A 72,089-nucleotide genomic window follows, 5' to 3' on the forward strand; every position below is an offset into this window, starting at 1 on the left:
CAACTGGTATGAAGGATGGAGTGTGTAGGTAGATAGTAAAGGTATGTTACTGGTACACATGAAGTGAAACATCTACTGGTAAAGCATGACCACCGGCAAGCAAGAAAAGAAGAAAAGAAGAACAGAGGGATGTGACCGCCGCTAGACAAAGAGAAGAATAATGTAATCTGTAAATGGATTCAGTGGTTGGACCAGCATGTTTGATGGAAGGCCAAGTTGATCCACCAACAAAGAAGAGGTCTGCAGGCATGAAGGTCCACCGATGAAGTTAGGTTATACCGACATGGTGTGTTGAACCGGTAGTGAGTCTTGGTCGGTGAAGGATGTCAAACCGACTCTGCAATCTGAGTAGAGGTGGATGTCAACAAGGATGACAAGTGGACATTAGGTGGTGAGCACGTAGAGGTCGGTGAAAAATTCATCAACGTAGTAATCTAATGAGCAAGTCATCCTTAATGAAGAACCCACAAATCATGGGATGATGGCAGGATGTTGCAGCTCGAGGAAGACAAAGTGGCAAGGTGATTGAAATAACCTTGTAGGACAATCTGATCCTTGTACTCATTGGTTGAAGGAAACCGTCAAGCCATTCATGGCGATTGATAGGGAAACGTAGAAAAGCATGTTGTAGACATCCAAAAATAGAAAATGCACATTGAAAAGTGAGGAGATGGTGGTGTTGTTTGATGTGATGCAGATCACCATTCTAGAAAAGCAAATCAGATCAGATCTGATACTAATCGAGTTGGTGACAAAAAACCCTAACACACCACCATTTGAATGTTGTTTTTAGTAGGAACCCTTACAGATAAATATGTCAACTCGAGACTCGAATTGATTGATGCTGGATGCAAATTGAGAGGAAGAAGAGAGCCTGAGAAAGAAGAGAAACTATTTGCCTAAGATTTATTTCACAAAGAGTTAGAGTGTGGGTTAGCGGGTTGAACCGGTGAGAGGTTCTAATTAGTAGAGACAAAGTAACCGATGAACTATTATAGTCTTAACATTCACGCATACCGGTAGGTATTAAAAGGTTAGGAAGGCATCCAAGTGTGATACTATGTAGGGTGAGTTTCTGAGAAAGAGAAGAGAGGTAGAGAGCAACCAATAAGAGATCAGAGAGAGCAATTTGATAACCGACAGAAGAAGGACTGGTGAAGCAAAGAAAGTTGATAACCGATAGACATCCATTGATTAGGTGTTGTAGAACTCATTTGCAATTAGGTGCTATCATTGCAATAAAATTGTATTTTATTTTATTACACAGAGTTGGTGCTCCTTGGGTTGGTGCCCTAAATCATTGTAATCTATTGTTTCATTGTGAGGCTGGATTGGAGCAGTAGACTCCAACATTATTTCTCAGCAAGGTTTTTCCCATATTGGGTTTTCCTCATACATATAGTGTTGTGGGTTATGCATTTATGTGTTTGCCTCTTTTGATATCCACTTTTATCTTACTGGTTTGATTGTTTAGTGTTTAGGTTGTTTTTTATTACGGTAAAAGCAGGTTTTGAAGGGACCCCAAAACCCTTTATAAAAGATCCTTAAGAAAATAGAGCATTAAGAAACAAGAAGAAACAAATAGCTAAAAAAACCAGCATAGAAATGGGCAATATCTAGCAAAAAAGCCCCACATAACCAACAACAACCAGCCAAAATAGACAAAAGACAAAAAATAAACTACTTAATGTTTTTTAGGGCATTAGCCAGATTTCCACTAATCCCATGCAATTCTTTAATATTATCCCTAAGATTAGGGATTTCCTTAGCAGAGGCTACAACAACTTTCTTCATGCTCGCCCTTGTTCTCTTTGTCGTGCCACTAGGTGCACTTTCCACAATCCTTGTCTCAATAGTATCCTCATCAATATCAAGGTCCACGGCAGGTTTGGGAATGCTGGAACCCTCAAGGACCTTGGAGATTTCCTCTAAGTTCTTAGTAATAGAGGAAAGGATATTCAAAATAATAACCAATAGGTTTTTCATAGCAGTTTTTCCTTCCTCCAGGTTACCAATCTGAGCTTCCAGCTTCTTTTCTTTTTCCTCCATATCCTTCTTCCACTGCTCCTAGTCCCTATCATTTTTCCTCCTTTTTTCTTCCCACTGCTTCCCATTTTCTTCCAAGTTCTTGATTCCTTCATAAGCCCACCTTTCAAAACCCATTCTAGCCTCAAATAGATTTTTGAGATTATCCAGAATTAACCCTTCTCCAAGATAATCCTTATCCTTGCTCGGATTCTCCTTGTCCATCTTCTGCTCAATTTCCTTATTCTCTTTCTCAATATCCATTTCTTTCTCCTCATTAATCTTATATTCCTACTCCTCCATTGGCTAGCTATTGACAGTGCCTAAACTAACACTATGGGTAAGGCTATCTTGATCAGAAACATCCTCAGCTCCTCCTTCCTCTTCTCCCACTTCCTCTTCTTTCTAGCTTTCCTCTCCTCTAGATTCATCCATTTCCATCTCACTACCATCTTTTCTTATATCCTCTAAGTTGATGTATCTCTATCTCCTTTTGATTATCCTTGTCCTCTTGAATTTTCAACCCTGTAGCTTTTTTTCTCTTTTTTCTCTGAGTCATCTCTTCCTTGCTAGGCCCGCCTTCCTCTATCTTCCTCTTACCTTTCCCCGGAGACACAGACAATCTCTTATTTTCCTCGATAGCAATAATTTTGCAGTGCTCATAAATAAGTAAAATGAGGCCACAATGAAGCACTGGAGTCGAAGGGTTCTTGCTATGCTTGTTAAGAGACCTCAACAAAGACTTGAAGAGGCAGTAGGGCAAGGAAATCCTCTTCTCATGTATAAAATGATTTAACAACACAAAATGGTATGTGTGGACCCTAGTGAAACCACCCTTTATAGTAATGTATTCCATTATAGCATTCAACACACAACCCCATATTTTCTTAATGTTGGAAGCATCATAATAACCTCCAGTAGCTTTACCAAATTTTGCCCTCTCCTTCTCTTTGTCTGGAAAATGTTTAACTGCATTATTAGAAACTTTCACATCTCGAAAAAAATTAAGACCTGAGTGGGGCATACCTGTTACCATCATTATGAGGTCTGCATCTAGGTAAAACCTCACACCATGAATTTTGAATGAACCCTTAATCCATTTTTTTGTGACTTTGGTGACTGTTAGGTTGACTCTGCCTTTGTCATAATCAACCAGCTTCTCAATGAAATTCATCATAAACCCTTTTTCCAGCTTAGTCCATACCTTTGGCATTTCCTTCCATATGGAAATGTTATCTGGTTCCTCTCTCCTTAGATCTCCCCCCAATTTTGAATTCGTTATACCAAGTCTGTTCTTTTGCAACTTCGGTGCTTCCTTCCAAATGACTCTCAAAATTTTGAAAATGCTAACCCACAAAGTGTGTGGAAGATTAATAACTTTGATCAAGATTCTTTCATTCTGCCAAATCATCATTAACTTTCTATTAATGTGAAGATTACTCATTAAAAATCTCATGATTAATTGTGGGATCCATCTTTCCCCATGAATCTATCCTTTCTTATAAGATCTTTAATATTAAATTAATATTACCTTCCCCATACCAAATACTTTGAGCTTCGGAAATTATGCCTAGGTTTGCTAGACCATCCACAACCAAATTTTTTTCTCGAAAGACATGTTCAATTATAATAAGTTTAAAGCTAGCTATAATTTCTCTAGCTTTAAAAATTATATTTTCTATAAACCAAGATGACTCATTTTCTCCCTTCAGGCACTTAATAATGTTTAGAGAGTCTCCCTCCAGCCATAAGTTATCATGATTTATATTTTTTACAATAATCAAAGTATTCAAAGCTATAAAGGCCTCTGCATAATGACTAATTTGATTACCTAGAGGGCCAACAACTGCCACCAGGCAACATCCAACAAAATTCCTGGTAATGCCCCCATAACCAGCTTTACCCGAGTTCCCCTTAGACGCACCATCAAAGTTGGCCTTTATCCATCCCTGAGATGGAAAGCACCAAACAAGACCATCCCTACCCTTATCCTTACTAGATTTGATATTAGAGAGATTCCATCTGTCATTAAAGTCCTCTTTAGCAGCTAAACCATGACTAGTTCCATTTAAACATTCAAATATCCATCTATAGATTTTATCCACTAGAACTTCAGGGTTAGCACTTTTATCCCTAAAAATCCTATTGTTGTGCTCCTTCCAGATATTCCATATCACATTAGGGAGAGTAAGTTTCCATAGCTCAACATTCTTAGAGTTGGAGTTAGGACAATGCCATTGCTGCCAGAACTCCCCCAGAGAGTTCGGGAAAACCCAGCTCAACTTCCACCTACTAAAAATAATATTCCAGATTTCCTGATTGAAAGTGCACTAGTAGAGGATGTGACAAGAAGACTCCTCTTCCCTGCAACAAAGAGAACACTTGTTAGGATAAACAAATCCATGCTTTTGGAGGTTGTCAATAGTCAGCACCTTGTTCTGGATAAAAATCTGAAAGAAGATATTGATTTTGGGTATCAAGTTCTTTATCCACACTTTAGCCCACAAAGGAATCTCTTCTGGAGCTTTGTTGTGAATAGCCACCACTGAAGACACGAAGAAATTCCCATCCAAAGTCTCTCTCCAAATCAACTTGTCCTCCTCAAAGTCCCTAAATTGTTTGGAAGAAAGTAGAATCTCAAGAAACTTTAATTCTGGACATTGTTGGCTGAACTCAATCCACTTCCCGTTTCTCCAATAGTCTCTAACAAAGCCACCATACCTATTTTTGAACCAATCTTTCCATTCCTTAAGGATAGGGATATCCTGCAGAGGTTTATCCAAAAGCCATCTGTCTTCCCAAAATCTAATAATTCTTCCATTCCCCAATTTCCACATTCTTGCAGCAGTAGCCCAACTTTTAGTCGTTTGAACTGCATTCCAAATTGTTGAGCCTCCAATAGAAAAGGAGTTTTCCAAAAATTCTTCCTCAGATGGTTGCATATAAAGATATTTCTTTTTCCAAATTAAATTTCATTCTCTATCCTCCCCTTTCACTTTCTAAATTTGTTTAGCTAACAAGGCATTATTCATAGAAATAATATTCCTTAAACCCAACCCCTCAAAAGCCTTAGGAGTACAAATTTTGTTCCAAGCAATAAGGGGGTATTCTATTATTGTCTTCCACTCCCAACCAAAGGATTTTTTTTTGAATTCTTTCAATTGCCTCCGCAAAATTTCTGGGGATTTTAAACAGGCTGAGGGCATAAATAGGCAAATTTTGAAGAGTAGCTTTAAGCAGCGTAACCTTACCCACTTGACTAAGGATAGCTCATTTCCACCTGACCAATTTAGAATTGAATCTATCAACCAACTTCATCCAAAAATTCTCTAGAGGCTTTAAACAAAGAGGGAGCCCCAAATAGGTTGAAGGAAATTAAGCAGTTTTACATCCAAGGATTCTTTCAATCCTTATTTGTCTTTCAACAGGGGTATTGATGAAGAACAAAGATCTCTTATCCCAATTAATTTTTTGGCCAGAAGCAATTTCATAGGTGTCCATAATATTCTTCATATTTCTTGCTTCCCTAATAGTAGCTTCCCCCATAGTAATCGAATCATCAACAAACTATTCATGACTACAGGTTAAGTTGGAAGATGAAGGTTTAAGGCCTTTGAGTTTTCCATCTTCCACATTTTTTATTATATATCTGTCCAAGATTTCATCTAAAATAGTGAACAAGATAGGGGAGATTGGATCCCGATGTCTTAGACCTCTAGAACTTTTGAAGAAACTGGAAGGGGATCCATTAACAATAACTGCAGAGGAGGAAGTTCCAGTAAACAGGGAGCAAAGCTAAATCGCTTTATCCCCAAACCCAAAAGGTTTCATAATTCTGAAGAGGAATTTCCAATTCACTCTATCATAGGCTTTATACACATCCAACTTACCCTGATTTTTAGTGGCAGTTAAAGAGTGAATATTTTCATGAACTAAAATAATAGAATCTAGTATCTGTCTACCAGGGACAAAACCGTTCTGCTGAGCTAAAATAATCCTGGGAAGAATATCCAGCATTCTAGAAGTAAGAACCTTAGAAATAATCTTATAAACAGAGTTACAAAGGCTAATAGGTCTGAACTTATTGAGAGAGTCATCTCCAGAAACCTTTGGAATAAGAAAGATGAAGGCCGCATTCAATTATTTTAAAAGTCTCCTTGAGCTAAAGAAGTCTTTGAATCCATTATAGATAACCATCTCCACAATATACCAGAAGATTTGGAAGAAGAACATTGGAAATCCATCTAGACTAGGAGACTTATCTCCTTGAAAAGAAAACACAGCCTTTTTGATTTCTTGATTAGAAGGGATCCGAGAGGGATTTTTGTTGTCATCCTCATTTAGAATGGGAGGGATAACCTACACAAGAAGGTCTTGATTTCTGATATCCAAATCATCCACCCCTCCCAAAAGATTGCTGAAAAAATCCAAAGCTTCCTTTCTTATCATTTTCATCTGATAAAATCCCCCTATTGCAAGATAACTTGGAAATCCTATTAATCGCCCTATGCTTTAGAGTTGTCAAGTGGAAAACCAAGTGTTTTCTATCACCTTCCTTCAAATACAAGGCTCTTGATGTTTGTCTCCAAAAAGTCTCTTCATTAGAAATAATAGTATGGTATTTTGACAACAACCCATTTTTAATAGATCTCAAGTCCTCTAAAAGCCCTTCCTCTTGGATTTTATCTTGGACATCCTTAAAGTTAGTCTTAATTTGGGCTTTGCTTTTAAAGATATCACCAAATATCTCTTTGTTCCATATTTTGATTTTGGCCTTTATTATGTTAATCTTTTTGGCTATTCTGAATAAAGTCGTTCCCTCAATCTCAGAATTCCACCAATTAGCAACACAGACTTCCAAAGACGGGTGGGATAACCACACTTTTTCAAATCTAAAAGGGAAATTTCTCTTACCAGAAAAAGAATTAGCAGTAAAAGAGATAGGGTAATGATCAGATCCAATCTTAATAATAGACGCCAAAGAGCAACTATACTTAGAAATCCATTCAGGAGAAATCAGGGATCTAGCCAACCTTACTTGAATAAGATCAGATCCAGTTCTACGATTGGTCCAAGTATAATTAATCCCTTGGAGATCCACATCCATAAGAGCTTGATCATTAATAAAATCCATAAGATCTTGTCTTCCCTCTAGTTGCAAAGGGAGGCCTCCCATCTTTTCATCCTCTTTAAGAGGTGTATTGAGATCTCCCAAAATTAACCAGCTTTTATTAGCAAAATTTAGTCTATCTTCAGCAAGGCTCCTCCAATATTTAGATCTCCTAGCTTTAGAGTTAGGTGCATAGACATTAGAGATAACCTAGACAAAGTTATCCTTAATATTCTCAAGCAGAACTAAGGTTCTAGTGACTTCTGAAATGATTTCCTTCCCTATAATGGTATTTTGGTTCCAAAAAATCATTGTTCCTCTAGAGGCACCCTTCGAACTGGTTCCAATAACTCCATCATTTTTTAATATTATAATCCTTTCCACTTTATCCTTGCACATCTTAGTTTCCTGAACAAGAACAACATCCAGTTTATGATCCCTTATAATATTACATAACACATCCTACTTATGGGGGGCATTCAGCCCTCTTATATTCCATGAAAATATCTTCATACTTTAACTGGGGATAAGGCTAACTCGATGGAGCTCTGTGTTCCGTCAGCATGGTTCTTCCAACTTTCCTGTTCCCTTTGATTTTTTAGAGAAGGTCTCCCCTACTTTTTGCTGTGACTTCCAACATCTGCCACTTTCTTATTCTTGCTTCTAGTTGAAATACCTCCATTGGGTCCTCCATTATTTGATTTGCCTTCTTTAGTACTGAGAATCCTAAGATTTCCCTCAAAAGCCACCATTTCCAAACTTTTAGGTGGAGTTTTACTTTGGATCGGCTTAAGACTTCCATTGGTTAATAACAGAAAAGGCTCAAAATCCAAAATGTTATAGTCCTACACATCATTGAAGTCTCCCCCATTTTCTTTAGAATTAGATGAAGCAGAAACATCATCATTGGAACTCTCATCAGCTTTATCCTGGATGATAGGCCCTCCCTTCTAGTCCTCTGATTCAAATTTATGAGCATTTACATCTATCCCTTGCTCTTCCTCTTTATTGCTCTCTATTTGATTGTTAGAACATGCACAAACAAATTTTTCATTATTACTATTCATATCCTTCTTTTCCTCATTTTCCAACTCAATCACTTCCTTATCTAGAGCACACTCTATAGTTGGATCTTCTCTCTTCCCTTTCGTTTGCCATTTCTGCTTTGAACTACTATCACTCTTACCAATCTTACTCTTCTTGAGCGGGCAAGATTTCGCCCAATGACCAGACTTTTAATGGTGAAAACAGACAAACGGGAGAGATTCATATTCAATCACTTGGGTCCATTTCCCCAATTTAGATAGAATCTCAATAGATTGAGGCATATCAGTCATTTGATTAACATTAACACATATATGAGAAAAAACCAACCCTTATTTAGCTGTAGTCATCGGGTCGATCGAGAGAAGTTCCCCAAAAGAACTCACTATCCCTTTAAAGACCTCCTCATTCCAGAAATCCAGTGGAAGGCCAGGGAGGTGCATCCACACAAGCACTGACACAAAAAAGGACTCATCAAGAGAAAGGTTAGGAGCCCATTTCTGTAAAACCGAGGTTGACTTGTCATACATCCATGGCCCTTCACATAGAGCTTTACTCATATCTTCTTCGTTATTAAAAGCAAAGGAAAAAAACCCCTAGGTAAAGCCGCCACATCCACTTGAACTTTGAGAACCCATTTCCTTCTTATAAAATTCCTGACAACATCAATGTTAGGCCTAAAACTAGCAAACCTTCCAACTAAGGTCATAGCTAAACCAGACATAGTGAGATCAACCAGCTTATCCGGAACAGAGATAGCAACAACCCCTGTCACGGGATCGGATATATTTTTAACTTCCGGAAGCCCAGATTTCACCAGTGGCTGCACTCCAAAAAGCACTGACCATTTTTTTTCCTTATCTCTATCACGTGGGTCCCCATTTTTGGAATCTTTGTCTTCCACCAATTTGACTGTCAACTTGTCCCCTTCATTACCCTGAGAGGCCTGGAAACTAGCCTGATTACCAGCTCCTCCTGCAGAAAGACTGCCATCCCCATGAAATCCGCCATTCCTAAGTTTGAAATTTGAATTTCCCGCTCACCGCTCCTCTCCTCTCATAGCTATGTTAATACATTAGTGTTTAGGTTCTTAACCGGTACTCCAAGCTTCGTTTAAAAAGAAAAGTTTTTAGGAACCACTGATTCACCCCCTCTCAGTGGTACATTGTGTTCAACAAAAGTCTTCTAAATTATAACTAAACTCATAACATGTCCCCAAATGTTAGGTAAAATAGGTATCATTCCAATATCAATTCCATGCATTAATTCATATTAAATTCACATAATACATGTATGAGAAGCTACAGGGCATATCACATAGTTGATAATAAAAGCTCCAGATGATTAAATCCAGAATTTTCATGATATTAACTTTGCAAATGCTAAAGACTCAACTTTTTCCTCATAGCACCGTCAAACTTAGGTTTGGAATTTTTTTTTTAACTATTTAATATTAATCGGCAATTTGCTAGCATGATATGACCTGTTCGAAATAGCTCTGGGCAGACAAAGATAGTGAGTGGGCCGAGAACTATTTTGGCATCATTTTGACATAGACAGTCGTGGAATATATGAAATGGCATGCGTGTTGTCAAGTCACCTTTTCGTTTGATTCGCGATATTCAATAAAATAAAGAGAAGTAAAAGCAAATTACAAGACGCCAATCAAACAAAATTAAGTCTTTCGAGTCGAGATGAGATGTATATCTTGAAAATGGGAAGTCAAGTCTTTTGAGTCTAGAGGAGATGTATATCTTGAACATGGGGAGTCAAGTCTTTCCAGTAGGTTGAAATAGGTATAAAGAGACACGTTTCAATATTATTTTTTCTATAATGTTGTTGATTGATGTAAATTTCTTTGAATTTTTTTGTTTGTTATATTATTAAAATATGTGGACTATAATTTATTAGTATTTCAAATGACAACACTTTTTAATACATAAAATAAAATACTGATTATATTCTTTGTCTATGGATGCATACTTCATTCAACTTACATAACACTCATCACATATTTTTATGTTAGAGAAATAAATCAATGTTATTAAACTATTTGATTAACATGATATAAATGTTTGGACAAGAGTGTCCTTATAATGCCTATAGTATGCCTAGTGAAGGGAAAGAAGAATCTTTAATATACTAAGAGGTATTCCTTGTTTGATTTGTCTTCTAAATGACAATCATTTTTTTATTGTTTTGTTTTTAATTGGATGTAAAGTAGGTTTTGAAGGGCCCCAAAAAAACCTTTTACAATGAAAGTTGCCACATAAGAAGAGAACATGTAAAACCAATACCAAAACAACAACAAAATAGCCTACAACATGAAGGCTCCAACAACAATAAAAGTCCTTGATTAAATAACTATAAAACACTAACCCTCCTAAAAAAGAAGGCCAATTATCTAGTAGCCAAGAGAAACTACACAGTAAGATAAGTGGAGCAATGGTTTTGAAAATGCTCCCATAACCTTCATTTGATCCTACAATCTAAAAATGCTACACAATAAAATAACTTAAGTAGTGGGTTTTAAAAAAGCTCTCATAACTTTCATTTCATGCAAAAACACTTTCCCACCATCATCCTCAATATTTGACTCAATACGGGAAAAATGAAAGAAAAGAAGAATAATGGCAACAACAATCACCTTGGAGCCAAAGTTTAGAAAATGGGTAGCAAAATCTCCCTTGTAGCAACTCCCAATCTCTCTCACACAACCAATCTCCATCTCAATAGAAGAAGCCTTCAACTTGCACCTCAATAGGAGAAGCAAGAGAGGAAGCAAGTAAAACATAAAACAAAACCCCAACTTCTCCCATAATAAATTTATCCACCTTTATAGGAGAAAAATCCACTTGAATAGAAATTTAATGAAAAGAGGCCAAAATAGGAGCAATAAAAGCCTTCTTCTAAAAACTATAAACCAGAACAGACTTTTCCACGGAACCTATAAAAGAAATCTCCAACCAAAAACACCAAAAACTAACCAAAAAAGATCCCTAAAATGCAAAGGCCACCAACATGGACTTAGATAGGTCGTCAAGAACTCACCAAATAGAACCACTCTATGGAGGACCAAGAAGCCCACTATCCACCTAGAATACATAATAAGGCACAATCTACAATAACTAAGATCTGATAGTGTGTAATACCCCACCAAGAAACCCTCGAGGAAATAGGCCAAGAAAACCTAAAATATTTTTTTATATACATTCCAAATAAGCTTAATAGCTTTCACGATAAAGATGCAACAGTACATGTCACCCTTGAATGACAACATGCAACAGAGTGTTCTAAGAAAAACAATGACACACAAGAACACTTGAGAAGACCACACCATTGCACAAGTAAGGTGACAAGAGTCAAAGGCTAGCAATAGAACCACTCACCACAAGAAGTGATAGAATAGAAATAGACTTAGGATGATTCCTTGATGATGATTGACACCAAATGGGATCGTATATTCTCACCAAGAACACCAGTATGGGATGACGACATCATCAACCTCGAGTCCATATCACAATAGGTTGACCGACTCAAGACTAAAACACTAATTACACTTGGAGGAGTCTACTAGCTCAATTAAAACATACAAGATCATGTTGTAATATGACAACACACAAGAAGGAGAACAAAGTCCCTAAATGCAAACCAACTAGAATAGAAGGCTTAGGAAACCTTGGGAAGGCTTAGGGATATTAGCATTACATGCATTAATCCTCAAGGCACACTAGTGTCCATTCTAGGTGATAGTGTCTTTAACAACCAAGTCTCATGTTGTTGTCCTTCATTTCATATTGTTGTCCTAACCAATGAGCATATAGAAGCCCAGGATCAATCCCATGAATACCACAGACACATTGGAGTAGAAAAAATACCCCGAGAAAATTTGAGGAACATAAAAAAATCAAAAATGACTCGAGGATGAAGTATGCAAACTACTCCCCTAGATAGTAGGAACCACTGATATGTGTAATGAGAGGATGGGCAAGGAGACAAACACCTTCGCAACACCCTAAAATCCCACTTTAAGTTAAAACCCACAAGAACCAAGAGAAATGATACCTTTATGTATTTGCATGTCTTCACAACACACTCTAAAATACTCCCAAATGGAAATAGGATGGATTGAAACCACTCAAATATTAACACTAACAATTGATGATGCTAATGTTAGCATTATATTATGTGTTGTCATTGATGTCAACTCTAGTGTTCTGGATTAGGTTTGGATGTGGTATGTCGAGCAAAAGTGTTTGATTGAGGCATGTTGTGCACTTGGAGGTTTCCTAGTTTTATTAGACGAGTTTGATGTTTCAAAAGATGTGACTCACGACTATCTTTGGGTCAAGATTGGTCTGAAGCTTGAGGTTTTGGACCAGATATTGAAGATGTGTAACATAGAGTGCAGATGTGTTTTGGGTCTAACTTCGGTGATGTTTGTAACATGTTTGTTGGCATTGAGTTTCCATTGAGTCAACTGGTGAGTAGGAGTTTGTTGGCATTGGAGATTGATATCAATCGGTATGGTTTAAGCATGAGTTGTCACCGGTAAGAGGTAATATGAAGAAGTGGGTTGGCATGTTAAGTATATACTGGTAAGGCATGAAACTAGTATGTATGAAGGTTGGCTACTAGTTTGTGATGAAGAGGCAGAATGTTAACAAGATCACAATTAAGCAGTATACCTGAGGATAAGGTGAGTTGTTGATGTGGTGTGTTGCCGATAAGAGAAAATATTTGATATGTTGGTCATATCGGTAAGGTTATGTACCGGTAGAAGGATTTGTCGGATGAAAAAGTATGACCCCACCCTATGTCAGTGAGTGGGTCATATGCCGACATGCCTATCATGTGGATGCCAGGTGGCAAGAAGGTAGATGTTAGTGTGTTTGCATAGTCAAGGCAAGGTAGTTGCAGGGACAGGTAAGCATTTAATGAAGCCCCCTTGATTTGCAGATTGAAAATCAGAATCTTTTGTGGCTCGATGAAGAATGAAATGAACGACAGAGAAAGATCAAAGATTTGTTGGCTTCACGATCAAAGCATGAACTAGATTACAGGATGACCTCAAGCGAGAAGCAGCTAGATCTTAGTTGGAAGTGTGTTGTCACTGATGTCAACCTGTATAGAAGAATGCAACTAGTTTGATAGATTGTTGGTATTGCTATCATTGATGTCAACAGGCCTAGCATGATAACCGATATAGGAGAAGAATTTATGTGTTGTCATTGGTGACCATCAGTATAAAGAAGGATGAACCAGTATGTACCGGTATGCTAGTGGTGCAGTTAAGAGACTGGTGACTAAAAGGTTGTTGACATATTGATGCATACAACCAACATGAAAGATAAGGCATATTGGGAGGCTAATTGTGATAAAGAGGAGAAATGTTATTTGAATCACATTAACACCGGAGGTGATTTGTGCATTCCACTAGATTACTAGTATGATGTTAACTAGCAGAACTCCCACAAGATGAAGATGCTATCACAAGTTATGTGATAGGTTGATAGAGTATGATGCTTCTATGCGAAAGATGACATATGGAAAGATACTAGGACATATGTCAAGTTGAAGATGTATCCTCCCGTCAGTGAAGTCACACTTGTATGAGCAGAATGATTCCCTGAGATAGGCATGTGATTGAATGCAGAGATCGAATGAACAAGTAGAAGATGAGGAAGCCTCCAAAGCATGAGATCAGAAATGCACACTGGATAAGAAAGAAAAAACAAGGTGTGCTACTGGGATAGTGAAGGGAGAATGAGGAGTTGAGATGGTGTGTTTGTCATCTTGACAAACCAGTTGAGAGGAGAACTGGTTAGATGAAGAAGGATGCTAGTGAGTCTGCAAGAACATACATGGTGATATCCGGATGTAGATGAAGTTTTGTACAGAATAGTTGGAGTTTGATGACTTGGTGTTATCAACGGGTCTCACCAGCAAGAAGGAAAGTATGTTGTCCACCAACAGACACATCTACTAGAATTTGCATTGGTGATAGTTGACATGTTATGACAACCGGTGAAATACCATAGAAGACACAAGGAAGATAAGGTTATCACCTAATAAAGAGGAGTGCATCAAACTAAAGGTTAAGGAGAGTTGTCAGAGTAGCCATGTTGTTGGCAAGTAAACATATTCATAGAGGTGTTTCACCGACCGAGCAGTGAAGTGCAAACATAAGTGTTTCACCGGCATGAAGGAAAGGATATTTTGTCAATCAGGACAAGATGTGCATGGTGTTGCTGAAAAATGAACAAAGGTATACACCTACAGGATAGAAAAGGTGATGGCATGAAGGTCAGCCGATAAAGTATGATATATAGGCAGGTTTGGTGAGTAGGTAGATGTGCACTAGTAGTGCATGATGGTCGTTGATCTTGTCTGAACCAACATAGGTGACTCAGCTGAGGTGGATACTGACAGTGATGCCACATGGAGGTGGAGTGGTGAACTTGCAAAGGTTGTTGTAGAGTGACGATGAGGTAGTTGGCAGTTGGTTCAACATTAATGGTGACTGTGAAGCTCAAGGATTCACGATAGAGGTTTGCGGCTTGAGATCCATGACAAACTAATTGTGCAGGTTGGGTTGGTGAAGGAAACAACTAAGCCATTTATAGCATTTGACCAAGGGATGAACTGACAGATTGAATGCAGAATGCCAAACATAGAGAGCATGTTCTGGAAGGCACGAAAATGGCAGTGATGTGCAAATAGTTGTTTGAGAAATTAGATAAGATAAGATCTGATTGGATTTAGTTTTCCTTGATGCTGATGAGGAAACCTTAACTACCTATGATTTGAATTGTCTTTTGCCAGGAAGACTGGGCTATAAATATGCAAGCCAAAGATATTGTTAAGTGTTGTTGGATGGGAGAGAATATAGTTGTTGTGAAGTGATTGAGTGTTGCATGAGAAAAGTTAGATCAATCAGAGTAAAAATAGCAAAAGAATATAGCGACTGAGTGAGTAAAGGTTAAACTTGTGAAAGGGTTTAACTAAGGGTTTAATCGGTAAGGTTAAAGCAACCGATTAGCAGCAAGAGTGCATCACAGAAGATAATCAGTAGGTGCTAGTATTAGCTGGAAGACAGTAGAGAGTGATGAAGTATAGAGTAGTGTAGCAGAGATCTGGTGAAGCAGATGTAGAGCAAGGTACCTGGTGGAGTGTAAATTGACAAAGCAGCAATAGAGAGAGGTGAACTGGTGCAGCAGAGAAGGTGGCTCACCAGCAGAGTGAAGTATATGAAATGGTTGCAAGATTAACTTGTAACAGTATAAATACTTTTGTATTTGATGCTATCATTGTGATCATTGAGTTGTAGCTCGGTGTAGGGGTTGTAGCTCCTTTGGGTTGGTGCCCATAAACTAGCAGGGGTTGTAGCTCCTTTGTGTTGTAGCCCATAAATCAGTTAGGGGTTGGTGCCCCTTGGTTTGGTGCCCTAAACAATCAAGGGTTGGTACTCCTTTGGTTGGTGCCCTAAATCAGGGGTTGTAGCTCCTTGGGTTGGTGCCATAAACTTTGTAATAGATTTCATTGTGAGGTTGGATTGGAGTAGTAGACTCCAGCAACATTGCTCACCTCACTGATATTTTTCCCATCTTTGGTTTTCCTTGTACATACTGGTGTTATGTGATGTCCCTTTGTATGTGTTTGCATTTGTGGTGGTCTCTCCTCTAACTGGTAAGTCTGCATTGAGTTAGAATCTGAGAACCAGTATACTCACATAGGATAGTTATAGGGGAAAGATTGAGAACCACTGATTCACCCCTCTCTTAGTGGTGCATTGTGTCTAACAGTCGGTGTGTTTACATAGTAGAGGCAAGGTAGTTGCAAGGATAGGTAAGCATTTAATGAATCCCCCTTGATTTGTGGATTGAAAATCAGAAGATTTTGTGGCTTGATGAAGAATGAACGACATAGGAAGATCAGAGAGTTGTTGGTGTCATGATTAAAGCATGAACCAAATTACAGGATCACCTCAAGCAAGAAGCAACTAGATCTTACATATGGTCAAAAAAAATCAAGGTCATAGAGAAGGGTTAGGTTTTCTATTTTTAGCAAACATGCATCAGACAAATGAAAAATGTACATAGATTCAGTTCCTCGATGCACATGATCGATCCAAGGAAGATTGGATTGGATTGAAGACAAATTTGTTAGTTGAGAAGAAAGCCTACCCGCCCTAAGTTTGAATTGGGTTTTGGTAGGAAGGCTCAAGTTTTAAATATGCCAACTTGAGACTTTGATTTTGGGATGATAGAGTGTAAAGCAGAGTGATGATTGTGCAGTCAAAATAATTAGAAAGAAAATTCTAAGTGACTGTGTGAAGAAGGTGATATCGGAGAAAAGGAAGGAAACTGGAAAAAGTGTTCATACCGGTAGAGTGTGTGAAGAATACAGAGGGAAGGAATACTTGCAGAGTTAGAACCAGTGGATGTGTTGTAGAGGTCAAGTGTGATCCAACAAAGGTAGAGAAGATTAAGCAAAGTGTGAGACCCGACAGAGAGGGAGAGTAGCAGAAGAGATTGTGAAAGTGACTGGTAAAGTTGAAACTACTAGAGCAGAGTACTTAGGAGTTACAAAAACTTATTTGTAATAGGGATTTATCACTGTATTTGAAATCTATCAGTTTGATCACTAAGTTGGTGCTTAGTGCAAGGGTTGTAGCTCCTTTGGATAGTTGTCCATAAATTGGAAGGGGTTGGTGCTCCTTTGAGTTGGTGCTCATAAATTAGGGGTTGGTGCTCCTTAGGTTGATGCCTTAAAAGTGTAATCAAATTATTTTCATTGTGAGATTGGATTGGAGCAGAAGATCTCCAGAAGCTATTCTCACCGAGTTTTTTCCCACATTGGGTTTTCCTCATATATCTGGTGTTATGTGATGCATTTTTATGTGTGTGTATTATTGACCTAGTAACTATTCTTCCTTCACACTTGCTTTGTATTGTTTGGTTAACCGGTCTATCAATTGGTTGTTTTATATGATACTAGTATATCCTTGAGGCAGGAAAGTGTTTAAATCACTGATTCACCCCCCCTCTCTCAGTGATCCATTATGTCTAACAATTAGTATCAGAGCTAAGGTGCCCTGTTTTGTCAAAGCATTTTCTAGCTTGGGTAGATCTTGTCAAGTGCACACAATGCCAAGAAATTAATCTGCCTCCTTGAAAGCTCCTATGTTTGATGGTGTCAATATGCCTTTTGGCATAGAAGAATGGAAACCTATTTGTCCTCTCTAGGTTTTGATGTTTGGATGTCAGTTAAGAATGGGTATACAGTACCAAATGTTCCCCCTATATATCCAGATGCTAAGAAAGAATATGAGAACAATGCCAAAGCTAAAAATGCCATTCTCAATGGGTTGTCTAATAGTGAGTTTGTTCAATTCATGCACTGCTCATCTGCCAAAGAAACTTGTGATAAGTTGTAGTAAATATTTGAAGGTGATGCTAAAGTCAAGGAAGCCAAGTTACAGACATTGAGAGCTTAGTTTGAGGGTTTGAAGATGAAAGATGAAGAGAATATTGTGAACTATCTTCAAAGGATTGATGAAATAACAAACACCATTAGAGGGCTTGCAGAAGAAGTGAAAGACGAGGTGGTAGTAAAGAAAGTACTTAAATCTCTCACATCTAAGTATGATACAAATGTTTAAGCAATAGAAGAAGAAAAAGATCGGAAAACCTTTACAATGGATGAGCTATATGGTTCCCTAATTGCTTATGAGATGAGGACTGTCAGTACTGAGGCTGTGAAGAAAGAAGTTGTATTTAACACATCAAGGAAAGGAAAAGAAAATTCTGCTCAAGTTGGAACTAGTGAAAATTTTGATGATATCATGGCTAAATTTGTCAGAAGACTCAAGAGGGGTTCCGACAAATACAAAGGCAAGCTACCCTTGAAATGTTTCAATTGTGGAAAGATAAGACATTTTTCTACCAAATGTCCCTATGGTGATAAGGATACAAATGATCAACAAATTGTTAGTAGATCATCTGGTAAAGATAAAAAGAAGGATGTCTACTAGCAAGGAAGAAGAGACAACTAGAAGCAGAGCAACCTCTACACTCATGAAGATGATGCCACGGATGAGGATTGTGTCTCAGATGACTGTTGTAGTGAAGAAGAAGTCATAGCAAACTTTTTTATGGCCCAAGGTGTCCTGGTACAAGAAGCAAATGAAGAAGAAGAAGAAGAAGAAGAAGAAGGTGAAGTGGATCTTGAAGCAGATCTCATCAGTGCCTTGGAAGAGCTGAAGAAAAAAAGAAGAGATCCAAAGAAGGTGAAAAAGGTTGCAGTCGAAGAACAAGAGATGTTGGAGCAATCTCTTGAAGAATCCAAGAAAATAATTGCAGATCTAAAACTTCAATTGGAAGAGGCCAAGAGGATTTGTGAAGATACTAGTACCGACTTGAGTGAAAAGGAGAAGAAGCATCAGAACTTGGAAGAAGAAATTGTTAAGCTCTGAAAGGAATTAGGGAAGAGAAAAAATGAATTGGTGATGGAAAGCAAGTATGAAAGCAACACAAAATCCCTAGACAAAATGTTGAACAATCAAAAGCAATCCAAGGATACTGGTGGACTTGGGTTTGAAGAAGGACAAAGTTCAGGGAACAAGGACTCAACTGATAAGGAAATACAATTCACAACACCAGAAGAGAGCAAGGAAAAACATGTACATATGATGCTGCTCCAAGGAATCAACTCATAAACCAGAATGTTGTTGTAGGCCAGAAGGGTCAACATACAAACCGATATGCTGGATACAAAGGCATGAAGAATGTTGATAATCAAGGGTTTACAAGAGTTCAGCAATTGAGGAACAAATATTCGGTAAGACAGAATCATGTTGCTCTATGAGACAAAAATGATATGTACCTGAATTCTATGGTTACCGTTACTGATGTAATAAGTTTGGTCATAAAGTGGTAGAATGTAGGATGATGAATGTAACCCCTAGTTTTGAGAGTATAAACTCATTTGCTGCATTACAAAATACAAATGTTACATGTTATAATTGCAATGAGTTTGGTCATAAGAGTTATGAGTGTAGGAGAAAATTGAAGATGTCCTATTGGAATGTTTTGAATACATCTTTTAATGCTAATGTGAAATGATATAAGTGTCAAAACTTTGGTCACATAGCAAAGCATTGTAAACTGAGGACTAAATAGCAGAAAAAGGAAGTACCAGATTAGAAGGCAGAAGAAAAACCGAAACAAAATGTTGCAACTAAGAAGAAGAAACAAGAGAAACCAGTTTGGATTGAGAAAGACAAGAACAAATCTGAATCAAGTCTAATTGTGCAGAATGCCCTACATGGAGAAAGAAGGAATTTATGGGTAGTGGATAGTGGATGTTCCAATCACATGACCGGAGACAAGAAGAAATTTATTAAGCTTGAAGATTAGAATGCAGGATCAGTAAGATTTGGAGATAACTCCTCCTTTAAGATAAAAGGAAAAGGTACTTTGTACATAGATGGCAAATTGAAGGCACATGATGTTTATTATGTAGGATGACTAAAAAATAACTTGTTGAGTGTGAGTCAAATGTGTGACAAGGGATACACATTTACTTTTGACTCTATCGGTTGTCAGATAAGGAAGAAGAGTACCAGTCAGGTTGTAGCAGAAGGAAAAAGGATATATGGTAATGTATACAATCTGAAGGAATGCTTTGAGTATCATTGTATGATGGGACGGGTAGATGAAAGTTATTTATGGCATAGAATGTTAGGCCATGTGAACTTTGATAATCTAGTGAATATAAGCAAGAACCAGTATGTGAGACACATACCTCTAATCATAAAACCAGAAAGCACATTCTATGATGAATGTGTCAGAGGCAAGCAATCAAAGGTCAACTTCAAAATAAAGGAATATAACACCTCAAGACCTTTGGAGTTACTACATACATATTTGTGTGGGCCAACAAGGTCAAGAGAATTGATCGGTGAGAGATATTTCATGTTATTCATAGATGATTACTCAAGAATGACTTGGGTAACCTTATTGCATGATAAGTCACAAGCATTTGAGAGAGTCAAGATTTTTAGGAAGATGGTAGAAAATGACTATGGTTATCGGTTAAAGTGTTTGAGATCTGACCGGGGTGGAGAGTACACTTCAAATGAATTTGTGGGTTATTGTGAAAGGTATGGAATCCGAAGGCAATACTCAACCTCAAGGACACCACAACAAAATAACATTGCAGAGAAAATGAACTAGACAGTAAAGGAGATGGCTAGGACTATGTTGAATGAAGCCAACATACTGAATATGTATTGGAAGGAAGTTGTTCATATTGCATTATACACATTGAACCGGGTGCAGTTGAGAGTAAATAGTAACATGACACCGTATGAGCTATGGTCTAATAGGAAATCATCATTAAATCACTTCACGGTGTTTGGCCGCAAGTGCTTCATCAAAAGGAATGAACAAGATTTAGGTGGATTTGAGTCCTGGAGTGATGAAGGTATCTTTTTAGGCTACTCAACTCATAGAAAGGCCTATAAATTATATAACAAGAGGATAAGAAAGGTAGTTGAAAGTGTAAATGTTAAGGTGGATGAGGATTCATTCAAGGGAGAACAATTAACAACACCTTACATTGAAGACTCAGATGATGGAGATGAAAGACAACCTGAGAATGAACCACAAGAAGCACCAAGCAAGACACCAAACCGGTATGTGCAGAAGAATCATCTGGAGGACCTGATCATAGGAAATAAAGATGATGGTGTGCAAACAAAGAGGAGACTAGCCTAGAACAATGAGCAGGTCAATTTCTACCTCATGACAGAGATAGAGCCCAAATATTTTGATGAGGCCAACAAAAGTGAGAAGTGGGTAGATGCTATGGATGAAGAGCTGAAACAAATTGAGAAAAATCAGACTTGGGAACTTGTTCCTAGACCAGCAGACAAGAATTTCATAGGTACCAAGTGGGTCTACTGGAACAAGATGAATGAAGAACAAGATTGTTAGGCATAAGGCTAGAATAGTATGCAAAGGGTATTATCAAGTAAAAGGAATAGATTTTCAAGAAACATTTGCACCGATTGCTAGGATTGAGGCTATTAGAATGTTTCTTCTTTTCTCAACTGACAAGGGATATAAGGTCTATCAAATGGATATAAAATTTGTATTCTTAAATGGAAACTTGGAAGAAGAAGTGTACATGGTGAAATTCAGTTACATGATGATGAAAATTTTGTGTGTCGCTTGAAGAAAGCCCTATATGGTTTGAAGCAAGCCCTGAGAGCATGGTATTTCGGGTTAGACAAGTACTTGAAGGTGAAAGGATTCCGAAAAGAGAATGCTAATAACAACTTATACATCAAGGTAAATGGAGATCATGTGATTATAGTTGTTGTGTATGTTGATGATATCATATTTGGTGGAGATAAGGACATCATGTGAAAGGATTTTGCAGATCAGATGAAGACAAAATTTGAGATGTCCATGATAGGTGAGTTGTCTTACATTCTTGGTTTGCAAATTTCACAACAAAAGAAAGGCATATTCATCTCCCAAACCAATTATGCCAAGGAAATGATAAAAAGGTTTCAAATGGAGGACATCAAACCGGTAGGTACTCCCATGGTGATTGGTTGTAAATAGAGCAAGAGTGGTGAGTCACCAATTGTAGAGAGGACACTATATAGGTCTATGATTGGTAGTTTGTTATATCTAACAACATCTAGGCCAAATATAGTACACGAAGTGTGCATGGTTGCAAGATTCCAAGATGCCCCCAAATAGTCTCACCTAAATGCAGTGAGGAGAATCTTCAGGTATCTGAAAGGAACAATCAGTTATGGCCTGTGGTATCCAAGGAAAGTAGACTTCACTTTGCAATCATATACTAATGTAGATTAGGCTTGTTGTGTTGATGACTAGAAGAGCACAAGTGGAGGTGCATTCTACTTAGGAGACCAGTTAGTGTCATGGCACATCAAGAATCAAGATTTAGTTTCATTATCCACTACTAAGGCCAAGTATATAGCAGCTACTACATGTTGTTCAGAGGTTTTGTGGATGAAGTAGACATTGAAGGAAATACAGGTGGAAATATTGGATTCTATTCCAATCTGGTGTGACAACTCAGGTGCAATCAACATATCTAAGAATCTGGTAATGCACTCAAGAACAAAACACATTGCAATCAAGTATCACTTCTTGAGGGTGAAGGTAGCAGACAAGGAGGTAATAATAGAGTATATTCCAACTGATGAGTAGATTGCTGACATATTTACAAAGTCACTTCCTTTTAGAAAATTTGAGTAGTTCAGACAAAAGTTGGGAGTTGTCCCACCATCTTGCAACACTTAATGTGTATGGAGTTGTATGGTTCATGGGGAGTTAACAATTGTTATCATCTCATGAACCTTGAATCATGAAGCATGGAAACAGGGGGAGAATGTGTCCTACCGGTTGCAGAAATGAGTTGTGATTAAATTTATCAATCATTTCAGGCAGTTGTACATGGTAAATCACATCGTTAACATCTGGTGTCTGATCCCATGACTGTCAAAAGGGGAGAAAAATTTTGGAGTCTAGCAATATGATTGGTCTTAGACCAAGGTTCCCTTTACCATTTTTATCAAAGGGGGAGAGAGATCAGTGTAGTGTGTGTTGACATCAATGCCAAAGGGGGAGATTGTAGGCACTGAGTTGCCATTGATGTCAATCGGTGAGTAGGAGTTTGTTGGCATTGGAGATTGATATCAACCAGTATGGTGTAATCATGAGTTGTCACTGGTAAGAGCTGATATGAAGAAGTGTGTTGGCATGTTAAGTAAATACCAGAAAGGCATGAAAATAGTATGTATGAAGGTTGGCTACTAGCTTGTGATGATGAGGCATAATGTTAACAAGATCACAATGAAGCAGTATACCAGAGGATAAGGTGAGTTGTCGATGTGTTGTGTTGCCAGTAAGAGAAAATATTTAGTACGTTGGAAATAGCAGTAGAAGGATTTGTCAGATGAACAAGTATGAAGTGACCCTATGTCAATGAGTGGGTCGTAAGCTGACGTGCTTGTCATGTGGATGCTAGGTGGCAAGAAGGTATATGTCGGTGTGTTTGCATAGTCGAGGCAAAGTAGTTGTAGGGACAAGTAATTATTTAGTGAAGCCCCCTTGAATTGCAGATTGAAAATCATATGCTTTTGTGGCTTGATGAAGAATGAATGATAGAGGAAGATCAGAGAGTTGTTGGCATCACGCTCAAAGCATGAACCAGATTACAAGATGACCTCAAGCAAGAAGCAGATAGAACTTAAATATGGTTGACAAAAATCAAAGCCATAGAGTAGGGTTAGGTTTTCTATTTTTATCAAACATGCATTAGACAAATGAAAAAAGTACATAGATTTAGTTCCTCGATGCAAATGATCAATCTAAGGAAGATTGGATTGGATTTAAGACATATTTGGTAGCTGAGAAGAAACCCTAATCGCCCTAAGTTTGAATTGGGTTTTGGGAGGGAGGCTCAAATTTTAAATATGCCAACTTGAGACTTTGATTTTGGGATGATAGAGTGCAAACCAAGGTGATGATTATGCATTCAGAACAATCATAAAGAAAATTCTAAGTGACTATGTGAAGAAGGTGATATCGGAGAAAAGGAAGGAAACTGGTAAAGGTGTTCATACTGGTAGAGTGTGTGAAGAATACAAAGGGAAGGAATACCTATAGAGTTAGAAACTATGGATGTGTTGCAGAGCTCAAGTGTGATCCAGTAGAGGCATAAAAGATTAAGAAGAGTGTGAGACCCGACAGAGATGGAGAAAAGAAGAAGAGATTGCGAAAGTGACCGGTAAAGTTGAAACCGGTAGAGCAAAGTACTTAAGAGTTACAAAACCTTATTTGTAACATGGATTTATCACTATATTTAAAATCTATCAATTTGATCACTAAGTTGGTGCTTAGTGCAGGGGTTGTATCTCCTTTGGACAGGTGTCCATAAATTGGTAGGGGTTGGTGCTCCTTGGGTTGGTGCCCTAAAAGTGTAATCAGATCATTTTCATTGTGAGGCTGGATTCGAGCAGAAGATCTCTAGCAGCTACTATTCTCATCGAGGTTATTCCCACATTGGGTTTTGTGTATTATTGATCTAGTAACTATTCTTCCTTCACACTTAGTTTATATTGTTTGGTTAACCGGTCTGTCGATTGGTTGTGTTATATGCTAATGGTATATCCTTGAGCCAGGAAAGTGTTTAAATCATTGATTCACCCCCCCTCTCAGTGATCCATTGTGTTCAACATTGTTGACATGTTTGATGAGAAATGGTGTACTATGGTCCACTTCTCATTTCTATTGGAATATGTGCAGAGTTTCATGACATGATGATAATGTATGTTGTCATTCATGTCAATATGATGAAGTGTGAACCAATATGTTGAAGTAAGTAAACTGGCAAGTGAACCGATATGATGAAGTGTGAACTGGTATGTTGAAGTAAGTAAACTGGCAAGTGAACCAGTATATGCAAAGTTTGTATTGGGTTTTCAATTGATATGACTACCGGTTGGTAGTCTCAGCTTCAGGGTTTCCGGCTGATGCATTCCAAGTCTGTGCGATTTGATCGAGGACATCCTATGATGAGTTAGCATTGAAGTGAAGATTAGATCACATTTCCACATCATCCTTGTGTGCATGAAGGATTTCCTTGAGGATCTTGCATGAGAAGATTGATTCTATCTACCTTGGGAATGTGCAAAATATTTGTAAACAATGGAGAGCGTGTGATGGGTTATCAACTTCTAGAAGCGGTGAAGAACAGATGATGCAGAACATCTTGAGATTTGTTCAAGATTGTTTTATCCTATGTAATGTGATTAAACGGTTAGGATTGGACCGACTGTATTGTTAACCTAGATGCTTAGAGTTTTAGGTTTTGGCCACCGACCTAATTGTTGTCCATAAGGTTGATGATGATTTTCATTTGAAGTTGTTGGCAAATGAATGTATGTGAGGTGATTCTTTCCAGACCAAAGAAGTGAGTAGAGATTTATGGATTGTGATTGCAGATGTAAAGGAACTGAAGTAGATCTGCCTTGGCATTGAGTGTTGTTATCAAATCAGTGTATTACCTGTTGACTTCTAACCATTTCAGCAGTTGGAAAATCCCTTTACCGGGTAGCTTTAACAGGCTTTCTGTAAATCCTTTAATAGGGTGACTCAAAATCATCAATTTCTTCAAATCCTCTTACGAGGTAACCTTTTAATAGGGTTTTAACCTCTAAGAAGGTATTTAGCCATCCCTTAACTAGGTGATCCCAAGTAGGATCGATTCCTAGCAGAACCTGTTGTAAAGTCTTTAACCAGACTAGGCTCCTAACATAGCGAACTTCAGAAGAGTTCAAGAACAACTTGTGGGTATTCATCCCCACCATGGTTTTTCCCAGTTGGGTTTCCACGTGAAATATCAATGAGTTATGTGTGATGCTTTTTCATGTGGTATTTTAGTATTTTCTATTAAGCGGTAATACATGCTGATCTAATGGTCATTGTATTTCTGATGTATTTCTTTCTTAAACATATGGGTGAGGTTGAGATGAGATATTAGGTTTTGAGAAGATGTAAGTGTTACCGGTTTATGTCTTTTACAGTCTTACTATGTTTTACTGGTACTATCTTGGTTTAGGTTGGTGATGTTGTTTGCCAGTTAGTGCAGTCTTTGTAGTTTAAGTTGTTAGAGAAATTTTTGTCTGTATTGATTCACCCCCCTCCCTCTTAGTACTTGTTGGGTATTTACAGTTCATCATTATTCATCACTTGGTATCAGATCGTCCTCCAGGGCCTCGATGCTATAAGCTTAACTGCTTGAGGAAAAGATCCTATTCTAATGATGAAGAGGGAAGGTCCTAAGTTCAACAGAGATAACTTTAAGATGTGGAAGGACAAAATGAATATCTACATTAAAAGCATGGTTTCTTAGCACTAGAACTATGTTGAGAATACTTATTTTATCCCTACCGGTACTCTCACCGATTGTCAAAGAAGAAAGATTCAAGAGAATGGGCAAGTCATGGAAGCTCTTATCAGCAGTGTATCTAATATTGAGTTATAGATGTTCAGGATAAAGACAATCCCAAAGATGTATGGGATACTCTAGAGACTATCTATGGTGGCAATGAGCATGTGAAGCAAGCTAATGAAGAGAGCCTTAGGGGAAAATTTGAAGACATGCAGATGGTTGAAGGAGAGACCATTCAATAATATGGGATAAGAATTAAAATTGTTGTTGGAGACATCAAGAGTGTAGGAGGTACAATAGATGATCCCATCGTTGTCAGCAAAGTTTTGAGATCCTTGTTACTAGTCTATGTAATAAGGGTTGCCGCTATTCAGCAGCTAAGATCTATTGACAAGACAAAGGTATCCCTAGACTCCATAATTGCTAAGTTGACCACATATGAGCTAAATAGTTATAATGGTAGTGTTCAGAAGACTAAATCAGCCTTTAGAGCATCTGCTGCACTATCTAGAAAGGGAAAAGAAGTTGGTACTATCTATGAACCTAGACAAAGTAGAGATATGGATGATGAGGAGATCGTGATGGAATTTGAAGATATTTCCAAGAGACTTCCTAAGAGAACTAGAAAATATAGAGGTAAGTTCCCTTTGAAATGTTTTTCTTGCAATAGGATAGGACACATTGTTGTCAACTATCCTAATAGTGATAATAAGGACAAACTGAAGAATTTTAAAAAGTTCAAAGGAGAAAATAGGAGAAGCTGTCTTGTTGCAGTTGATGAAGGTGTCACTGATGATGAATCAAAAGATGAAGAAAGCAAAGACATAGTGCTTGTAGCCATTAAGGAAGATGTGTCAGACAAGAAGGCTCTTGTCTCCCACCTTGATAATTCTAATGAGTGGATTATTGATAGTGGATGTTCTCACCACATGACTCGTGACCAGAGAAAGTTTCTATCTCTGGAAGAGTATGATGGAGGTGTAGTCCAATTTGGTAATGATGGACCATGTATGGTAAAAGGCAAAGGGTCCATCTCTCTAAATGGAAAAAGCATTGCTGATAATGTGTATTGGGTAGAAGGTCTCAGGCATAACCTTTTGAGTGTTGCCCAACTAAATGATAAAGGACTCACTCTGGAATTCAAAGATGGAGTATGCAAAATAAAAGGAAAGAGTGGTGAACTGATGGCCACCGGTATGCAGACCAGAGGTAACTTATTTCAGTTAAATACAAATATCAGTTAATGTCTAATGGCTAAGTTTGATGACAGTTGGATATGGCATAGGAGACTCTGCCATGTAAATTTTGATAATATTGTGAAGGCCAGTAAGATCAAGGCAGTTAGAGGATTGCCTGTGCTGAACAAACCAGAGAATCCTTTGTGCAGAGAATGTCAACTGGGGAAAATGTCTTCCTCAACCTTCAAAGGTAAATCTTTCACAACAGATAATTTACTTGATCTTGTGCATACTGATTTGTGTGGTCCTATGAAAACTAGGAGTGTTCAGGGAGATATGTACTTTATGATTCTTATTGATGATTTCTCAAGAATGATGTGGGCCACATTATTGAAAGATAAGTCTGAAGCTTCTAGAAATTTTAAAGCCTTCAGAGCACTAGTTGAAAAGGAAAGTGGTAAGAGGATTAAATGCCTTAGAACCGACCAAGGATGTGAGTTCACTTCTAGTGAATGCAATAAGTACTATGAAGAGAATGGCATCAAGAGGCAATTGCCTGCCCCCCAAACTCCATAGTAGAATGGCCTATCAGAAAGGAACAACTGGAATTTAGTTGAAGCAACCAGAATGATGCTGATTCAAGGGAAGGTTTCTCACACTTTTTGGAGAGAAGCGGTGAGCACTGCAGTCTACACTATGAACCAGGTACTCATCAAGAAAGGTAAGGATAAAACTCCTTATGAGTATTGGACCGGTAAGACTCTAGTAGTAAGATACTTTAGAGTATTTGGTAGCAAGTGTTATATCAAGAGAAGTGAACACCAGAGTAAGTTTGATGCAAAATATGATGAGGGAATATTCCTAGGATATTCTACCAAGAGCAAAGATCTCAAGTGTTTTAACAATAGGACTCAGAGAATTGTCGAAAGTATCAATATTAGAGTTTATGAAACCTCTAAGAAAACTGAGGAAACTGACAGTGAGAAATTGGATGAACCAGGTGTAACCTTCTAGGAACCGGTTGCAAAACAACCAAGTACAAGTAACAATGCTTCTACACTAGTAGATGCTGCGGTAGATGTAGATGAAGATGAAGATGAGGATGAAGAGGAAAAGCAAGAGGAATCAGCTAAGATCATTCCTAGGTATGTAAAGCTGTATCATGATCCAAAGCAAATCATAGGGGATAAGGATGCAGGAATACTTACAAGAAGAAAGGTCAGAGAGAATTCTTGCATGGTTTCTGAATTTGAGCCCAAAACATTTAAAGAGGCACACAAAGATGAAGACTGGATTAAGGCTATGGAAGAGGAACTTGACCAAATAGAAAAGAATGGTACATGGTCTTTGGTACCCAGACCTGAGCACAAAAATGTTATTGGCACCAAATGGGTTTTTAGAAACAAGCTGAATGAAGATGGCACGGTGGTAAGAAACAAAGAAAGATTGGTATGTAAGGGATATGCTCAAGAAGAAGGAGAAGACTATGGAGAAACCTTTTCTCCAGTAGCTAGATTGGAAGGAGTTTGAATGTTACTTGCATATGCAGTCTTCAAGGAATTCAAAGTGTATCAGATGGATGTAAAATCTACATTCCTGAATGGAATACTTGAAGAAGAAGTGTATATAGAGAAACCAGATGGGTTTTCCCTATCAGAAGACAATGATATAGTGTGTAGGCTACATAAAGCCTTGTATGGATTGAAGAAAGCACCTAGAGCATGGTATGAACATTTACACTCCCATCTTGTGAAGATTGGATTTGAAAGAACAAGTGAAGATAGCAATATCTATTTGAAGTTAGAAGGAGATCAAATTCTGATCTATGAAGTGTTTGTTGATGACATAATTTTTGGTGGAGATGATAAAATGAGCCATGCGTTTGTAGATGAAATGAAGAAGGAATTTGAGATGTCACTAATCAAAGAGATTAAGTTCTTCATTGGACTACAGATTCAACAAATGAAAGATGGTATCTTTATCACTCAGTCCAAGTATGTCAAAGAGGTGTTGAAGACCTTTGGCATGGAAGACAACAAACCAGTTGGTACACTGATGCTGACCAGTTGTAAATTGTCAAAAGAAGATGATTCAGCATTGGTGAATGAGAAGGAATACTAGTCAATGATTGGTAAGTTGTACTATGTAGTACACATCAAACTGAATATTGCACATGCAGTGGGCATTGCTGCACATTTTCAGAAAAGTCCAAGAGAATCCCACTTGGTAGCAGCCAAGCGGATTCTTAGATATCTGAACGAAACTATAGATTATGGATTGTGGTATCCATACAATAATGATTTCAATCTGGAAGTGTTTACTGATGTCGATTGGGCTAGTAATGTGGATGACTAGAAGAGCACAATCAGAGTTGCATTCTTTCTCAGTGGTAGACTAGTCTCATGGATGAGCAAGAAGCAGAGTTGTATCTCTCAGTCCACAACAAAAATAGAATATGTAGTAGCATTTATGAACTATACTTAGATAATTTGGATGAAGCATGTATTAAGTGGTTTCAAAGTCCTTGTATCTGAACCAGTGAGTATATTTTGTGATAACACAAGTGCAATTAATATTTCCAAGAATCCGGTATTGCATGCTAGAGCCAAGCACTTTGAGCTCAAGTATCATTTCTTGAGGGAGAAATTTTAGAACAAAGAGGTTGTATTGGAACATGTTTCTAGTAAGGAGCAGTTAGCAGATATATTCACCAAGCCTCTACTGAAGGCTACATTTACCTATTTAAGAGGTGAATTAGGGGTGTTTCCCCTTGAAGAGGTGAACTAAAGGTATGTGCTCCACATCAGTCGGGTATTGCATTGTCAAATCTTTTCAAGATTTATGTGTTGAAGGATGCTACTCTTCAGGGGGAGCAACATAGTGGAACATGGAAGTTTGTGCCTCCACTTTGGCATTGTTGTCAAAGGGGGAGAAGATGTGAAGCAGAGAAGACATCTACAGTATTGAAGACATAATATGGAAGAATATGTAGAGATATCTTTGTGTATTTCCATCAATGCCAAAGTGGGATATTGTTGGCATATGTGCAGAGTTTGATGACATGATGATAATGTATGTTGTCATTGATGTCAATATGATGAAGTGTGAACCAGTATGTTGAAGTAAGTAAACTGGCAAGTGAACCGGTATGATGAAGTGTGGACCAGTATGTTGAAGTAAGTAAACTGGCAAGTGAACTGGTATATGCAAAGTTTGTATCGGGGTTTCACTTGATATGACTACCAGTTGGCAGTGTCAGCTTCAGGGTTTTCGACTGATGCATTCCAAGTTTGTGCGATTCGATCGATGACATCCTATGATGAGTTAGCATTGAAATGAAGATTAGATCACATTGCCACGTTAGCCTTGTGTGTGTGAAGAATTTCCTTGAGGATCTTGCATAAGAAGATTGATTCTATCTACCTTGTGAATGTGCAAAATCTTTGTAAACGATGGAGAGCGCATGATGGGTTATCAACTTCCAGAAGCGGTGAAGAACGGATGATTCAGAATGTCTTGAGATTTGTTCAAGATTGTTTTATCCTATGTAATGTGATTAAATGGTTAGGATTGGACTGACTCTATTGTTAACCTAGATGCTTAGAGTTTTAGATTTTGGCCACCGACCTAATTGTTGTCTATAAGGTTGATGATGATTTTCATTTGAAGTTGTTGGCAAATGAATGTATGTGAGGTAATTCTTACCAGACTAGATAAGTGAGTAGAGATTTGTAGAGTGTGATTGCAGATGTAAAGGAACTGAAGTGGATCTACCTTGGCATTGAGTGTTGTTATCAGATCAGTGTATTACCTATTGACTTCTAACCATTTCAGCAATTGGAAAATACCTTTATCGGGTAGCTTTAACAGACTTTTTGTAGATCCTTTAACAGGGTGACTCAAAATCATTGAGTTCTTCATATCATCTTATGAGGTAACCTTTAACAAGGTTTTAACCTCTAACTGGGTATTTAGCCATCCCTTAATCGAGTGATCCCTAGCAGAATCAATTCCTAGCAGAACCTATTGTAAAGTCTTTAACCGGACTAGGCTCATAAAAGAGCGAAATTTAGAAGAGGTCAAGAACAACTTGTGGGTATTCATCCCCACTATGGTTTTTCCTAGTTGGGTTTCTACATGAAAACTCAGTGAGTTATGTGTGATGCTTTTTCATGTGATGTTTTAGTGTTTTCTGTTAAGCGGTAATACATGTTGATCTAATGGTCATTGTATTTTTTATGTATTACTTGCTTAAGCATATTGGTGAAGTTGAGATGAGATATTAGGTTTTGAGAAGATCTAAGTGTTACCGGTTTATATCTTTTATAGTCTTACTGTGTTTTACCGATACTGTCTTGGTTTAGGTTGGTGATGTTGTTTTCCAATTAGTGTAGTCTTTGTAGTTTAAATTGTCAGAGAAATTTTTGTCTGTACTGATTCACCCCCCCCACCTCTCAGTACCTATTGGGTATTTACTGTTCATCAGTATTCATCAATTTCTTCCCACCACCAAAATGTTTAGTGGTAACATATTTTAGATCTTTGTCTTAGCTGACCTTGAGAGGGTAAAAGTACAAACCTGTGTCACACTTTTATAAAGGAAAAGATTAACACAACAACAACTATTCAATTTGGATGGCATAAAAGTGGTATTTGTATTTTTGAATTTGAAGATGATGTAAATTGATGAAATGTGTAAAATTTGATAAAGTTTAAGACTATTAGCATTGAACACAACATAGGACTGATAGGACTAATAGGGGAGTGAATTTGATTGGACCTTAACATACAAGAATGATGATGTGAAAGAGATCTTTTAGCATTGAACACACCAAAGGATTGATAGGGGAGCGAATTAGATTGGACCTTAACATACTTAAATTCTGATCTTCAAAATTCAAACCATAACTATATAATAATAGTAGTAATAAATCATGAAAGAATAAAGCACAACAAACACATTAACACCATATTTACATGAAAAACCCTAAGCAAGAAAAAGTTGTGGTGAGAATCACACTCACAATATGAATATAATATATGACAATGCTACCTTCAAAACACACTACTTCTAAGAGGACTTGTAAAAATAAGTCACACAACCTTGGGGAAAGATACAAATAATTTACAAAACTAAGACACACTATCTCAGGGAAAGATATAGAAAGCTTCCAAGAGACTCCCCGTCCTCCGACAAAGAAAGGAATTGATGAATTGAAATGAACAAGATCTCTTTAATCATAAAATTATCCTTGAACCACTATTTCAAGTGACCAATATCGTGGAAAACACCTCTAACTTCAAACACTATCTCATAATACTATCACCCCAAACATGTCATCATCAAAGCTCTTCACAACTAACTTTTGCACAACTCAAACATCAAATATACTTGCAAATCTATCAAATCCACTGCTTTTCAGTTTCCACCCATCCAATTTCTTTACTCACACATTCACACTCCTTCATATACAAGATTATCCATTAAAACCTTTGACTAGGTTGGCCATACACAAAACAACTAATGTAACACATAAAATTGGCCATGTAAACCTAAAATATATATTTTGGTCCACTTTAGCAGATAGAGAGGACCCAAATACATCACCACAATTCCTTTCAAAATGTTTCCAAAAAATTGAACATTCGAACATGTCCTCCAAATTTGGCATCAAATGAAAAATGTACGATAAACATTAAAGCATGTTAACTAGTTAGCCCAAAACTATCCTCCAATGCAAATTACACAAAATGGATCTCCACACATCATGGTGTGATCCAAAACAATAACCAAACTCATTCTCTAAAGAAAACCCATACCAAAAGAATATGGTCCAAGTAGGATACACCACAATTGTCAACCAAAAACTATACCAGCTAACAACACTTAACTTAGAACTCCATAACTTCACATGCCATTTGAACCATCACAAGAAAAATGAGATGGAACACCATACAAACCAAATGAACATATCCTCCATAATACATCACTAGAATCCACATATCTAGACACCACCAAGAATTCTTCAGACCAATTCTTATAGACAACCTCACTATCAAAAACAATAACAACCAACTCTACCATCTGAGTAATAGAGGACCTATAAACTTGATAGTGCAAAATACAAAAAACATAAAACTTATGTCTATAACAAAACTCAATAATATTTGCATATCGGAGGAATACAAAAAAAATTGCACAAAGAAATTAAAAACTCTTTCCCACAAAAAATTTGTTTCCTACATACTGAAACTTCCACTATACTAGCCTTTCAAAACCACCTCAACATCTTCACCAGATCACACAACATTACCAAGACTCTCACTTCTAGACCATCTACAACACATATTGACATCAATGATAACATAAGACAAGTTGACATCAATGGTAACACAACACAATAACTCAAGTTTCAAACAATTTGATCCTTTGTCATTGCTGGCAACATCACGAACAACAAAGAGCACTAAACTAAAGTTTCCAACAATTTGCCCCCTTGTCATCTCCCAATATGTATATATCTCCCTCTTTGACATCAAGGAAAGGGGAACTCTTCTAAACTCTCTCTCCCCTTTATTGATAAGACTAAGATAACTATGACATTCACTACTCCCCATAAGAGAAGCCACCACATCAGTTCAAGAGAAAAAGATAAACTTTAGAACTCCCCCTATGCAATTGCACCATGTTAATCCATCTAGGATAAAAAGGGAGGGGAAATGACACCCAACTTCTGCCAGAGATACTCAAAGGTATCCTTTTCCAACTCCTTAGTAAATATATCTATCATTTGTTCTTTAGTAGGTACATATTCCATTATGACTTCTTCTCTACAACCTTCTCTATTAAGAAATGATACCAGATTGCAATATCTCTAGTCATTTTGAATACATTACTAGATTCTTTGAGATGTTAATAACACTTGTATTATCACACAAAATAAGGATATCTTCACCATACACTACCAAGCAATATATTTTAGAGTTTGTTTCACCCACATGACCTAAGTACAACAAGATTATATTGCAATGTATTTACATCTGCAGTAGATAATGATACCAAATCTTGTTTCTTACTCAACCAAGAGACCAATTTGTCTCCCAAGAAAAATACAGCATGACTTGTACTTCTTCTCTCATCAACACATCCATCCCAATCAAAATTTGTATATACTTTTATTGTGAAATCATCATAATTCTTATACTATGACCCATAATGTAGAGTCCCTTTCAAAAATATGAATATCCTCTTCACTTCTTGATTATGTGATTTCATAGAACTAGCCTAATATCTAGCTACCAAACAAATAGCTTGCATAATATTTGGCCTTGAAGCAAACAGATGCAATAATCCTCTAATCATAGATCTATACCTCCTTTATCAATATATGGAGATCCATCATCCTTTCTTAACTTGCAACCAATACATCCATAGGGGTGACAATTATCCATCTCAAAACTCTTTAACATTTCTTTGATATACTTAGTTTGACAAGTAAAAATGACTTTTTCTAATTGAGGAACTTGAAGACCGAGAAAAGATGACAAATCACCTATCATAGACATCTCAAATTTCTTTTGTGTCTCCTCTACAAACTTCCTACATAAACAATCATTTCCTCCAAATATGATATCATCAACATATAGAACACCAATCAATAATATATCACCTTAGATTTTGAAATAAAGATTGCTATTTGTAGTAGCATTTCTAAAATTCTACTGCAACAAATACATATCCAACCTTGCATACAAAGCTCTAGGAGCGTGCTTAACTCCATCCAATTCTTTCTTCAATTTGAAAACCATATTCAAATAGTTTGATAGCTTTAACCCATCCAATTGTTCAATGTATACTTCTTCCTCAAGTATTCCATTCAAGAATACTGACTTGGCATCCATCTAATATAGCTTACAGTTACTAGGAGCTACAAATGCAAGTAACATCCTTATAGCTTCCATCCTTGCTATCAGAGCAAATGTCTCCTTAGAATATATGTGTTTAACTTGTGAATAACCTTTTCATACCAGTCTTGCCTTGTTTCTAGTTTTTTCCATCTTCGTTCAACCTGTTTCAAAATACCCACTTGGTTCCTATCACATTTTTGTCCATCAATCTAGGTACAAATTCCCATGTTTGATTCTTTTCTATCTAATTTAGCTCTTCTTCCATGCATTTTATGCAACTCTCATCTTTACTACCTTTCACATAGGTTTTTGGCTCAACCTGAGATAGGAAACAATAAATTTTTGTGATCACTAGATTCTATAAGTCTTCTTCTTGTTTGAACATGTTCACTCTTGTCTCCAATGATCTGATCTTCTAAATAATTCTTTCACACATACTTTGCTTATGTTTTAGGATCTTTTGCAATTTCTTCTTTTATATTAGTCTCTCCCTCAAGTTTGTATCAAAATTTTCTTTTGTAGCAACAGGTATAATTTCAATTTGAGTCTTAGGTTCAAATGTTCTCTCATTTTTGGAACTATTCTTGACAAAATTTCACATTTATATATTCCACAATCTTCTTGTTAGCAACAATCAAGAAGGAAGACTAAAAAGGAGGGAGGGCTAAATCAGTTTTCACCGCATATAGATAATTAAACTCCAAAATATAAATTTATAAACTCTAGCAACAAATAGATAAGCAAATTAATAGAACAACACATAACACCAAGATTTTTGACGTGGAAAAACCAGTCAAGGGAATAACTATGGTGGAAACCTATCCATAGTAGGATGATACTCTATAGTAGTATGTGAAAATTTTATAATGGGGAATGTAAATTTATTCAAGCACACTACCTAGAGCTCACTGCTCAAAAGATATATGCCCAAAAGGCTACAACACTTAGTGAAGTCTCACTGACTTACAATATGATTCAGATTACAATCTGGATGAATTGAACTGCAATGATAGCATCTACAAATGCCTGATGATATTTTCGGTTAAGCATCGTTATCTACTCTACAACACCAGTCTCACCACAACACTTCACTGAATGATAAATCTCTTTTTCATACATTCAAATCTCTCTAATAATATAGACACAATACCGACACCACAAATTACATAAGCATCTCACATATATACACAAATCATCAACCTTGATAACAAGGTCAGCTAAACCCTCAACCTTTAATTACAAAAATTACATTACATGATACAAAGATCAAACACCGAACCAATATTATGATTTAGATTACATAGCATGCACCTAATTCAAATTCCCAAATGATCACATCCAACGAAAATCCCACTAAGACCAACTGCAACACACTTCACCACCAAAAATATAGCATAACACAAAAATTATTACGAGTTGATGAAAATAACCACAACTCACACAATGATCAATGCGGATCACAAAAACAAATAGTACACAAGTAGGAAACACCAGAAAACACATTAGAATCATCTAAAACAACTACACCAACACCACTTTTCAAATATTCATTGATCAACATCAAAGAGCTTAAGAACACAACCAATCAGCAACTATCATGAAGAAAGATAACTTGTGGGGTACCAAATCATGAACCATATGAAATGAAGATTAAAAAGATCATCCCAAATAATATCACAAATCCTCAACACAAGATCTGATCATATGGGAATATAACAAAGGAAATACTAGATTCTGCAAAACAGTGATCAACAAAACCAAACTACCAAAAACTGGATCAGAAAATCTCCCCAAACTCTCCAAAATAACTCATAGGAATATGTTGCCATCAATGACAACAACATATCCCAACAACAACAATGAACAACCAAATCCAACAGTCTTCCCAATAATCCAACAATCTCCCCCTTTGGAATTGATGGCAACATATGAATGTGAAAAATAGTCAATGCAAAGAAATAAGATATCACTAGTAAACTCCCCCTAAGATCAAGGTGTATAATGCAATTTTTTATATGATCTCTCTCCCCCTTTGACAACAATACCAAAGATCTCCAAAATAGAAAACAAAAACTCTCTCCCAAAACAGAAACATGAATCTGTCTCCCTCTGGGCAACACAACCAAATCAACAGACTACTCCAGTAGAGTTGCAACAGCAACTCATCAATCCAGATAAAAGAATAGGGTTCTAAAATTTACCAGATTGATGCAACTCAATGCATCTAGTTCTCATCGAGAGGGGTGGATACCCCTAACTTGTCTCTCAAATAGACAAATGTATATGTAGGCAAAGGCTTTGTGAAAATATCAACAATTTGTTCCTTTGTAGATACATATTCCAGCTTCACCTTCTCTTCACTGACTTGCTCTCTTGTAATTATATCTGATTGGCATATACATAGTCTTTGAATGTTGTACTGGATTCTATGACATGTTTATGGAACTATAATTATCACAGTATATAACAGTAGCCTTATCATTAATAACTCTAATATCTTTTAATATTTTCTTCATTCAAAGTATCTGAGTGCAATTACTAGCAACAACAATGTACTCAACTTCAGCAGTAGATAAAGATATTGTATCTTGTTTCTTGCTAGGCCATGAAACCAACTTCTTACCTAAAAAGAATGCTCCACTGATAGTACTCTTTTGGTCATCTACATCACCAACCCAATCTGCATCAATGTAAGCACACAACATGAAATCATCATTCTTTGGATATGATAAACCATAATCCACGGTTCCCTTTAGATATCTGAATATCCTTTTAACAGCAGGGACATGGCTTTCCTTTGGATCAGCTTGATATCTAGTAGCCATACACACAACATGCATAATGTCAAGCATAGGGTTAGTGAGATATAACAGTTGACCAACCATAGATCTGTACAAAATCTGATTAGCTTTAGGTGATTCATCTTTTTTAGACAATTTGCACCTAGTCACCATAGGAGTTCCAACCAGTTTAGAATCATCTAGTCCAAACTTGTTCAACCGTTCCTTCACATACTTAGTTTGAGATATAAAGATACCTTTTCCTATTTGTGCAATCTACAAACCTAAAAAAACTTCATCTCACAAATCATAGACATCTCAAATTCTTTTTGCATATCACCGGTAAAATTCAAACTCATATCATCATCACCACCAAAAATAATGTCATCAACAAAGACTTCAACAATCAGAATATTATCATTTTCAATCTTAAAGTACAAATTACTGTTAGCAACACCTTTAGAAAATCCCTATTTCAATAAATATTGTCTAATCTAGCATACTAGGCTCTAGGAGCTTGTTTCAATCCATAAAGTGCTTTCTTCAATTTACATACCATGTCTCCATCATCTGACAGTGAAAATCCATCAGGTTGCTCAATGTAAACTTCTTCTTCTAGATCACCATTCAAAAATGTAGATTTGACATCCATATGATATACCTTGAAATCTTTATTAGCAACATAAGCAAGTAATAGTCTAACAACTTCAATTCTAGCAATCGGAGCAAAAGTTTCTTCATAATCAATTCCTTCTTGCTGTGAATACCCTTTGCAAACTAGTCTAGCTTTATTTCTAACTACTTCATCGGCTTCATTCAATTTGTTTCTACAACCACATTTAGTACAGATACCATTTTTATCCGTAGGTTTAAGAAAAAGTTCTCAAGTGTTATTCTTTTCAATCTAATCTAACTCTTCTTCCATGGCTCTTATCCATTTTTCATCTTTATAGGCTTTAGCAACATCTTTAGGTTCAACTTTGGATATCAAACATACTTATTTTGCAACTAACCTTTTTCTAGTCATCACACCTTTATTCTTGTCACCAATAATCTAATTCTCAAAATGATTCAATCTTACATACCTTGGAGTCTTTTGAATGTTCGGATCTTCACGTTCCTGCACATCATCACCACCAACAACAACATCAGGATTAATGGTCTCCACTGAATCATTCTGCTTGGGCTCTTCAGGCTGAATAGGAGCTAAAAAAACATATTGACCATCATCATATGCTCTAATATCCTTCCCAAGGTTCTCATCCACCTTCACATTTGCACTCTCAACTGTCTTTCTCAGTTTTTTGCTATAGCACCAGTAGGCTTTGCTCTTTGTAGAATATCCCAAAAAGATACCTTCATCTTAGAACAAAATCAATCAATAATGGAGATTGCTTGAGACAAAACTGATTGAGTGTTTAACTCATTTGATTGATGAGTCATCTGGGTTGATTGATTGAATAACTGAAAAAATTCATCAGTGAACTGAGTTGATTGTTTTGTTAATTGAATTGATTGCCCAGTGAGACTGAATATTAGTGGGAATTATATTTTCAACATGTGCAAAATACTTGAAGTTGGCAAAATTTTAAAAATATCCACATTAATATAGGACCTCACAAATACTAACCTATATTTTTTATTGTTCAGCTTCTCCACTATTATATAATGAGCAAAGGGGTTATCAATAGAGTCAAAACTTTCCTCATCCTAAAATTCAAGTTGGAGGCCTATAATCTAATCCTAGATGGGGTTTATTTTGATAAGACCCACTTTAGGGTCAAAATCTAGTTTCCATCTATAAAGAGAATGGTAACATACATTAGATGACTTGTCAAGACCTAAAAGAGACCTTTTTACAAGCTAAACATGAATATGAACATATCCATGAGATAGTGCTAACAACACTACCCCTAGGTTTTCACCTATTAAAAGCCCATTTCCTAACAATGTCAATGTTGGGATGAAATGGAAAGAGCTTAACAATAAGAGAATTATTCATGGATGAAACAATATAGTTTAATTATAAGTTTGGTATCTTTATAGCTGTTCATTAATGATTGATAGCTTAGGAACACCATCAAAGAAGGTAGTCACATGGTACTCACAATCAATATCTAAAATGATCTATGTCCATTTCTTTTAACCACACACCTAGGTAGAGTAAAATGAATCAAAGGTATACCTAAGGTGGTACCAACAATTACAAGGATAGGAGATGGGGTGAAATTTCCCTCATACTCCCACAAATGTATCCAACCCCATTCCCACACAAAACCAAATTTGAAAAAAGGAGGTTACAAAAGGTGAATTAGAGAGTGTATAAAATCAAGATAATTCATAGGTTCTCCTAAAAGTTCCATCTTATCAAAACTATTAATTACAAAGAGTTAAATATTTAATAAGGTACATCACATTTTTATTTTAAATTTTTCTTATAGCTAAAGTTTGTATGCAATTGCTTCTCAAAATATATGAATATCATGATATTAGAAACATATTTTTAGGCCTTCCAAATTCAACTTCCTAATGTTGTTTATTGGATGTTCATTACAATTGCATACCAATTAGCTACCTATTATAGTATTAATTGGCTAACCTAGTAGCACATGTTGACAAAATTTATCATTCCTTTAAAAAAAATTAGTGATCAATTTATAATTTAATGAATTATTAAAAATTTATTTATTCAGAACTAATACAACTAAAACATTATTGCTTTAGGTCTTGTGTCTTTGGGGAGTCTACCTTGTTATCCGAAGAACACATTTTTCTTTCATAAAAAAACATATAATCTAATTTATTTATTTGAAAGTATGCTCAATCTATCACTAAAATGGCACAAAGATAACACTAAATCTATCATTACTCCAATATCAAATTTGTAAGCTTCTAGTTTGTAGGGACTATTTTCGTCTTTCAATTTTTAATTCAACACAATTAATGTGTATCCCTACTTTTCTAATTTCTTAGTTCACTTATGTCTACTCTACCATTCTCTATAATATGAAGATTAGTAATATTAAAAAATACCTTGTAAGGATTTTTATTGTGTTGTAAGGAGATCTATGAATTCTCAAAGTTCAGCTTAAAAAAACATACATATGTAAAAGACTATTACGAAATTTAATTCAAATTCTTTATAATTATGGATGACCTATTACTTTCTTTAGTACACTAAATCAATCTATGTTTCTATGAATTTCCCTTTAATGTTTTAGAATGGGAGAGAAGTTGCACATTACAAATTATTTAAATAAAAGACAATGAATGGTGTATAACACAAACTTTTGCAAAACTTGTGTACTTAATCATCTTAGAATATAATCTAATGGGTCATAGATGGGTAGACTTTGAATTTGGATATTGAAAAGATAAGGGTCAAGTCAATGACCACAAACATACCCTATGGGTGAAAAAAATACATCTAGATAGATAACATATATATATATATATATATATATTCTCTATTGAAATAGGATGATTATTTATTATTTTTAAATATGAAAGGTTTATGCATAACATTAAATTAAGTGTGTTTTTTGAGGAATCCTTTGTGTGTATTTTGTGTAGACACACACGTGGCACAATCTTGTCTATATTACATAGCAAAGGCGACAGATCTGCGCAAAGTCAAGTTTTCTTTGAGTTTGATTGGCGTACATCCTGTGTTGTTCTAGCTTAGATTCAACAATTATTACGTGTAGAGAATGGAATAGAGTTGTGATTTGCTTTGTATTGTGTTGATTTTCTACACTTTGTCCCATCTCCATCTTTTATGCCTCATTGACTGATCTATCGGGCTCCATCTATTTTGTTTGTTGGAATTTCAACATCTTAGAAAAAAAACACAACATTTTCCTCGGTCTGTATGGAAACTACAACTTTGATTGCGGAAGCTATAATCCAGGTGTAGACACCTAAAATTGTCCAGTCTAATTAAATAAATATTTTATTTATTTAATTACCTAAGCCTAATTCTTCTATTAATTAAATAAATCTTTATTTATTTAATTAATTCATTTATCCTCTTCTAGCCTTATTTCTCATTTAAATAAATACATTTATTTATTTAAATTATCCTTTTCCTAAATTAAATAAATATTTTTATTTATTTAATTATCCTACTTCTTCTATTAATTAAATAAATCTTTATTTATTTAATTAATTCATTAGCTTTTTCTACACATGACACATGTCATTCATCTCTTAATTCCTACACTACCTACCTCTTTCATTATTTTGGTATTTCTTCTACCTACCCTCTAATCCTAGCTGACCTCTCTTTTTACACCTCTCAATCTTAACCCTCCATTTCTTATTGTGTCTTCTATTTAAGGAGATGCTTCCTTCATTGTCAGGCCCTAATGACTAATGACTAATCTTGAAGACTTGGCTACACTACGATCCTACTTGCAACCACATTCCGTTCTTTGTTGAGCTCTTGTGCATATAAAAATCTGAGAGCAAATATATCAAGCAAGATCAATGGAGATAGGAAGAATGGAGATCAAAACCCTATTGGACATGTGATGGTATAATCTTTGTGATTTTGAGTTATTTGCATTGTCTTAGGTAATCTTCATATGTTATGGTGGATCTTTGTTCATTGTTAGGCTAGGGTTTAGTGGTTGAATTCATTTAGCCTTTCAATATTGTTGTTATTGTTATCCATTTTCACCATATACATTTTGGCACGCCCGGTGGGACTCTTGTCCCTTTGCATTTAACATTTTTGTTGCAGATTTTGCATTTTTGAAGTTGCAGATCGGGCAATTTTCGATGACATTTTAGGTTTTTCCGCGTCTGCGAGCATTCGGATCGCGTTTTTTTGTTTTAGAAGCGTCTGCAATATCGTGAATTGCGTCTGTGTTTTTGTCAGAATTTATTTTGCAGGTTTTTGGAGCCGCGTCTGTGAATTTAAAATGCGTCTGTGTTGAATCTGCTTGCGTCTGTGTTCGGAAAAAACGTTTGCGTTCTATGGGCGCATCTGTGCATCACAAAACCGCGTCTGTGTCATACAGACGCGTTTGTGTCTAGTATAACTGCGTCTGTGCTTTCTGTTTTGCAATTTTCAAATTTTTCTTTGATTCGGGTTTTCGGATTTTATACTTAGGGTTTCAGATCTGGTTTATTTTCGGCTAACCCTTGCAGATCTAGCTAACTAAGTTTGTGCAACTTGCTTTGGAGGCAAAAACATTTTTGTTGAAGGCCCCTTTTTCACAAATTCTTTTGGGTTTTCTAAAATTTACCTAACTTGTGTTCTTGCAGGAAGGGGTTATCATTTGAAACAACCCAAACTACTAACAAATTTTGTTGCAGGGCCTTTGCTAGGGTTTTGTAATTTTGTTGTGTGCCTTGTTTTCATAGATTAGCAAACACTTCCATTGGTGCACTAAAATTGAATCATTGTCTTTTGTGTCTTGAGCAATAGGCTCTTTTTGTTTAATCTTTAGAGGGCCTGTCTTCCCGTGTGGTCATTAGGACTACTAGTGAGAAGAGAACGACCCAATTGGTAGTGAGGAAAACCCACCTCATCCAAACCACTATAATCAAATGTATTCATGGTGAAAACTATGAATAACGTGTGCTGATTAGTTCATACCGACACTATGTCTCCCCATAAACCCGTTTGATCAAATTTATTTGATCATTTGTAGGGCGTAACCCCTACCGGCTGGGAGCCTTCTGTATTTACAGAGCTGAAAGTGCCGCATGTATGGCCACATGAATGGATGCCCTTACTAGCACCTTTTTGTTTTAGAAGCCCAAATCCTTCTAGTTGTTGAGGAAGGAGGTCGGACCTCTGGTAGCTGCCCACACACATACGGTTCTTAGTAGAGATAAAAAGTTCGCCATGGGGAGTTTTCATGGGGACTGATGCTTGGCTGACCCAAGAAGTGAGTGTCGAGGGTGGAGCCAGTGAGGTCAAGCATCTAAGTATCCGCTCTGAATAGCGTAGCCTCGGGGGTAAAACCCTATGTGGGATCAACAACTATTGTCTTGGCCAGCCCTAAGATTTGTGCTTGTCTTATGCTAAACACTCAAACATTCAAGACTAAACAACAAAACATTGTGTCTTTTATGTCTTCAAGTGTATGCAAAACTTTTTACATCAAACAACACACTTTTGGAGTCTAGACAGTTTGCAAATATTGAGTCATCAACATTGTGTCCTCTTGTCACGAAAAACAATCAAACAATCAGATTTGGTCACAACAAAACAACTTCACAGATTGGAAAAATTGCACGAAGTTTACAGAAACGCGTCTGTGTTTGTTTTAACCACGTCTACGTAATCTAAGCGCGTCTATGAAGGGCAGAATAGCGTCTGTGTTTTTATCAGCGTCTGTGTCCAACAGAGAAGCGTCTGTGTCTGGGAATCGCGTCTGTGAAGCATACAGAGGCATCTGTGTCAGGAATTGAAAACTTTAACAGTCCAGCAAACAAAGAAAATCAGTTTCGAAATACTTGAGCTTCCTAGGTTGTCTCTTCAGGTTTCATCTAGCATTCAACCTGTCCTAAGGTCTCATACAGTCCATCATTTCTTTACATCTCATTTTACATTCATACTTGTCTAAAAACTTGAGTCAAAAAGGTCACTTGCTTGTCCTCACTATACTCTTTCAACACACTACATACAACTACACTTTGCTAAGTGGTCCCTCATCAAGGTTTCTTACCTTTGGGTCTCATTTGGCCTTACTTAGAGTCAAGGTCAGCTTACCTCATCAAGAGAAACGATCCTCTCTTTGGAAGTCACACCTACTCTACTACTTACATACTTGGTCTTACACTTTGGACATTGCAAGTACACCTCAAGATTCATTTACATTCCATACAACTCTTGGTCTTCCATACTCTTTTCACTTTTCATCTAGTCTCTCACATCTTGGTCAAACACCTAGTTCATGGTTGAAACCCGCCTTCAAAAATCTAGGAGAATAGCTAAAGAAGCTCAAGAGTCCGCAAACATGAGTTCTTATGAGTATGACAATGATTTATTCTACAATCCTGAGCACACTACATTACTAGACATGAATGTTTATAGAAACAATCCAAATGTGGAAAGCGCAAATACTATAAACAACAATGCTACACACAATGACAATGTTGAAAACTCTTCAATACTATCAGCAGACATAGAAGAATCCATAATGAATCCTCATTTCAATAGATTGGTTGAAGAGATAATGAGGAGAGATCATCAGTACTTTTTACACATGATGGCAAAAAGTGGAGCTAAAATACCGCATGATTTTGACTTATCTCAACTTATGGAAAGTCGACCCTCACAACAAACTCAACCCAACATGGATCAAAGGAGACCAAATAGTGGAGGAAATAGAGGACCGAATAATATGATGCCTGAGTCACCATCAGTTTTGCTTCAAAAACTAGCAATCCCACATACACAAGCTCAAACGTATGATACTTACACTCAAAGACCATCATGGAGGCCTTATGCAGACAAATATGCACAATTACATGCTCAAGGTATGGATCAATCAAAACAAGTGGATACTCAAAGACATCCTCAAAATTTTGACACAAGGAGACCTCATGTCAAAATTGGGGGCAACACAATGGAAAATGAAATGCCTATTGAGTATGGTATATATGCACAAAACAGATATGGGGTCCCTCAACATGAAGTTATGCCAAGTGCTCCATATATGCTGCAACAATATAGACCTCCATATGGACAGGTCTACGATCAGTATCATCCATACATGCAACAAGCTCCTCCTCAAATGGGTGTTTCAAACATGGGGTATGCTACAAGAAATCAATCTCCTCCCAAGAATAATTTGGAACAAAAGAAGATGGAGGACATGAGTACATCAAAACCAACATACACTATGAGAGATATATGTCCTTATCCCTTTGATAAGAGCATTCCAATGCCCCCATTTCCTGCACACTTTGTGACACCAAAATTTGACAAATATAGAGGGAGAGGAGACCCCAAGGCACACATAAGACAATTCTTCACAGCCTGCATTGAGGTAGCGGCAGAAGAAACATACTTGATGAGGTTGTTTCCACAAAGCTTAGGCGATCAAGCTATGGAATGGTTTTCTCAATTACCTCCCGGTATTAAGTCATGGGGTGACTTGGCAGAGGCATTCATTCAGCATTTCTCCTACAACATAGAAACAGATGTCTCAGTTACTACCTTGTGCAATACTAAACAAAAGGAAGGAGAATCTTTTGCAACATTTTTACAAAGATGGAGAAACTTAGCTAGCAGATGCTCTTGCGAAATCCTGCAGAAACAAATGGTGGAAATGTTCACACAAAATGTTAACAAGGCTATTGGCTATGATCTCAGAAAAGCTTGTTTGTCTACATTCAAGGATGTTATTGAAAAAGGCCTAGCAACAGAAAAGGTCTTAATTGAACAAGGAGTTATCAAGATATTTAAAGAAAACAAAGATGAATTTAAAGGAAAGGACAAACCAAAATTTTGGAACAAGAACAAGGATACAGTTAATGATGGCGTGGTTGATGCCAATATAGTGAGACCAAAGTTTATCTTTTCTGGATCAAGTTCTACAAACAATCAAGTGAACAATCAAACGACTTCTAAACCACGAAGGAAGTACACCCCATTGGGAGAACCACTTGAATCAGTATTCAAAAAGCTTGTGGCGAACAAAGTGATAACAGTTCCAGATTTTCCTCCATATGAGCCAAAGGTCAAACCTAATTGGTGGAATGATGATGAGTTTTGTGAATTTCATAAGAGCAAGGGTCATAAGACAAGTAATTTCCATCGATTGAAGAACATTGTGCAAGATCTCATTGATAGAGGCGACATTGAGATTGAGGGACATTCATCTAATCAAGAGCATGAGATGTTTAAGGAACCGTTCCCAAAACACGACAAAGGAAAAGGCAAAGTCGCAGATGATCAAGCCAATTACACTAGAGCACCTTACAATTATGATTCTACTATCCATCATATCTCGATGGACAATCATATTTCTACTATTACTATCAAGAACAAAAATCCTAAGAATCCTTCTCAGAGACCCAAGATTGTCCTAAAGGGTGTGGGATCTTCCTCTCAGTCTACTTCTGAATGTCATGTTACAACTCGTTGAGGTAAGATTACGTTGCCAGGTGCCTCAACTAAGAATACCAATTCTTCATCAATCAAGCCTAAGTATGACCTTGTAGAACAGTTAGGGAAGACACCTGTGCTCATCTCCATTCTTGAGCTTCTACGCATATCCCCTGCTCATAAAGCTATCCTTGACAAAATCTTGAGAGACACTGCCATCCCTACTGATCTGGATGTGGACCAGTTCCAAGCCATGGTGGGATACCTATCCGTTCCACACTCCCTCACATTCACAGAAGCTGATGATGCCTCCATAAGTCAGCCACATAATGCACCTTTACACGTTGAAGCCTTTATACATAAACATCGAATAAAGCGAGTCCTGATAGATGGAGGAGCAGGTCTAAACATTTGTACTTTGAGCACCATTAGACAATTGGGATATTCTGACAAAGCTGTGAATTCTACAAACCAAATCACCATCAAGGCCTATGATGATGAAGAGCGTTCATCGAAGGGCAGAGTTACCTTACCGCTAAGAATTGGGCCAGTCACAAAGGATGTGGTTTGTCAAGTCCTAGATCTGGATCTCACATATAACATATTGCTAGGACATCCTTGGATTCATGAAATGAGGGCAATCCCATCGACATACCATCAATGCATTAAGTTTCCTCATAATGGAGTCGAGGTAACGGTTAACAATGATCCAAATCCGTTCATATATTGCAATAACTTGAGATCACATACTGAGACTATAATTCCCAGTAATCGTGAGGCTACTCCTTCTTTGGCGTACATTGATCCTGAGTCATTAAAACCCTCGACATCCAAACAAGGTGAACTTAGAAGCAAGTTTCAAGACAAAGGCATGGGAGAATACACTTTGAATCAGACAATGTTTTTACGACAAGTCATGAGTTCTCCAAAAGAATATGGGAGGCCACATCCTAACAAGCAAATCTCCATCATGATACTCAAATGGGATCCTACTACCTTTCAAAGATGGGGTGAACTAGAAGAGGAAAATTTATACAAAATGCTCTACAAAGATGTTGAAGAGGACACATAAGATCAGATTATTATACCCTATGAGAACTATGGCAAAGGCTTCAAAATTCTGCAAAGATTCGGGTATGATGGAAAAAGCCCTCTCGGGTTATGCAAAGAAGGCGTCATGGAGCCCTTACAACCTGAGTTAACTACAAGAAGGGAACGCTCAAAGGGACTTGGTTTTCTGAATTCCAAGATACACAATAAAAGAACAAAAGAGGCATTGCGAATCAAAGTTGCCGAAATTCAACAAGAGGACTACTATTCCACAGATTCTAATGAGTAGGAATGGGGTTCAGACAAATCCTCCAGTGATTATGAGCTCACCGAGACATTCAGAGAACCAGATGAACCCACAAAAGAGGAGGAATTTTACAAAAAGTTCAGAGTTGGTCAAGAACCAACCCATAAGGATCCCGCACAGTCTTCGTTTCAAGGTCCTAGGTTGAAATCGCATAGGATGAGGACACCTGTCCCTGAAGGCGCTACTAGTGATGATAATTTGGATTCGCTCACGATCGAAACTGATGAGGAGAGTGCCATCTATGACCTCGATGATTGTCTTGACATACCTGAATATAACCACATCTTCACTCTTTGCCCTACAAACTCTGAAAACACTAAAGAACTTCCCCTTGTTCATCCCCAACTCATTGACTGGGATCATGAAGGACCAACACAATTTGATACATTTCAAAATGACGAAGCTATTATCGACTATCTTGGCATATGAGATGATCTTCCCCCTGGAGACCACAAAGCAGGATACACCATAGAACTCAACAACATGGCATATTTTGGTGAGGGTGTCGGGCCTTCTAGTCGAAAAAATGTGAAAATAAGAACAAATCAAGGGTCTTATGGCGAAAACCACACTATGGCGCTATCTGACTCCAAAAAAGTAAAAAGAAAGGATGTATCTGAGGGCAAAAACCTCTCTAAGGCACCCGAAGATGGAAGGCTCGACATTCTCCCAGCATCATATGAGGAAAAATCATCCATGTTGGTAGAGGAGACTATAAAGACAAACATTGGTACGGAAGAGGTTCCACACAACATATTCCTGGCTCAATCCTTGACAGAGTCTGAGAGGGCAAAATTCATAAGCTTCTTCAAGGAATGACAAATCAACTTTGCATGGTCATACGCTGATATGCCTAGATTAGATCCGGATCTGGTAATGCATCATTTGACAGTCAAACCGGGGGCAAAGCCAGTAAAACAGAAATTAAGGAAAATGCACCCGCAAGTGGCATTACTAGTTAAGGCAGAGCTGGAAAAATTATTGGATGTCGGTTTCATACGCCCAATTGATTATCCCGAATGGATCTCCAATCAAGTACCTGTCAGTAAACCAGATCACAGCATAAGAATATGTACAGATTTCAGAGACATCAACAAAGCTTGTCCGAAAGATGACTTCCCATTACCAAACATTGACTTGATCGTTGATCTCACAGCAGGTCATGAAATGCTATCTTTAATGGACGGATTTTCTGGATATAATCAAATCAGGATTGCGCCTGAAGATCAACATAAAACATCATTCACTTGTCCATGGGGAACCTTCTGTTGGAATGTCATGCCTTTTGGGCTGAAAAATGCAGCCGCTACTTATCAAAGGGCGATGACCACTATTTTTCATGATCTCATGCACATAACAGTGGAAGATTATGTTGATGATCTCTTGGGAAAATCAATAGACAGAGATACACACTTGGACATACTTTCAGTTGTCTTTGATCGGCTGGAAAAATACAAAGTAAGATTAAATCCAAAGAAATGTGTCTTTGGAGTAACCTCAGGGAAGCTCCTAGGATTCATTGTGTCTAAAAGAGGAATCGAGGCCGATCCAGCAAAAGTCAAGGCTATCTTGGACATGCCGCCACTGAGGAATATCAGTCAACTTCGATCTTTACAAGGGAGACTCCAATCCATACGAAGATTCATAGCACAACTTGCAGATAAGTGTAATCCTTTCCAGCACCTGCTACACAAAAACATCAAGTTCAAATGGGATGAGAACTGTCAACAGGCTTTTCAGGCGCTCAAAGACTATCTTTTGAACCCACCAGTTTTGATGCCACCAATTCTAGATCAACCTTTTTTACTCTACATATCAGCTACTCCAACGGCACTGGGGGCACTCTTAGCACAACAAATACCTGACGGCAAGGAAAAAGCAGTATACTATATCAGTCGCACACTGGTGGGATATGAGCTAAATTACACACCAATCGAGCATGCCTGTCTCGCTGTGGTCTTTGCTTCACTAAAATTACGCCATTATATGCTCACTCACAAGACTAAGTTGATTGCCAGAATTGATCCACTAAAATATCTTCTCAACAAAGCTACACTTACTAGGCGGCTGGCCAAGTGGGTAATGATTCTGAGTGAATTTGACATCGAGTACGTAGATAGAAAAGCAATAAAAGGACAAGCAATTGCAGATCAATTGGCAGATGCTCCCATGATAGATGATGTTCCTCTACAGTCAGAATTTCCAGATGAAGCAATTTTAACAATATCACATGTGAAGCCATGGCAACTATACTTTGATGGCTCATACACACAGCATGGAGCAGGAGTGGGTATTCTCTTTATAACTCCCCAAGGCGATTCTATACCAAAGTCATACCGCTTATCATTTCCTTGCACCAACAATATAGCGGAATATGAGGCATTAACAACTGGATTAAGAATTGGAGTTCAATGGAAGATCCAAGAACTTCGCGTTTTTGGGGATTCTCAATTGGTCATCCGTCAAGCAACTGATGATTACCAAACAAAAGATGAAAAGCTAATGCCTTACAAAAAACTGGTAGATGATTTGAAACAACACTTCACAAAGATAGATTTTGAGCAGATACCAAGAGAACAGAATCGTGCTACAGATGCCATGGCTACGATTGCTTCGCTCATTGATCTACCACAAAATGAGACCTGCTATGAGTTCCTGGTAGATAATCTGTTGATTCCTTAATACGAGATCACTCCTACTGAAATGATATGCATTGTTGGTCCTGAATCCCAGTTATATGGTTCCATATTCACATACCTTTGCGACAATATCTTACCTCCCGATCTATCGAACAACCAACGTCGCACTTTCATTCGCCAATCCTCTCGATACGTCATTCTAGCTGATATCCTATACCGACGAGGTCTAGATGGCACCCTTCTTAGATGTTTAGAGAGTGACGAAGCTCAGATTGCGTTACGAGAAGTGCATGAAGGGATATGTGGTCCACATACTAGTGGTCCTACCTTGGCCAAGAAACTCATCAGGACTGGATATTACTGGCCTACTATGGAAAAAGACTCATATCAGTTTGTCAAGAAGTGTAGGTAGTGTCAAATTCATGGAGACCTCATACATGCACCAACACAAGAACTACAACCACTCGCATCTCCTTGGCCCTTTTGTCAGTGGGGACTCGATCTCATAGGCAAGATTCACCCTCCTTCTTCCAATGGTCATAAATTTATTATCACAGCCATAGAGTATTTCACAAAGTGGATTGAAGCCGTGCCTCTCACACAAGTTACAGGGAAACAAATTGCTACCTTCATCCTGAACTACATCATTTGCCGATATGGGATTCCTACTTCCATTATTACTGATAACAGGTGTCCCTTCAAAAATCAGGATGTTCGTGAACTCTGTGACCACTTCCATACCTCTCATCGTTTCTCCACACCATATTACCCCCAAGGTAATGGCCAAGTTGAGGCGTCTAACAAAACAATTCTCAAAATCCTTAAAAAGACAGTCGACGACGCTGGCCGTAACTGGCATATCCAACTCAATCCTGCACTTTGGGCCTACCGTACAAGTGTCCGCACACCTACAGGAGCTACACCTTACTCACTTGTCTACGGCGCTGAAGCCATCTTGCCTATTGAGGTCGAGTTACCTTCTTTACGGGTCTCTTTGAGAAACATAATCAATGATGAAGATTACAGGGTCTCTCGCTTACAAGAACTAGAACTGCTGGAGGAACGAAGACATACTGCTTTTAATCATCTCAAGGCTTACCAACAATGAATGAGTCGCAGCTACAATCACAAGGTCAAGCCTCGCACATTTGAGGTAGGTGACTTAGTCCTCAGAGAAAACCCCAAGAATCAGCAAGACAGAGATAAGAAGGGCAAGTTCGAACCAAACTGGCTTGGTCCTTACATCATCACAGCGGTATATGGATCTGAAGCATATCAGCTCTCAACTACAGAAGGTGAACCCTTGGAGGATCCTATCAACAGCATGCACCTTCGCAGGTTCTACACATAATTTTCTGGAATATCCTAATTCAAAAATACAAAAAAAAATCAAAAAATTCAAAAATACAAAAAAAAATTATAAAACAAAAAAAAAATCGTTACTTGGTGAAAACCTGGCAAACAGGCGCCTTGTGACAACAAAAAAAAATTGAAAAATAAAAGAAAAGTAAAGAGAAATAATTTCGTCCAACGGTGAAAACCACTTCAGTGGCGCCCTGGGCAAGTACCATGGTGAAAACTGGGTCACCAGCGCCATGCGTAGAGACTTTGCTCCTCTCTCCTTCAGGATTCTCTTTCATCTTTCACTTTGCACACACTCACAACCTATTCATTCACAATAAACTTACCCATTCCCATCATGGCTTGTTATTGATCTACCTAAGATTGGTTAGCCATCCATAACCCTCCCTTTTCACTCCCTTTCCATCCATAATAAATCAGATCCTATCTGTGACTACGACAAATCCTACGTCTAGTGATGGGTGTGGAACTAAGAACATCACATGTTTCGAGGAGCACAGTTTCTTCCAGCTTCCTTCAAGTCTATCCGCACACAATCCACAATAAAGCAACATCTGCATCGCCAGTCCACAATAAAGTTCCATTTTCTCCACAATAAAGTATCAGTTTCATGGATTCAGTCAGTTTCAAATGAGACACAGCAGCAACAATGAGCTTCAACAAAATCAAATCTTTCAACAGACTCAGACAACATATGGTTCAGTGCTATCTATCCTTTTTGTGAAAGTGAACATTGTGACCACAATCAAATAAGACTTAAACAAGTGACAAGAGACACTAAACTTGAGGACTACAGTGGATGTTGGTGTCGAGTCTTGGTTTTCTTTTGATTTTTTGGTGACATGTCTTTTAGCTTTTCCAGGATGTCTCTGACTAGAGATTCTATCTCCAGGATGTCTTTGACTAGAAAGGCGAGGATGGGGTATCGTCACCTATTTGCATTTGCTGTCTATGGATTGTCTTTTAGTAATGCTATGACTTGTCCAAGGATATGAGGACACTGTGAGTCTAGTATGAACTGGGGCATTCCTTGTTTGTGACTGTCTTATCTCCATGCAAACGGGTACAATGACTTTCTGGGTCGAACAAATGCCTCAATTGTCATAACCTATTTTGCCATAATAAAGCTCAATGATGATAACGCACAAGAAACTCTTTCACTTTCATATCTTTTGTCTTTCATCCCCCCTTTCTTGATTGACTTCCATCGTCCTTCTTGAGTCCGCATAGCCTGCTATCACATGACTGAGTATAATGACACACCAAAAACATTTGCATTTCATATAGTTACACCTGCATCACCACATATAAGCATTTCAGATATCACAATTGCATCACATCCTGCATACAACATATGTTAGCACATCTTACATTTTCATCAGGTAAATAATCATTTGCATTATCATATTCATTTGCATTACATACATTCACATTTGCATCATGCATACACATATAAAACATAAACAAACAAAATAAAACAAAATATTGCATTACATCATATACATATTTGCATCCATATCATAAGCATCACATAAGAACATCTCATCACATAGGTACACATGCATATAGCTACCGCAAAGATGCATCATCTCATATATATATATATAAAGTGTCATGATACAATGATGTCAAAATCATATGGCTACAATCACCCGCAGGTGTCTACATCATTATACAAAATGGTACAAAACTGATACAGAGGAACTCACTGATCACTCCTGCCAACACTATTGGTAGTGCTAATCCTATCCATGTCATGGTATCCCATGCCATGTGTCCCACCCTCATCTCCAGTCTTGGATCCTAGAACACTCATCTAAGGGCATCCCTGTCTCCATCTCGATCGTACGGAATCAACTCCCCATCAATCGGTATCCGCATAATCCTATATACATCCTCCAAGGTGATTGTCATCTCACCCATCGGCAGATGAAATGTGCACGTCTCAGAGTGCCATCTCTCAGCTAGCGCAGTCAGCAAACCCATGTTTGCCCGAAACTCAGGCACGTACAACATATGTCTCAAGCCCATCTCCTCGATGGCAGCTCGGTCCTCGAACGACAACTCCGGCCGCAACCTCTGGGTCAACGGAAATCTCTCCCCTGACTCTAGCATTGGCAAATACTCCTACAGTCAAACAACTCAATCATGTTAGTTATAGTGACACTCACTGTTCATCACAAAGTGTTGCTATTTATCCTAGTGGTACTCGCTGTTCATCACAAAGTACTACGTGTGTGACACTCACTGTTCATCACAAAGTGTTACTCACATTTGCACTCCCTGTTCATCACAAAGTACTCTATCTTGGTACTCACTGTTCATCACAAAGTGCCTTGATCTATCCTAGTCTTCCTAGAGGACCTGCTTGAGTGTATCCTCTCAGCAGCTTATCCAATCGACAGCGTATGTTCATCACAAAACTGCCGATTTGACCTAGAAGATGCAAATTCATACTTTTCAAATGCAAACGTGCTTTCCTGACATAAACGTGCATTTATTACATTACCTAGTATGCATTAATGACAACAATAAATGCATCAAAGTACGAGGAGGTTTTGTGGTACTCACTGGCTCTCCTACCTCTACTGGCCTCTAGAATCGACGAACGCGGTCAAATCTATGAACCAAAGCCATCGCTGCTGACTGCTGCTGCTCTATTTTCGCTCTGCACTCTACTCTCGTGGATGTGTAGATGACAATGAGGATGTATTTTCCCCCGTGGTCTATCTTATAGACTACCCCTAGCCTTCGTTTCCCGAGTCAGTCTTCTTCATCCTGTGACTTTGTCACTTTATTCGGTCAATCCCTTCTAGCCTTTCTTTCTTATCGAGAGATTGTCTTCAATCTTTTCCGACATTTTCATCCAATCTCTCGAGGGGGCATATTATTCCCATACTGGGGCAACTTTGTATCAGTTCATCTTATCTTCTTTGAAACAACGCGACAAGCCGCATTGTCTCAAAGAGGGGCAAAATGTAGACACCTAAAATTGTCCAGTCTAATTAAATAAATATTTTATTTATTTAATTACCTAAGCCTAATTCTTCTATTAATTAAATAAATCTTTATTTATTTAATTAATTCATTTATCCTCTTCTAGCCTTATTTCTCATTTAAATAAATACATTTATTTATTTAAATTATCCTTTTCCTAAATTAAATAAATATTTTTATTTATTTAATTATCCTACTTCTTCTATTAATTAAATAAATCTTTATTTATTTAATTAATTCATTAGCTTTTTCTACACATGACACATGTCATTCATCTCTTAATTCCTACACTACCTACCTCTTTCATTATTTTGGTATTTCTTCTACCTACCCTATAATCCTAGCCGACCTCTCTTTTTACACCTCTCAATCTTAACCCTCCATTTCTTATTGTGTCTTCTATTTAAGGAGATGCTTCCTTCATTGTCAGGCCCTAATGACTAATGACTAATCTTGAAGACTTGGCTACACTACGATCCTACTTGCAACCACATTCCGTTCTTTGTTGAGCTCTTGTGCATATAAAAATCTAAGAGCAAATATATCAAGCAAGATCAATGGAGATAGGAAGAATGGAGATCAAAACCCTATTGGACATGTGATGGTATAATCTTTGTGATTTTGAGTTATTTGCATTGTCTTAGGTAATCTTCATATGTTATGGTGGATCTTTGTTCATTGTTAGGCTAGGGTTTAGTGGTTGAATTCATTTAGCCTTTCAATATTGTTGTTATTGTTATCCATTTTCACCATATACACCAGGCATTATCTCCATGAAAGCTATAATCCAGGCATTTAAAATCCTTTATATTGAAATATGTTTGAATGCAATTATCTTAGGGAAAGATGTTGTAGAAACTTAAGAAAAGTAATTTGTTTGGATTTATGTTACTTGTAAAATATGCATACATGAATTTGATGGTACCCTTTATGATTCAATATATGTATGTATATAATAGCTATGTTAAAAATTGTGTAATGGTGTGTATCTTTGGTGTGTGGAAAAATGATTAATTTTGTTAATCTTGGGGTTGGGATAATCTGTGGATTGGAGTAACTTAGTTAGCAATCATGCTATTAACTTAATGGGAATGATATGGGGAATAGAACAAATATTCAATTATACCCAATTGAATAATGAATGGGCTTAACATACAACTCACACTCGAAGTAATGGGTGATGAATTATTTGGCCAAAGTAATGTACGTTTCCACTGTCTACAATGTTGGTTCACTATGATCTAGGTTTACATACTAGATAGGGACCGCCATACATGTAGGTCGTAGACAATGTATGGTAGCTCTAGATATGTAGGACATGACACTATGCTGACAAGGCTATTATTATGAGGTGACCAAACCAATCTCTTTGTTGAAGGGTTCAGCCACTTCAATTAAAAGAGGCACATGGGATTGTAAAGTCTTGGTTGGGTGGAAAAGTGCTTGAGTGATGCTCTTCTTCATGTAGTTGGTGGGTAGAATTTGAGGATATATGCCAACAAGGACATCTAGACCATTTGTTTCTCTTATGTTTCATTAATCTCATGGAAGTTATCTATGTAGTCAATCATTCACATTCCTAAAGCAAATGAAAATTTGAGAGTGAAAATGTAAATTCTTTTATATGTTTCTAAATATGATATTATATATGAATTATGATGCAATGTAAAAATTCAATGCCCCCAGATGCTCCTTCAACATCATTGACAATGAATTCAACTGAAGGCCATACAAACTCAATAGTTTTCTAAAAGATTTCAAATCTCATTTTTATTTCTTGGAGTAGGAGAATACCACTTTTTGATCTAGCAATATACATTTCAACATGTGTTGTTTCACAAGGCTATTTGAGCCCCTCACGTTCCAAGATTGAATCTCCATTAAAAATAAATTCAAAAGAGCTACTCAACCTTGAGTAGTTCAAACTCCCTCTACTAAGGCAACAAATTTACTTTTTATTCTTATTAGCTTTCAAAAGACCATGATCTAAGGTCCTTTGTCTTCCACTCGCAATGTCTCTTGTTGCATCCTTGTTCCTAGAATCTTTTTGTGATGGTCGTCCAACTCTATTCTCACCTCTTACATCAGCTTTTTTTTTTTTTTTTTTTGGTACCAACTTAAGTCCAATCCATGTCATCATCTCCTTTAGCAAGAATCTTCCTTGACTTACTAGGTAGGGGGTTTGAAGAAAATCCCATGATATGTAAGTTTTCTTTCATATCAACACTAGCCTCTGATTTCTCCTTAGGTGTTATAATCACATTATCGAGGTTTATGTTCTCCTTATTAGGGTTTAAACAACTTATTACAATCTCCATTTTTATTCCTCTTTGTGTGACCAAAGGAGTAGATAGACATGGAAGGGCAATAGAGTTATAATTAAAAAGCATAACCATATCCACTCATGAGGTCCCCTCTCTCTTCGAGTTATCCTTTCAAATATCTTATGGAGGAATTTCCATGATTGCCTGAGGTTTTTCCCTCGAGATCTGATTTGGCTCCGTCACAGAAGAAGAAGTCATTAGGTCATCCAATTGTTTTTTATTGTATTTTAAAAGATTAATCTCAATCTCCTCAATAGAGGGAGTAGAAATTGAATTGGAACTCCTTTCTAGTGGGGTCCCATTGTTCTCCATCCCCATGTTAGGTTGAGCAAAAGACACATTAGAAATATGTTATTTTCTACCAGGTTGTTTCTTGCATTCTAAACTGACATGACCATATCTTCTACAAGATTGATAGAAGGATTGAGCATTTTCATATTCTACGGATTGAACCCAAGAGTCAATCCTAGAAAGGACTGTAACTTAGGTCAGCAAATTTGTGTTAATGGTCACATTAACACAAATTCTAGCAAGCATGAGTCTAGATTTTTATTGCATGATACAATCCACCACTAAGAATTTACCAAAGCAGTTAGCAATCTCTTTATATACACCTAGATTCCAAAACTCAAGGGGTAACTCAGGGAGATGGATCCAAGTAGGTGCAATTGCTCCCAAATCTTTCCAAGGGTCAAGCCCAGGTTTCCATTTGGACAAGGATAAGAGGTTATTACTACCATAAGACCATGAGCCTTCCATAAAAATTTTTACCAAATCTTCTTGGTTAACAAAACTGAAAAGGAAAAGACCATTTATCATTGCATTGATAGACACACTACCTTTAAGTTTCCACCTACTAGTAGCCCATTCACTTACCTGGTCAATAGAAAGGTGAAAATTTAGAAAGTTACCAACAAGAGAGAGGTTGAGCTTAGCAATAGCCATATTGAGCATCACATCGAGGATCTCAACTTGTTGGTATTTCACAATGCATTACACCTTGAGAGTCCATTGTACTTGATATTTACCTATTTTAGGGGGGCTTCCCCCCAACAATTTATCAATGAATCTAGTAGGTTCCTCATTCAAAAAATGGTTGTCAAGATGGTACTAAGGCCATGATGGAGGTAGGATATTCTCCTTCACCGAAGAGACAACTTTCTGAATGTGCACAAAGGAATCTTTAGGGTTCACATGGTTACGAATCCCATGAAGTGGGGATTCCCACAAGCCCCCCTAGAAGTACCCATCCAACATCTAGTCCAAGAAAGGGAAGCAACAAGTGATCAAACTCTAGTAGAGAAGAGTGGAGAAAATATTATCATCCTCATTTTATTTGAAAAATTATTAAAAGAAGAAAATTGAATATTAAAAAAATTAAAAAACAAAAATATTAAAATTTCAAATTCAATTAGAACATAATCTCATAATAAAAAATAAATAAATAAATTGAGGTTCATTTCCATAATTAAGATGACATTTGACATGCAATATTTATTTTTTAATTAGTTTTCACTTTTAATTAAATAAATAAATGTATAATGATTAATGATAATTTTAAAAAATTAAATCAAAAGTGAACACTCATACTCTTTAATTAAAGTCTCATAGATGGAATTATCTTTCAGCGAAACATCTTTAAGATAAATTCAACTTGAGGGATGATCATATCCCAAGCTTCGCCATGCTTCTTTGTGAGACATCTAAGTGAATTTCCTAATGATCTATTCACTACCTCATTTTGGCCATCATTCTGAGCGTGATAGGATGATGTGAAGGATAATTGAGTCCCCAACTTCTCCCATAATGTATGCCAAAAGTGTCCCACAAATTTAGAGTCCCTGTCAATCAAAATGTTTAGAGGCAGCCCATGGATTCTAACAATTTCTTTGAAGAATAAGCCAACAATGTGGGAAGCATCATTAGTACATTTACATGGAAAAAAGTGAGCCATTTTACTAAACCTTTCTACTACAACCAAAATGTTGTCAAAACCTCTTTGAGTCCTAGGAAGACCCAAAACAAAATCCATGTTGATACTCTCCCATGGCCTACTAGGAATAGGGAGTGGTTGATATAAACCTGCATTTGATGATGTTCCCTTAGCCCTTTGGAATATGTTGCAACTTTCAACAAACTTCCTAACATTTGATTGCAACATTGGCCAAAAATAATACCTCTTCAACTATTCCATGATTTTATCAAGCCCAAAGTGACCTCCCAGACTACCACAATGTTTCTCCTAGATAATGTTCTCCCTCATGGAGCATCTAGGGATACATAACTTACTCCCTTTGAACAACAACCCCTGATGCATTAAAAAATCATAAAATTCAGAATGGTAAGAATCTGAAAATTGAGTGCAAACTTCATATATCTCACTCAAATCGTCATCATCCTTGTACATTTTCTTGAGGGAATCAATCCCCACACTTTGCAACTAGATTTATTGCACCATGCACACCCTTCTACTCAATGCATTTGCCACTGTATTGGCCTGCCTCTTCTTGTGTTTGATGGTAAATGTGTAGGCTTTAATATGTTCAACCCACTTCATATGCTTGTGACTAAGTTTCTCCTATCCATTCAAAAAATTGAGAGCATGATTGTCAGTATAAACAATGAATTATTTAAGTAAAAGATAATGTTGCCATTTCTTTAAGGTTTGTACCATTGCATACAATTCCAAATCATAGGTAGGGTACTTCCTTTTAGCATCATTGAGTTTCTCACTGAAGAAAGCCACCAGACTACCCTCTTGATTCAAGACAACCCCTATGGCAACGTTACTAGTATTACACTCTATTGTGAACAACTTGTTAAAATCAAGAAAAACAAGAATGGTTTGATGTGCTACTCTCTTTTTCAAATACTCAAAAGATTCATTTGCTTCATCTATCCAAGAGAACTTACATCTTTTACCTCCCTTCATTGTGTCTAGGACAGGTGCACATATATGACTGAAATTTTTGATGAACTTTCTGTAAAAAAAATGCCAATCCATGGAAACTCCTCACATCGCCTACTATCTTAGGTGTTGGCCATGACAAGATAGCCTCCACCTTTTCTAGATCCATCTTCAAATCCCCCTTAGAAATTACAAAACCAAGGTTGACAAGCTCCTCTATAATGAAGACACTCTTCTCCATGTTGATCATCAACTTTTCATCATGCAACTTATTCAATACCAAGTTGAAGTTCTCCAAATGTTCCTCTTTTGTCCTACTAAACACAAGAATATCATCAAGATAAACAACAACAAATTTACCAATTAATTCCTTCCATACCTCATTCATGAGGCACATAAAGGTGTTTGGGGCATTGGATAGCCCAAAAGGCATCACCATCTGCACATAGAGAAATTCATTTGCCTTGAAGGATGTCTTCCATTCACCCCCTTGCCTTATTCTGATTTTATCATACCCATTCTTGAGATCAATTTGCAGTAGTAGCAAGCCCCTCCTAAATAGTCCATTAAGTCTTCAATTCTAGGTATAGGAAACCTATATCTTATGGTTATCCTATTGATGGCCCTAGAATTAGTAAAAAGTCTACATTTATCATTATTTTTAGGTTCTAGAACTGTTGGGACATCACATGGACTGAGACTCTTTCTCACCAACCCCTTATCCAACAATTTTTGCACTTGCTTGGCAATCTCCTCATTCTGAGATGGAGTCATCTTATAGCTTGTTTGTTTAGCAAAGTAGAACCTAGTATGAAGTCAATCTGATGGCTTATGTACCTAATGGATAATAAAGTGTTATGCATTTCCTCCACCATTATGATCTTATACATGTCCAACAATTGCTGCATCTCATTGGGAACTTCTTCCTTACCATGACTAGGCATATTAGGACTATTTTTGGGTTTCGAAATAAAAGCATACCCAAGGGTTCCTTCTTCCTTTAGGATGTCTAGAAACTCTTTTACACTCACTAACATGACATTTGACCCAATGTTCTTATCTACACCCTCATCCGATAAAGGATCCATCTTGAATTTTCTCCCATTTTTGGTTATGAGAAAGGAGTTTATTTTCCCATCATGTTGAGATTGTACATCATACTACCATGGGCATCCTAACAACATATGATAATCTTCCATGGGGATCAGATCACATAATATTCTATCCTTATACTCTCTTATTTCAAATTTTACCCAAGATTGTTCATCTAGTAAGACCTGTTGCCCTTTATCCGGCCATGACACCTTACAAGGGTTAGCATGAGGTAATCTTTTCAAGTTCAATTTGTCTACCATCTTTGTGGAAACTAATTTTTCTATAGAACCTAAATCAACAATTAACTTACATAGCTTACCATAGGCCATGCACATGGTTCTAAATAATGTCTTCCTTTGAGGGGGTTCTTTCACTTGATGTAACTTCAACACGGTTCTCCTCATCATCAAGATTTCTCCATCATGGGCTGGGGCTGCACTTTCAATTGGGGAATTGACACTTTGACAATCTTCTTCTTGAATCAAGTGGTTTCTTCTCTCTCCTCCATGAGAGTTTGAGGCTTTCTCTAGACACTTGCTTGCAGTGTTCGCTACTTATTGAATCATCTCCCAATGAAGACACTAGGACCTCTCCCTAGTCCACCAAATCTACCGCTTCCATTGGGTCTTCTTCCTCTAAAGCCTCCTCTTGAACCTAAGTCTCCACTTTGTTCTTGTTAGCTAGACTGACCTTGGGGTTTTTGAGATTGTACTCTTCCCCCAAAATTTCCTTTTCCTCTATAATTCTTGCCTCCTCTTCCCCTACCATGTTGTTCACTTTTTCTTCATAGCTTATCTTCTGCCCTCAATGCCATTTGAAAGCATTCATCTACTATTTTTGGAGGCATCAGACTCATCTCATCTTGAATGTTGAACTTGAGCCCATTCAAGTACCTAGAAACCTTCTCCTTTTTATCTTTATGATGCCCTGATCTCAAACTCAATTTGTGGAATTCCTCTGTGTAGGAAGCACATCCAAGTCCTTCTCCTTCAAGTTTTGCATTCTCCTATATAGATGCACTTCATAATTAGTAGGCCTTATTTGGGCCTTGAGTTTGGACACCATCTTCTCCCAAGAATGAATCATACTCTTGTCCATCTTTTCCCTTTCACCTTGAGTGTAGCTCCACTAGGTTAAGGCATCACCCTTTATTTTGGTCTTTTCAAACTTTACTTTCTTCTCCTCAACCACTTCCTTGTACTCAAAATAATTATTCAGGGCATCTATCCAATCTACAAGTTCTTCAGCATTCATCTTCTCACTAAAGGTAGGAATCTCCATCTTGGCCTCAGAAGAGTCTTTGCCTATTGTTTTGAGGGCTTCAAGTAACAATCTCTAATCAGCCGGTATCTTTGGCTCTTGCCTTTGGGGTTCTTCTTCTTCATCCTATTGTTCTCTTTCTTCATCAATCTCCTCACTTGGCCATTTTCCTTCCTTCATTGCCTTTGGTTCATCCTTGAGTGCGTCTTTGACCCCAGACTTGATCATCACTTCCATCTCTTGGAATTTCTCAGCCACCTCTGTGGACAATCCCTTTAGAGGCATTATTCTAGCCTCTACTTGGCTCTCTTCTAGTGACATCCACCAAGATATGTCCTCCCAATGATCAGAATTGCTCTGATACCAATATGATGTACAGGCCAAAGGAACAAAGACTTCTCACAAAAACTCAATTCACTAGACCCTCAACTAAGGTCTCACAATTTACATGGATTCTTGGACAATCCTGATAGCAACATGAAATAATTCCTCAACACTCCCATTTTCTCAATGGGAACCCACTATATCTATGTACAACTCATGGAGATACAACTTCTCACATCAAGACTATTCTTGACACCAACTCTCATGTCACCACCAATGGCTAACTTGGTTTATAACACATCCACCTTTGCAGAACGGTCATCAACCCTATATAATCTTTTTTCTAGATATAGGAACATTGATTACAACCAAAACAACAACCCTTTTTTTGTATGGATGCAATCAAGGTGACTGTCCTCAACAAGATGCCTACTCCTAGTAGCCCTATTTTTAACTCTTAAGTTAGAATTTTGAAATCCTTCTAATGATACCATAGATTCTTGACACTTTCAAACACCCTTTTTGTGACACAAAAATACTTCCAAAACTCAGAACCCAACTCTTGCATTTACTAGGTCAAACATTGTTGTTATAGGAGGGTTAAAACAACATTTAGGCCACTTTTATAATGCAACCATACTCCAAAGCTCTGATCCAAAGACACCAATGTTTGGAATAGGTCTCTACACATCCCCAAAAATCAAATCCACAATCATATAGGGTCAAAAACATTTAGTTTTACCCCTGCACAATGATGAATCAGGTGAAGACCTCTATAGCATAACACGTTGTGCTATGTGCAATTGCACAAAATAACCTGCATGTTATGCATGACTACTACCTAGACATCAATGCCAACATACATGTTATACACGACTGCTACCTGCTTCTCTACAACCTCTTGACATCAATGACAATAATGTCAACAACAACTTTGTCTGAACTTCTAACACTTCCTCAAAAATCTTTGAGTGTTTGGTGGTTGCTTCACAAGAAATTTTTTGAGTGACTCATATTAGTTCCATCATTTTACATAGAGAGATTCATTTGCAATCACTTTCTTAAAAAATGTTTAGGTAAACAATTGTTAGTAAATTAATGATAGTAAAATATTAACGATATTCATTTCTCTTGAGATCAAACAAAATATTTTTCAAATACATTTTTATACAGAAATAAATTATTTTTAATATTTTATATTGTTTACTCAATCTAAACTAACTTTTAAATTGTTGTCCTCTTTTAAAATAATTCCTAAGAAGTGTTTACTAATAATAAAATTTACATGAAAAATTTATGATCTTTGTCAAGAGGAATGACTACCCATGTAAATAATAAAAGAGATAATTTTTTTCTAAAGATTCTCAATTTTTCTACATGTATCCAATCAATAAACAAGTCTATGTGATAACTTAGTAAAATCTTTACACCACTTTTAAAACTCTCTAATTTGTCGCAACATTAAACATGTTGTACATACATAGTGCATGATAGACTAAACTGATATAGTATATTTATAAAAACAATATTTTCTATATGTAACAATATGTTTAAAATAAGGAAACTATATTTAACACTTGCTTTTAGATTGAGTGAAAAGCTAAGATGTAGATGTAGACCAATTTTCAGTTCTCCTTGAACTAGTATTTCTTGGACCACTTGTAGTCTCAAGTAGAGCTAAAATATTTATGGGCAAATTAAAATCTCTTAGAGTGCTGAGAAATGCACATGTTATTTTTTCTAATCTCTCAACTATCTCCATCATATTTGGGAGTTATTGTGGTAGTTCCCTTGTGCAAACCAACCCTACTTGCATAAACTGAGTAAGGCCTGCTAATACCATTTCTTTATCTGAGTCATTAACATCTATAAGTAGTTTCTTGTCCACCACTTCTTCAATTTTGTTTGGGAAATTCATGCTTGCCCATTTTGGTAGATTAATGTCTTCTACAAACATGGTATCTGTTGGTTTCCTCCTTGTCAATAATTCCAGAAGTAGAATTCCATAGCTATATACATCCGCTTTTGTTGAAATATTTCCACCCACTCCATACTCTAAAAAACAATATAATAATTAGTGATTCTCAATCCATACGAAATAATCTAATAAATTAAAAAAATCAATGATAATTTTATTGCAGTAATGCAAAATTTTATACCTGGTGCAAAGTAGCCAATAGATCCCTTAAGTGCACTTGTAGAAGTCAATGGATTCATTGAATTCTCAAATAAGAGTTTTTTAATGCCAAAGTCTTCTATATGTGGAGTCAGATCATTCCCTAATAGCACATTGTTGGGTTTTAGATCACAATGAATGACTTGCACAAAGTAATGATGATGCAAATATTCCATTCCTTGTGCTATTCTTAATCGATCACTTAGATATAACCTACATTCATTTCCTCCCTCAGGATATAGCCACCTCTCTAAACTTCCATTTGCCATGAATGGAAGAACCAATGCTCTAAAATCAAGGTTAAAACATGCTGAAATAATTTTGATCACATTGTGGTGCCTAACTCTTTTTACCACATTACATTCTCTTTCAAAAATTTGGAGAGCATTTGCATCCAGCAAATTGAATACTTTAACATCAATATTTCTACCATTCTTGAGAGTTCCTCTATAAATAGACTCAAAACTACCAACCCCTAACAAATTGGCTTCATTAAACCCACTAGTTGCATCCACAAGTTCTTCATATTAAATCCTTTGGGGCCCAATGTGGAGGTTGGGGGTATTTTGATTTCTATGTCTTCTACAGAAAACTAGAAATACTACAAAAGACATGAGGAAGATCATAATGCCAACCACAGTTGGTAGTATAACCTTTTTGAAGGCCAATATATGTGTGTGTTTGGAATTAGAGCATGGTTGTAATTTAACCCAATCACCACAAAGGCCATCATTTCCAAAAAATTTTGACTCATCAATTCTTGCAAAAATTCCTACCTTTGGAACTTCCATGTTAATTTATTTGAAGAGAGATTGATATATTGAAGCATTTTCATTTCTTGGAAAGCCACTGGGATTTCACCTGACAAATTGTTGCTTGAGAGATCAATCACCTGGATATTTTTTAGACTTGTGAGTGATGTTGGTATTAGGCCAACAAATGAATTCCATGAAAGATTTTAATACTACAAGTTTGTGCAACTTCATAGCACATCTATAATTTTCCCATAGAAGTTGTTGCAAGACACATCTATAGCTTGGACCATTAACATTTTACTCATTACTAAAATAGAACCTTGTAACAAATTACTGAAAATATTAAAATATAATTGGAGATTTCAAGACCTGCCCATTTAGGAGGTGTATTTCCCTCTAGTTTGTTGTGAGCCAAGTCCACTGTTTCCAAAGTGATGCATCTCTCTAAACTAGCAGATAGTTTCCTTGACAATTGATTGTGATGAAGAACAAGAGCTCTTAGTTGTGGAAGATCACCAAGACTATCTAGAATCTGGCCTAAAATCATATCCTTACTCAATGACAATAGTCCAAGATGTTTTGCATGACCAAAACTTTCTGGAATTCATCCATCTAAATTTTATTTATCCAAAAACAACATTTGAAGATTTGGAAGGAGACTGAGTGCTGGTGGAATGAAACCATTAAAATCATTACCATCGAAAGCTAATATTACCAAGTTTGTGAGGTTTCCAATGTCACTTGGTATATTTCCCTCAATTTTATTAGAGGTCAATGACCAAAAAAGAGTTGACTTGATAGATACCTAATAGAAGAGGGCAGATTTCCAGTAAGATAGTTTGTACTCAAGTCTAACTATTTTATATAGGAATAATTAGATAAGGCTTTTAGAAAAGACAAGCCACTGCTTTGACTCACAAGATGATTATCCGATAAAATAAGATCTTCAAGTTGGAACAATTGGCCAAACTCTGAGGAAATGTGACCAGCTAATTGGTTGTCAGATAACTGCACCTTTTGGATAAGACTGCAATTGGAAATGGAATCATGGATCACTCCTGTCAATTAGTTGTTGTCAAGTAGAAGCACTCTAAGTTGATTAAGAATACCCAGTTCATTAGGAATATGCCTAGTTAATTGGTTAGAAGCTAATAATAGATGTTGGAGAAGAGTGCAGTTGGAAAGAGCAATGGGAATCAGTCCTGTCAAGTGGTTTCTATAGACACCTAAAAATGTCTCATTGATCATGTACTAATTATTCCTCTAAATTGATTAAATAATCTTTATTATTTAATTAAGTCAATTAATCTTATTCTTCTAATTTCTTCTAATTTCATATTTCTTCATAATCTTACTAATTATTCTATTTCCTATTCTTTCATCATTTAACCATTTTCTAAATATTCATTAAATATTTATTATTTAATTATTTGTGATTTAATCCTTTAATTTAAATAATCTTTATTATTTATTTGAATTCCATTTCTACATAATTAAATAGTTTCTTTAAATTATTTAATTAACTAATTAATTCTTCCATTTCCAAATCCCCAAATTCTAATTTCATACTCTTCTAATTTCTTCCAAATTCAATACATGTGCATGATTTGAAAACCCAAATTGAAAATCAAAGTCAAGTTCTAAATATATTCAAATGCTAAATTGAATTAATAAATTCAATTATTTGAATAATATCTCATGCAAAAATTAAATTAATAATCTAAATCTAAATGCAAGCACATGCTAAATTAATTAATTAAATCATTTATCTCTTCAACTTCTATTTCCTTCTTTCAGTGAGCTTTCTCTAAATTAAGCTTTCTTTGTCATCTTCTTTATTTCCTCCATTCAAATGCTAAATTATTTGAATAATATCTCATGCAAAGATTAAATTAATAATCTAAATCTAAATGCAAGCACATGCTAAATTAATTAATTAAATCATTTATCTCTTCAACTTCTATTTCCTTCTTTCAGTTAGCTTTTTCTAAATTAAACTTTCTTTGTCATCTTCTGTATTTCCTCTATTCAAATGCTAAATTGAATTAATAAATTCAATTATTTGAATAATATCTCATGCAAAGGTTAAATTAATAATCTAAATCTAAATGCAAGCACATGCTAAATTAATTAATTAAGTCAATTAATTAATTAAATCATTTATCTCTTCAACTTCTATTTCCATCTTTCAATTAGCTTTTTCTAAATTTAGCTATCTGTGTCATCTTCTTTATTTCCTCCAATCATCCTTTTTCTTCCTTCAGTTAACTCTTTCATCAATCAGTTGACTCAATTAATCTATTCAATCTATTGAGTTTCACTCGTACAATCACCAGTTCAACTATCAATTTTTATTTGAGCTCTCCTAAGTTCACACCTCTTGATCATTTTGTTCCACCTTTCAATCAATCTCATCCAATTTTCTATAAATTGAGCATCCAATCTCCTCAATCTTGACTCTGAATCATGAACTTTGAATCTTTGTGTCACTTGCAGGTTACTAGTGCAATATCTAGGACCCATCATACCACGAAGAGGAGAAGAACAATGGAAGCAATACACAGTCACGGAATAGGGAGTTTTTATAGATTGAAATCATAATTCCTGTTTTGGCTTGATTGTATCTTTTCATTGTCTAGTTTGTTAGATTTATTGATTAGATAGGAATTCGTGATTTCCCTTGTGCTTCTGATTGATAGATTTGTTTATTTGAAGAATGATTTCTAGCATGCATTACATTTTGGTGAACCCCACGTGAACTAACAACAATTTAACCTTTTTCTGTGTTTTGTGTGATTTTTGCAGATTGTGCGGATTTTTTATTTTTTTGCAGGTTGCATGAATTTTGAGAAAAGATTTTCCATCACACAATCGATCTTACATCATCACGTAAATTGCATATACAGAATCATGCATTCGACCCTTCAGGGTCACGCATTCATCTAGACAGAATCATGCAATTACCCTGTCCGGATCACGCAATCGCCCTTTCTGGTTCACACATTCGCTGTTTTATTTTTCTTCTGTCTATTATTAATTCTATATAATTCTATCCTAAATTTGGTTAATCCGAGATCAAAATTTCTTTTTACTTCAGGATTTGATTAACAAAGTTTATGGCAAGAAAAGTTTAGTTCAAAATTTCAGGTGCAAGAAGGAGGAAACAACAAAGGAGGGAAGCTAAACGATATCAAAAATTTCTCCAAGGAGAAAAATTGATACAGGATTCAGAAGAACAACTGGCCTTAGACAGATATAATAGCCTAGTTCTTTCTTATACATGCTATGCAATCGAGCAATTACAGTCACACATTCACTCTATCAGATTTACGCATTTTCTCTATCAGATTCACGCATTCGCTCAGTAATTATCATGCAATCGCTTAGGTAGTATTACGCAATTGCCTCTGTCAAGTTCTTAGTTTCTATTTTCTGTTGGTTTATTTTGGCTACTAATCTTCTATTTACAGCCTATGGCGGATTCACAGAGGATTAGATTAGTAATTTTGCATGCACATCTCACAACAGTTAAAATTGACATGCATGGATAATCTCACACTTCAATTTTTAGTGCTTAAAATCAACAATAGTTAAAATTGACATGCATGGATAATCTCACACTTCATTGTTGGTGCTTAAAATGAACATGGGCTAAAATTGGCATGCATGTATCTCACACTTGGTTTTTGGTGCTTAAAAATCAAGAAAATGGTTAAAATTGACATGTATGCCTTCATTCTTGGATTTGGTGTTTAAAATTGATATGCACATGTGGATCTAACACCTAAATTTGGGCTATAAAAAGAACGTGAATCAGGCTGCATTAGATTAAATCATTTTTCATTTTCTTAAGGGAAAAGAACTTTTCATTGTGTCTGGGGTGGACCTACTATTGCACTAATTGACTTTCTACCTGCCATCAGGCCTAAGGGAGAAAGAAGGGAGGTGTCAACGACATCCAAATTTTCTTTTATTCTACGTAGTGAGGGGTATCTTTGACTAGGGATTTCATCACCCCATAGAGGTACTTCGAATTGGGATGCGTTGGGGATATCATCTCTCCCAGCATACTCTCGAGCAGGTTTTTTGAGCCACTATATAAATATACTGGTCAGGCAGCTAGAGTGTTGAGTGAATTCAACGTATGTGGGGGCCTTCCTTGCACCAATAAGCTCAACTAAAGCCTTAAGTGGCTTGCTTTGAGAATTCACCATTGGATCAGGATCCCTTGAAACCTAATACTAAGAACCAAATTAGTTGCCAAAAATCCTACATTCAATGGTTCTGGGAGTGCGGATTCTACCCCATAGATACCCCTCATGTACCTTACATTATGAGATAGAAATCCCTCGGTGATAAGATCTTCGGATCTTCAGGGTAAGAGAGACTAGCATGCCCGAGAAGTGTGTGTTGTGGAGTGGATCCAATGCTACTAGACTCTCTATCTGTCCATCTTGTTTCGGTATTTTGTTGTGGGGGCCTCACTGAATGGTGTCCAATATCTAGCCTAAGATTGTATTTCATGCTTTTTTATGTATCGTTGTGATAGACCAGTATTGAGTCAGTCCCTTGGGCTATTTCAGGCCCTATCCCATGTATCTTCGAATTTTTTGAGATTGTATAAAAATTGAGCCAGTCAGCTATACATACCTACCAACCATTGTTCTCAGACTTGGAAAACTGCAAAACATTGTCCTACACATGAAGTTACCAAAAATAAAGTCCATTTTGAAACTGATTCTCAAAATGTCCTTACATACTTGTGACCATAGGTAGTCCCATTTACGTCCTCATTATCATCCATAGTCTTTTGCATAGTCCCATTTAAGTCCTCATTATCATCCATAGTCTTTTGCATAGTCCCATTTACGTCATCATTATCATCCTAAGTCATTGCATAGTCCCCATTTACGTCCTCATTATCATCCATAGTCTTTTGCATAGTCCCATTTACATTGTCATTATCGTCCATAGTCTTTTGCATAGTCCCATTTAGCTCCTCATTATTGTCCATAGTCTTTTGCATAGTCCCATTTACGTCCTCATTATCGTCCATAGTCTTTTGCATAGTCCCACTTATGTCCTCATTATCATCCATATTAGTTGCATAGTCCACCGTTTATCATATACATCCTTGTCTAGACCTCATATACATTTGTCTTAGTTCATCATCATTTTCATAATCATCCTAGCAAGTCATACCCCAAACATCCAAAACACAATCAGAGGATCAATCAAACTCAACCTCAACTCAAACAAGTTGGTCAAGTTTAATCAAACATTGTCACATTCAGAGAAATGGAGAAAATATCTTACATTTTGTGATCCTAGGTCCAAACCAAACAAGAAAACATCATGGATTGGAATTATACATTTCATAGGGAAGGTGGAGGATTTATCCCTTCCATTCCTATTCCATCGCCATCAATAGAAATATTAGCTCAACAAATCAAAACTTTGCAACAACAAGTGACAGACATGGCTAGTCCCGACAACCATAGGGGTTGGTTAGAAAACATGATGAGAGAAGTGATGACCATGAGGGGATCAGTATCAGACCAACCTTCTTCTTCTTGTGAGACCATTCAAACATGCCAACCTTCATTCTTCAACAAAATTGTTCCTACCCCAGCCCAACCAACATTAGAGCCATGTAAACCTTCTTTTTCTTTAAACCCACTATATCAATCATACCAATCATATCAACCAAACAATCAAACCCTTTTCAACCAAAATCAAACCCCATTCAACCAAATTCCAAATCAAAATTCATG

The sequence above is a fragment of the Cryptomeria japonica genome, chromosome 4 (assembly GCF_030272615.1).
Source record: "Cryptomeria japonica chromosome 4, Sugi_1.0, whole genome shotgun sequence".
In the NCBI taxonomy this organism is placed as follows: domain Eukaryota; kingdom Viridiplantae; phylum Streptophyta; class Pinopsida; order Cupressales; family Cupressaceae; genus Cryptomeria; species Cryptomeria japonica.